Source organism: Lolium rigidum, chromosome 2 (assembly GCF_022539505.1).
Source record: "Lolium rigidum isolate FL_2022 chromosome 2, APGP_CSIRO_Lrig_0.1, whole genome shotgun sequence".
Lineage (NCBI taxonomy): Eukaryota > Viridiplantae > Streptophyta > Magnoliopsida > Poales > Poaceae > Lolium > Lolium rigidum.
Window position 1 is genome coordinate 55,977,412 of NC_061509.1, and position 58,611 is coordinate 56,036,022.

General features: G+C 45.8%; 1 protein-coding gene and 1 long non-coding RNA gene across 2 annotated transcripts; both read right to left on the reverse strand.

Annotated features, from left to right (window-relative positions):
* Positions 1-22,394: 22,394 nt before the first annotated feature.
* LOC124689760 (F-box/LRR-repeat protein At1g06630-like) lies at positions 22,395-26,573 on the reverse strand. Its single transcript, XM_047223235.1, has 3 exons — positions 25,536-26,573; positions 22,907-23,050; positions 22,395-22,787 (listed from the first exon to the last, which is right to left on the reverse strand). The coding sequence occupies exons 1-3, from the start codon at positions 26,571-26,573 to the stop codon at positions 22,395-22,397; spliced, it is 1,575 nt and encodes a 524-aa protein (XP_047079191.1).
* Positions 26,574-29,040: 2,467 nt separating this feature from the next.
* Positions 29,041-31,437, reverse strand: LOC124686509. Its single transcript, XR_006997852.1, has 4 exons — positions 30,550-31,437; positions 29,422-29,524; positions 29,153-29,308; positions 29,041-29,056 (listed from the first exon to the last, which is right to left on the reverse strand). It is a non-coding gene; the product is annotated as an uncharacterized LOC124686509 (long non-coding RNA).
* Positions 31,438-58,611: the final 27,174 nt, after the last annotated feature.

Here is a 58,611-nt window from a genome sequence, read left to right on the forward strand (position 1 = left end):
GAACCATGTGCGCCGGCGAGGGATAATCCGCTTGGGAGGCCATGTCCTTGAGCGGTGTTGCAAGGCCTCGCTACCGCCAACTCGATCGCTTCCTTTTCAGTTATACGAACCGAATAACATCGGTTCCTAAGATTCCTGAAGCGCTGGATGTATTCTGTCACCGTTTCCCCGCGCTTCTGACGTAGTTGTGCTAGATCGGCAATGCCAGATTCGGAAGCTTCTGAATGGTATTGCATATGGAACTGTTCTTCCAATTGCTTCCAAGACTGGATGGAGTTTGCTGGCAAAGAGGTGTACCATCCAAAAGCCGATCCCGTGAGGGACCGTGAAAAGAGCCTCACGCGTAGCTGATCCGATACTGAAGCCGGTCCTAGTTGAGCCAAATATCGGCTGACGTGCTCGATGGAGCTGGAGCCATCCGATCCACTGAATTTGGAGAAGTCGGGGAGCCGATATTTAGGTGGCAGCGGGATCATCTCGTAATCGTCGGGGTACGGCTTGGAATAGCCGATCGCCCTCCTCTTCGGCATTATGCCGAACCGGTCTCTCGGCATGGTACGATCCGATCCGCTGTGTCTGGCCGTAGGAGTTGCACTCGAAGATTCGCCGGGGTGGCGTACTTGGCCAGCCATGTTTGCTTTTCCAGCTCTGAGCCAACTGCAGGAGCTGGACCCGGGAGTTTCGTCGGTGTGGCGTATTTAGTTAGCCACGTCTGCTTCTCACGCTCTGTCGCCGACGTTCCTCCTGTGTTCGCCGGAGTCCCCGATGTGGTGGCCTGGTTTGTGAGTGCCCAATCACCACAATCCGGCACATACATGCACGCGTATCCATGAGGGATCTCCTTAGGCGCCTCCATTAAGAACTGGTAGTCACTAGGGTCGCCACCAATCCCGTAGACGAGGAATGCCGGTGTAGTCGGCACTTCAGCGAGGTGCCGCCAACGCATATGGCAGCGGTGGACGGGACCCGGAGTGGCAATTCTCCTTGATGAGTCCCGAGAGCTGGTCCCGACGGCGAGTACCGGTGGCTCATGATCTCCTGGATCACGCGCGAGCGACACGCTCCAACACGTTGACCAAGTTCTCGGAGTGGCGGTGTAGCGAGTGAGCCACCGGGTAGTTGATCTCCTGCCGCGGACCCCGGTGCGTTCCTCCGACGGGGTAGAGAGGTCTATCCCATCGAGTGCACCTTGCGGTGAGAATCCCTTCCATCTGATGCCATGGGAACGGGTTCTCTGAAAAGAGCCGATGAGGTCGGCTTCGAGGGTGGCCTTGATCTCGTTGTATTGCTTCTTGAGGTCGTCAGGCAGATCCCCGTAGGTGACTGGCGTGCCGTCCGCCGCCATCTCAGATGTAGATGGCGATGTGGTTGATGTAGACGATTGTCCCACCGGGCGTGCCAGAATGTGTTGACTGCCAAAACCCACCGGCGGGCAGCGGCCTTGTCAACACCGTAGAGCCGGGAAGAGCCTAGAGCTGCGGCTGGCTGAGACCCCTCCGAGCGACGGCCCGCAATGCTCTCCTGGTCACACGCGGCGTTGCGAAGTGCAAGGGCGTGCCACCTGACCTATACCTGGTCAGGAAGGTGATGGTGATGCCTCGCTTAGTTTCCTGCAGGGCACACATGTAAACATTAAATACGAGCCTCGATCGGCTCTCGGGTTATCCTGTGGATCGGCTCAAAGAGCCGATCCACCCATGATTCGTACGGGGTGCACGAATACTTGGTGGTCCTGCTTGATCAAGATGAAGCTAATGAGATCTACGACGATTTAGGGTTTTCACCGCATAATCGGATCATCCTACTCCAGGTTGGGCCTCGCGGCCACGCACGGTGCTCGTAAGCCGATCCTAAACAAGGCCAAAAAACCAACATGAAGTTGATCCTCGGAACATCCCGTTTAGGACTTGCGAACGCCACCCTACGTGCCACTGGATCCTCCCCCCCTTTGTAAGGCCTAACTATTGCAGATATTAAACTAATCCTTGTAGAACAAGGAGCAATCGTAACGGATCAGATCTACTAAATAATGATCAAGCGGGGTGCCGCCCCACGCCTAAGATAGGCGTGAGGGCGGCTAGATATGCAAGGGTTGCACTACGTAAGCATGCTTAAACGAAGAACAATGCTAACCCTAACACATCTAATGATAACTACGTTGCTCGCCATCAAAAGCGCTTCGGTACGAGCAACGCATGAACAACGTGGGGCTTGTGCTTGCCTAGATCGCAAGATGCGATCTAGGCAGCATGTCGCTTACTCGATAGAAACCCTCGAGACGAAGGAGTTGGCGATGCGCCGAGATTGGTTTGTTTTTGGGGTTGAACGTGAGTTGTTGTTTATTCCATAAACCCTAGGTACATATTTATAGTCCAGGGGACTTTCTAATGCGGGCGTGCACTAAACCGTGCACGAGTAAGATTCTATCTCTAAACTAAAATACGATCTAATATGTTACAGATACATGGGCAATTAAGCCCAACTTGGTATAAAAGGCCGATTCACATAATTCTCCATGTATATTTCCTTAAGCCCATCTTGACGGCGGCCCACCTCTGACTCGGTCAAATCCTGGTGATAACAGGTTGTCAATCTCACCGGCTTGTTGTAACAAAGGATTAACCGTATTGTGTGGAAGATGATTGTTTGCAGAGAAAACAGTAAAAACAAGTATTGCAGCAGATTTGTATTTCAGTATTAAAAGAATGGACCGGGGTCCACAGCTCACTAGAGGTGTCTCTCCCATAAGATAAAAGCATGTTGGGTGAACAAATTACAGTCGGGCAATTGACAAATAGAGAGGGCATAACAATGCACATACATGTCATGATAAATATAGTGAGATTTAATTGGGCATTACGACAAAGTACATAGACCGCCATCCAACTGCATCTATGCCTAAAAGTCCACCTTCAGAGTTATCGTCCGAACCCCTTCCATTATTAAGTTGCAAAGCAACGTGACAATTGCATTAAGTATGGTGCGTAATGTAATCAATAACTACATCCTCGGACATATCATCAATGTTTTATCCCTAGTGGCAACAAGACAACACAACCTTAGAACTTTCTCGTCACCGTCCCAGGTGTCAATGCGAGCATGAACCCACTATCGAGCATAAATACTCCCTCTTGGAGTTAAGAGCAAAAACTTGGCCAGAGCCTCTACTAATAACGGAGAGCATGCAAGATCATAAACAACACATATGTAATAACTTGATAATTAACATAACATGGTATTCTCTATCCATCGGATCCCGACAAACACAAAATATAGCATTACAGATAGATGATCTTGATCATGTTAGGCAGCTCACAAGATCCAACAATGAAGCACAATGAGGAGAAGACAACCATCTAGCTACTGCTATGGACCCATAGTCCAGGGGTGAACTACTCACTCATCACTCCGGAGGCGACCATGGCGGTGTAGAGTCCTCCGGGAGATGAATCCCCTCTCCGGCAGGGTGCCGGAGGAGATCTCCAGAATCCCCCGAGATGGGATCGGCGGCGGCGGCGTCTCCGGAAGGTTTTCCGTATCGTGGTTTTTCGCATCAGGGTTTTCGCGACGGAGGCTTTAAGTAGGCGGAAGGGCAGAGTCGGGGGGCTGACGAGGGGCCCACACCACAGGGCGGTGCGGGCCCCCCCTTGGCCGCGCCGCCTTGTGATCTGGCCACCTCGTGGCCCCACTTCGTATGCTCTTCGGTCTTCTGGAAGGTTCGTGGCAAAATAGGACCCTGGGACTTGATTTCGTCCAATTCCGAGAATATTTCGTTACTAGGATTTCGAAACCAAAAACAGCAGAAAACAAGAATCGGCACTTCGACATCTTGTTAATAGGTTAGTTCCAGAAAATGCACGAATATGACATAAAGTGTGCATATAACATGTAGAAATCATCAATAATATGGCATGGAACATAAGAAATTATCGATACGTCGGAGATGTATCAAACACGCGCAAGCAGGTGATGCACCGGCACTACTACGCCAAGCTCACGCCGGAGAAACTCGCAGACCCACAATGGGATCTGGAGAACGCCCCGGCGTGGGGCAACTTCTTCATGGAGCCACGTCGAGCTCAGCCGCTACGAGGGAAACGGGCCGCCGCCCACGAACAACAACGCGACGGCCCGTCGGATCTGGTGCCCCCGGCTGTACCCTCACGATGATGCTCAAGCACGTCGCCAATGGAAGCAAGCCGTCGCTCGAGTTTCCAACGATCCCGAGGAGGTGGGTGCCATGGAGGATGACCAACGCGTCCTTGTCCTTGTCGTCGGGCTCCAGGGCCTCCTCCGCGCCCACGCCCAAGGACGGCACGGGCTGGCGGCGACCTCTACATCCGAGAGGCGCTGTCGGCAGGATCGTGCCGTCCTAAGCTTGAGGACGACGATAGCGGTTCCTCCAGGCTGAAGAAGCCGAAGGCGGAGGAGACGGAGTGGACTCCACCGGAGGACTACCGTGCTGGCTAGCTCCACTTCTCCGCCGCGGATGACCCCGAGGAGTTTCTGGGGCAGAGGGCGGCGCTCCTGGCGCCGTTCAACGATGTCCCGCCAGCGACCGATGACTTCGTGCCGGCGTGGTCGCGGTCCGAGGCCAATTAGGAGGCGGCTGAGCGCGCGCGCCGCCTTGGTATCCCCGTCGAGTTGGAGGACTCGCCGCCGCAGTGACGTGGGGATCTCGGCTAAGGCTACATCATCCGGGCGCCGGTCCCCAAGGACGAGCCCAAGGACAGCGACAACTCCAACGAAGAAGGCGACGACTACGGCGTCTTCTACCGCCGGCTGTGACTCTAAATTGTTTTTTCATTTTTTAAAATGTTTGTATAAATTATGTTTCGATGAACTCGGTTTGATCAACGCCGTGTTATTGCCAAATTATCTATCTATCTACCACGTTTTAAAATTTAAATGCGTTTTGAGGGTGCTATGGGGGCATGACTGGGTAAATCGACCCCCCCCCCCCAATATTTTTTTTGTAGCTGGCGCCCCCTATAGACAAAGCCTCTTTGTCGAACGCCGTATGGGGAGGACGGCTGTCGGGGGGATGGCCCCCGGTAGGCCAAGGGCCTAGCAAACTTGCCCTGTTTTAACTATCAAGATACCGGATTAAAGATTAATCCGGATAACCAAGTTAAGTTGGCTAGTGCCAAGTGAAAGTGTACCGATATCTCAGGAGGGGTATACCGGAACGTGGTAAACTTGAGAGAGGCCGGAGTACCGGCATGAACTCAACTATAGCATGTCGGCATTCTGGTCAAAGATTCCACGAAGGACAAGAGGACAAGGATGAACGAAGCACATCAGGTTTAATCGAAGCTCTGAAGCCAAAGCAGAAGGTGACGTAAAAGCTACCGGACGAGGTCATCGTTCCCTGATTAAAGACAGGACCGGTGTCATCAAGGTCAAAGAAGCTTTATAAAGTAGCTTAGCTCATCAAAGATGTCATTAGGGTTTCTTCCCTTGTAAGCCACCCTCTCCCCTATATAAGGAGAGGGGCACACCCCTGCGCGGGAGGACTCATTAGACTCAGAGATCGCACCAGAGAGAAGTTGGCTAGCGTAGCAAGTAGAACAGGAACTTGTAATCCGTAAGTTCTTCAACCTCTGGCCAAGGGCCAAGTTCATCAATCTGTACCGGAATTTCTTCCCATATCCTCTCCCTTGTTACCAAAACCCTCCCCCGAATCGTCAAGCGCACATTCGGCCCCAACTTAAACCATCCCATGGCATCTGTCTGTTCACCACGACGACAACGGCTGTGGGTGGTTTGCATCATGCCCGACCAGCTAGTTAGCTGAGAACTAAATTCGTGATCAGTCAAGTCCTATACCATTAGATTTGCTTCATAAATTGGGCTAGGTATCAGTTGCAATGTGAGTTGCAATTGAAATTTGATGGCATAATCTGAATTCTCAATCGACTGAGAAATAGTCACACCCGAGAAATAAAGCATGTAACAGTGTAGCACAGGCATGTGAGAGTGGATGGAATTGGTCATCAAATTCGTCTATGACTCCTTAAAAAAACGGTTTATGGTAATTTTGCGCATGCAGAGACGACTAGTTGCTTAGGGCATGTATCATGGTTTTAACTTAGCGACGTTACGTACGTAGGATAATAGAGCTAGGGTTGTCTCTTCTTAACTGAAAGATCATCTCATAGCAAGGAAGACAAGATAGTTTTCTTCATCGCACGAGATGTCTAAGCTCAGACACTGTTCAGCTCTTTTAATCGTGCCATAACTTAAGGACCATGCAAACCATAATTACAGGAGATAATGCTAAGAGATACAACATTGGATAACATGTTATTTTATATTCTCTACATATGCTAAATTTAAGAAGGGTATCGTCAACCATTGCACATGGTCCTATTTAGCTAGTTCATTCTGTTGCTTGTCTCCTCCTGTAGTTGTAGTTCTGTGGGAAACTCCGTGAGAATGGGAGGTGTGTTTGCATCAGAATTATGATCGAATTCCCAAGGTTTAAGCAAATTCTACAAAAAATAGAGTAAATAAGTGACTTAATTTTGTCTAAATACAGATATATTTTTCCTGCAAAAATACATATAGGTATAACTACGTACTAAAATACATCTACATACATCGGTATAGATAAAATTCACCACTTATTAATCAGATCATTCCCAGAGCACAAAGGACACAGGGAGGGATAGATCATAGATGGCTAAGCTAGAGTGGGCATGCTAGATTGCTACTAGTACGTCCAGTGACGGAGTCACGGAGATGGCCAATCTGGTGTGACAGATTGGTATGCGATAGCCATGCATATGAGTAGCTGGAAGTTATTGTGTTTCCGTCTTGGTGCTTATCCATAGAATTTGCCTGAGCTACTACTAGAGTGATGGCACGTCTCGAGCTATCACCCATATTTATGGCTTTTGCAGGAAACATAGCTAGGGAAATAGCCATGCATGTATATGGAATATCTCCATGTGCTTGAACTATGAAGGCATTGGCTTCAGAAGTTCGTACCTAGACTATGTTTATTGAAATAGTCCTTCGCTTCGCTCTATAAATAAATTAATTAGCCATATCATACGAGAGTTTAAAACAAAGAAAAATACAACACAGACTAGAATAGAAAAATAATACGAAGGAAGCAAACGACAGATCGACGAGACAACAATTGTCCCACCAAGCTGAAAGCACCCACCAAATACTAAGGCAACACTTTTAAGAAGGGATGCAATGTTGAGACTGCCCTGATTCAACATAACAACAGTTCAATCATGCCGTTTGTTTCTTTGGACTGCTCCATTACGAAACCGAGTAACAAACTGCCCAATTGTGCAACAAATGTGCTAATTAATCAGGACATCCTCAGAGTACAAAGGACGCAGGGAAGGATAGATGGTTAGCTGGCAATCCTAGATTTCTTGAAGCTCCATGTGATGGAGTTACGGAAAATGACCAATCTGGTGTGATAGTTTGTGCGATGTAGGCAATAGCCATGCCCCATGCATATGAGTAGCTAGAAGTTATTGTGTTTCTGTTTTCGCGATTGTCCATGGAATTTGCCTTGCTACTAGCCTTCCACTACATGCATAGCGATAGCGTGATGGTGCGTCTCGAGATATCACCCATGTATATGGCTTGTGCAGGAATAGCCATGCATATCTATGGAATATCTGCATGTGCATGAACTTTGGAGGCATTGGCTCGACCAGTTCGTACATAGAGGATGTTGGCTATGGATTGTCGAAAAGTGTCTTTGGCTCCTCAGCACATGTGACCCCTTCATTAGTTCTTTTGAGAATTATACTACTAGCAGAAGTGCCCGTGCGTTGTATCGGGTGAAACAAAAACTCGAACGCTATAGTGTATCATTTGTGCTGACAATTCTCCTACCTTGTGCCTTCATCGACGAAAATGGTCACATTTTCTCATATTCATGAAGAGCATGATTAAAAAGAAATGGATCGTGAGCTTCAAAGTTATCTTTTAGAAAAACCTTGTCACTACACAAATTTTTGCTAAAATCGATTAACCCGACTAAAAAAACTCGGTTTGTTGCCACATATTTTTTTAGATCTTATATTTTAACCCCTAGGAATAGCTACTGACATAATGGCGTCGGGGGATATTTTCTTGAATCCTTAATTTTTGTCAACTTGTGGTCGGCGGAATTAGAACATATCTTGAAGTAATATTTATTTATAACGTATGCACTACATTGATATTATACACCGAAAATAGCACAATTATATGTTTAAAAATCAGCAGTGAAGAAATGAATTGAAGATACTCAAATTGCGTACATTTATAATTTTTACCGATTAGAATAGCAGTTAGGTCTATTCGGGTTATAGGATTAAAAAGTTAATGAAACTGAAATTTCCACCGCCACTGCTGTGTCCTTCGCTCCATTGGGTAGACATCGAATCCAGCTGCTAGCTAGCGGATAGCAAGCTGACACACGCGATGCTTGCCAGGTCCTCACATTATGATTACCACATGCCATGAAAAGATAACAAACAGAGTAATTAGTGCTCGTCTGATTCCAAACTTTCGCATGTCAAATCGTTCAGTGCTACATGAAAACTGAACTACTGATTGAAAAAATCCTCACATAATTTGGGGAAACGCGGAAGTTCGACCACAAGCAGAAGCGCCCCCAGCCAACCTCGATAATTTTTTTCGGAGTTGCCGATTTCGGGGCAAATTTCGGAATAGCTCTGGCATCCTTTGGGGTAGTTATTTTCTTCCCATCCCTCGCCATCCTTCGCTCCACTTCGCTTGAATCTTTGTGAGGAGGCTTGTTGATTAGAGGAAACTTAAGCCATATAAACCGGCCAAACTCGGTGCGGTGGAGCGAGGTGGGACTATCTAGCACAAAATATTCATGTCAGGTGGCTAATCTAGTGCAGCCTTTGGACGGACGGAGGCCCACCAACGCAACTACCTCGCAGCGCAACGGGAGAACGCCCGGCCTGCGGGATCGATCAAATACACGGGTGGGTTCGTTCAGGATGGAGAAAATATAGCACGAACCGGTAGGTACTTAATGGCATCGTGCAGTATTATGCGATTTGGTGGGAGGGCAAATCCGTCCAATAAAAAGTTGGACGAAAATTTTGGCAGAAACCTTAGCTTCTTTATTATTATTATTATTAGGTATAGATTTACAAGTTTCTAAAAATTCTAAAAATAAACTTGGACATAGTCAATGATGTAACCTATATATATGAAAATACCAATGCAAAATTCTTTGTGTCATGGGTTACACAAAAAGACAAATCAGATCTACACTTTTTACGATTTTTGTGTCCCTCGGGACCATCACCCGGATTAATGTTAAAAAAAAGCCTCATAATTGTGGTTTTTCATTTTTAAACAACATGATCATTGAAGCCTGGGTGCCAAAAATCTCCACTCATTGGTTGCATTGAAGAACGAATTTAACAAAAAAAAAAAAAACGAGATTGAAAACTTGAGCATGCACCTACCAAGGGTACTCGTTTTCTAAAAAAAACCGAGAAAGGTTAAAAATATCCCCGCGAAAGAGTCCACCGCTAAATTGTTGATGTGCCTAATAAGGAGATCTCTTTAAAATAAAACTCAAGCAGGTACATGTTTTTATGGGTTATTAATAGATATTTTTGTAAACTATATACGTTAAACTTTACCTCGTTCGACTTTAGAAAAAATTATTTATATGCCTTATATTAGGGAAAGTGGGTAGTACGTGGGAAGATATTTTTAACGGCCTGAAACAGAGAAGGCCCATAAGAAAGGCCCACTCGTCTTTCGATGGGCCGCAGCATACCAATCAGTATGGTTCCATTCAGCCCCTTTGTTCGTGGTTACGGTAAGCTTGCGGACATTTTTTTTTTTTTTTTTTGAGAATGCGGACATTTTCTTTTGACACTTTGTTTAGGGTTTAGTTGGCAGCAAACAGGGATATTGAACAAGGGTAAAAAAAATGGACAAAAACGAGTTGTATAAGGCACGTATTCTTGATGATTCCATTTCTAAATACCTCTAGAGCTTTCAGTTTACTCGAACAAGTTGGCGTATGCCGTACCTTCCTTGTTAAGTCAACGAAACGTGGAATTCACTCCAGCGGTGGTTTCAGACCAGGAATTCTTCAGTCCAGTGATGGTCACTGACATTTCGATCTGAATTTCTGAACCCTGGATGTCGGTAAGGCGATTGCAGCCACACGGAGAGGCAGAACTTCGCGAGACACGATCATGGTGGTTTCAGCCGTCTCTGACTGATCGACCAAAATCACAGACCAACGACGAATTATCGCGATCAGGTGTGTACCTGATGAGCAAGCTAAGTGCACGTTGTCAGCTAAACAGTCATCATGGGTGCATCTGCGTTCGCGCAAGCCAGGTAAAGCTGCATGGACGGACGGATGTGATGTGATGCGTAATAACTGAAACGTTCGGCTTAAAGTGAAAGTTTACAATGCATGGTGGCATGCATGCTCTGACTCCACACTGTGTGCGCTGCGCTGCCCTGCGTGCTCTTTGACCATCGTCGTAGTACTACCATCTTCTCAGCCTCGGGATCCCATCTAGCTATGCAGCCTATGCTACTGCAAGTTGAGAGAGAGCGTGAACAATGTGACCATGGATATACGCATCCGAGGATATGGTGTGGAGTTGAAGTAGGAGTTAACTAACTAGCAAATTAGCACAGATCTTACATTCGTAAGTAAACCTGATTCGCTGCCTGCCCATGGCCATCAGCATCGATCTTGGTCGCTGAACTGGCCATCTGGTAAAGCAATTTTTAGGTATCCTGCTCTTGTCTGAACATAACTTTCGAGCTTTTCCCCAGGGCAGAGGAAATGGGAGTGGGCGTAGTACATGCATCAGTGAGAACTGCACATGCACACAGACGCTGCTTAATGCTGGTAAGCAAACAATGAAGACTATTTCGTTTTCCTGGAGCAAGCGAGCCCGTACGGCAGACACACAGTCATCTCAGAAATCTCGACATGGTTGCAGCTAAACCATCTACGATCTATGCATCAACTCTAGAACAAAGGGGCAGCTTCGGGAGATACAGCAGAAATGCTGAGCATAGCTGCTAGGGCAGAAGAAGAAGAGCTCTCTGGGGGTCTCGAATGCGCGTAGAACGCTAATCCTTCCTCATGCATGTGAGACACCCACGACGCAACGGTACGCTGCCGAGGTTCCTCCTGCATCCATGTCGTGCGACGACGTCCACACGACCACACCGCACCACACGTACTACCTGATCGCGCGAGCTTTCAGAGATTCACAAGTTTGCATGTGCGTTCGCAGGCGATGATGCGCTTTCATCTTTTGGCAGTGGTGGCTCGTCCATGGGGGACAGGCAGATTGATTGCCAATTGTTGGGGGACAGAGCTTTTTTTTTAGTTATATAGTACAAATGTAGACGCTCATATTCACGCGTATACACTCATCCCTATGAACGCACATACGCACGCTCGATCTTTATGAGCACCTCTAGAAGACTGAGTCGGCGGATTGGATCTTAAAATTGACGAAATTACCACGGACGTCTCGCTATCGATGGGAACGTCGCCTTCCACTGAATGGATATTCCATCTTTATGAGACACACAAATGTCAAATCTAGGGTTTAAACTCTGGTGGGCTGGAGGTACAACAACCACTCTCCTAACCACCCAATCTAAGGTTGGTTCTCTTCCCTCGACTCCTAAAATTATCATGTTGTTGTGAGCTTGTGGCGCAACGATTCACCTATTTACGCCACTCACAAAATCTCAAAATCATATGTAGACACAAGCATATGCATAAACAGGATACATCCGTGAATTTTAACATCTTAGTATGCTAAAATCATATGTAGATACAAAATCTCAAAATCTTAGTATGCTTGTTTCTTTCGATGGTTGATTATTGTATCGATCTTCGTTGATGCATGGTTTGTAAATGATATTTTTATTGAACCAAATTTTAATAAAGGGCCGTGTGCATCGTCATGATGCAGAAGCCGGGGTTTCACCCCCATTTCGAAAAAATATCTGTGAATTTTAACATGTTTGCACGTACTAGATTTTAAACTTCGATTTGAATATTTTATGTTAAGAATTTAAATTATTTGCATTTTTCTTACGCTGAAAGTACTTTTTGGAAGCCGTTTTAAGGGGCGTCGGTGCTCCAAACCCGCGACAGTTTTTTTCCGACAGCCTCAAAGCGCTTGTCCGGCACTATCGTCGGATGGCATTTAGGATATGCTCCAGCCTCCAAGAGACCATTCTCCATATGAGTCACAAGGGGAGAAGATTTTGTGCATAATAGCATCTTCACTCGTAGGTGCCTCTGTTATCACCAGAATTTGACCAAGTCAGAGGTGGGCCGCGATCAAGATGGGCTTAAAGATTATATACGGAAGAAATACGTGAATCGGCCTTTTATACCAAGTTGGGCTAAATTGCCCGTGTATCTGTAACATATTAGATCGCATCTTAGTTTAGAAGTTAGAGTTTTGTCCGTGCACGGTTTGGTGCACGCCTCAATTAGAAAGTCCCCTGGACTATAAATATGTATCTAGGGTTTATGGAATAAACAACAACCAACGTTCAACACAACCAACCTCGGCGCATCGCCAACTCCTTCGTCTCGAGGGTTTCTCCGGTAAGCACCATGCTGCCTAGATCGCATCTTGCGATCTAGGCGACATACTCTCATCTGCGTTGTTCATGCGTTGCTCGTGCTTGAAGCCTTTTTGATGGTGAGCAACGTAGTTATCTTAGATGTGTTAGGGTTAGCATTGTTCTTAGTATCATATGTCTGTCGTAGTGCAACCCTTATGCATCTAGCCGCCCTTACACCTATCTTAGGTGTAGGGGCGGCACCCGCTTGATCTTTGTTTAGTAGATCCGATCCGTTACGGTTGCTCCTTGTTCTTCAAGGATTAGTTTAATATCCGCAATAGTTAGGCCTTACAAAGGGTTGGAGGATCCGGCGGCGTGTAGGGTGTAGTTTGCTAGCCCTAGACAGGATGTTCCGGGATCAACCTCGTGTTGGTTTTTAGGCCTCTGTCTAGGATCGGCTTACGATCACCGTACGCGAGCGCGAGGCCCAATCGTGAGTAGGATGATCCGATTATGCGGTGAAAACCCTAAATCATCGTAGATCGCTTTAACTTTATCTTGATCAAGCGGGACCACCATATATTCGGACACCTTGTACGAATCATGGGTGGATCGGCTCTTTGAGCCGATTCACGAGATAACCCGAGAGCCGATCGAGGCTCGTATTTAACGTTTACGTGTGTGCCTGCGCGAGAAACTAAGCGAGGCATCATCCAACACCTTCCCGACCGGGTATAGGTCGAGGTGGCACGCCCTTGCGACGAGCATCGGGCGTGTGACCGAAAGGCTTTGCGGGCCGTCGCTCCGAGGGACTAGGGCCGGCCGCAGCCACGAGTTGTTCCCGGCTCTACGGTGTTGCCGGTCGTTGCTCGACGGTGGGTTTCGACCGCAACACATTCCGGCACGCCGGTGGGACAATCTTCGACATCCACCGCATCGCCATCTACTTCTGAGATGGCGGAAAGCACTCCGGTCAAGTATAAGGACCTGACTGACGACCTCAAGAAGAAACATGACGAGATCAAGGCAGTCCTCGAGGCCGAACTCATCGGCTCCTTTGAAAAGACCCGTCCACCGATGCCATGCGCATTGGCAGCACCGGAAGTGCCGAGATCACCGGCATGCGCCGTCGGCATGGCGGAAGATATGTACCCTGGGAGGCCACAGCCAGGACACCTGTTCAACATCCATATGGTAGAACTTGGGTACCACCCTGGTAAGGGTAGTGATGAGGGCAGCTGCTCTCATAGCGAGGATAAAGGGGGGGCTGGTCCACGTGATCGGCCCCGACACTGCCACAAGGTCCTGGTGATGATCAAGATGGAGGCCGATTCCAGCGATCGGACCGTGTTATCCGCGCCACCGGCTCTCCCAGTATTTGGCGTCGACCTCACAGGTGACGGAAAGTTAGAGTACGGGTTCACCTCGGCTGATGAGCTGGAGGAAGTCGACATCGGCCCTGGGGATAAGCCGCGACCAACTTTTATCAGCAAAAAGTTGGATCCACAGCTCAGGAGTCAGATGATTGCTCTATTGAAAGAATACCCAGATTGCTTCGCATGGGACTACACGGAGATGCCTGGGTTAGACAGGAACATCATCGAACATCGGCTCCCCCTTAAGAAAGGATTTCGGCCGTTCCAGCAACGAGCACGTCAGATGAGAGCCTAAATTCTGGAAGAAGTCAAGAAAGAAATCGAGAAGATGTTGGCCGCCGGGTTCATCAGGCCATGCAGGTATGCTCGAGTGGATCTCCGGTATCGTTCCTGTAGAGAAGAAGGATGGCCGATGGCGTGTGGCCATCGATTTCCGAGATCTCAACAGAGCCACTCCAAAGGACGAATATCCGATGCCTGTGGCAGAAACACTGATCAATGCAGCTGCTGGCCACAAGGTGTTGAGCTTCATGGATGGCAACGTCGGCTACGATCAAATCTTCATGGCTCCAGAAGATATACACAAGACCGCATTCAGAGTACCAGGGGCAGTAGGCTTGTTTGAATATGTAGTCATGACCTTTGGATTGAAGAATGCTGGTGCGACGTACCAACGAGCTATGAATTATATATTTCATGATCTGATCGGTAAGTTGGTGGAAATCTATATCGATGACGTCGTAGTCAAATCTGTCTCCATGGAGGGTCACTTGGATGATTTACGGCGCGTCCTAGACCGAACTCGGAAGTTCGGACTGAGAATGAACCCGAAGAAGTGTGCCTTCGGCGTAACGGCTGGTCAGTTCCTAGGTTTCCTGGTTCATGAACGGGGAATTGAAATCGGCCTGAAGAGTCAAGAGGCGGTGCGCACCATGCAACCGCCCACCACGAAGAAGGAGCTCCAACGTCTCATCGGCAAGATCAATTTTGTCCGATGATTCATCTCCAACCTGTCAGGACGAATCGAGCCATTCATGGCACTGGTGAAGACTAAGTCTGATGACGAATTTCACTGGGGGGCAGAACAACAGCAGGCGTTTGATGAAATTAAAAGGTATCTGAGGACGCCGCCTGTGCTAGTTCCGCCCCGGCAAGACAAGCCGTTCTACATCTACCTATCGGTGGCTGACACGTCCATCGCCTCGGTGGTGGTGCAACTCTACGAGGGCGTCGAAAGGGTCGTTTTCTACCTCAGCAGAAGAATGTTGGACGCGGAAACAAGGTATCCTGAGGTCGAGAAGTTGTGCCTCTGCCTGTTCTTTACCTGCACCAAGCTGCATCACATCCTTCTGACGGCAGAGATCTTCGTCATATGTAAGTCAGACGTTGTCAAGCACATGCTGTCGGCCCCTGTGTTGAAAGGCCGGCCGGGTAAGTGGATGTTTGCGTTGTCGAGTTCGATCTCCGGTATCGGCCGCGAAAGCGATCAAAGGGCAAGCGTTGGCCGATCTCATAGCTGAGCGAATCAGTACCAATATAGCAGCACTATCTATACGTGCATGGGCTATGTTCTTCGACGGATCGGCTTGCGACGATGGTTGTGGCATCGGCATTCTGCTCGTGTCGCCTCGGGGGGCAGAGTACTCCTTCTCCATCAGATTATCTACCCCTTGCACCAACAACGTAGCAGAGTATGAAGCGGTACGTAAAGGGATGGAGTTGCTACTGGAAGCCGGGGCGGAGGCAGTAGAGATTTTTGGAGACTCCAAGTTGGTGATTAACCAGCTCACGGACGAATATAAGTGCGAGAGTGAATCGCTTTTCCCATATTGGATGGAATGCTGTGAGTTGATGACACAGTTTCGGTACATCAACTTTAATTGGGTCCCAAGGTCCCAAAACATCGAGGCCAACAATCTCGCACAGATGGCGTCAAGCTACATAGATATACCTGACGGGTCAGAAGTTCAGGTACAATTCCTGGAACAGGATGACTGGAGGACCGATATCTTCAATTATTTGAAGGATTCGGCTCGGGGGGCACCCAAAAGGATAAGATACAAGGCCATGAAATATGTCCTCATAGGAGATGACATGTTCTACAGGACGTTGGAAGGATTACTACTCAAATGCTTAGGGCCAACTGAGTCTAATCGACTCTTACATGAGGTACATGAAGGCGCCTGTGGGACTCACCAATCGGCCCAGAAGATGAAGTGGTTAATCAGACGATCAGGGTTTTATTGGCCTACCATGCTGGAAGACTGCTTCAACTACTACAAGGGGTGCCAAGCATGTCAGATGTTCGGGAAGATCCAGATGGTACCCGCATCAGCGATGAACCCTATCATCAAACCTTGGCCATTTCGAGGTTGGGGCATGGATATGATTGGCAAGATACACCCTCCATCAAGCAAGAACCACGAGTGGATTCTGGCCATTACAGATTATTTCACCAAATGGGTGGAGGCCGTTCCCATGAAGAAAGTAAAATCGGAAGATGTTATCCAGTTTGTCAAAGAACATGTCATTCATAGGTTCGGGATTCCCCAAACCATCACGACCGATGGAGGTTCGGTCTTTGTCTCTAAGGAATTCAGAAAGTTCTGCGACGACATGGGGATTAAGCTAATCCGGTCATCTCCATATTATGCCCAGGCCAACGGGCAAGCTGAAGCATCCAATCAAAGCCTGATCAAGCTGATTAAAAGGAAGATTGAGGAGAACCCCAGGGTATGGCATGAGACGTTGTCAGAAGCTTTGTGGGCCTATCGCATGTCGTGCCATGGAGCTATAAAGACTTCGCCGTACCAGCTTGTCTATGGACAGGAGGCCGTATTACCGTGGGAGATTACGGCTGGATCGAGACGTGTCACGTTTCAGAATGACCTGACACCTGAAGAATATGCAACCCTGATGAGTGACACTATTGAGGACGCAACAGAACTTAGACTTTGATCGCTAGAGAAGATAAAAGAAAACAAGGCCAGGGTAGCTCGGGCGTACAATAAAAAGGTGAGACCAAAGGAGTTTCAGGTTGGCAATTTAGTATGGGAAGCCGTGTTGCCATTAGGAACCAGGGATAAAGCATACGGTAAATGGTCTCCTAATTGGCACGGTCCTTACAAAGTCATCCAGGTTCTGAAGGGCAATGCCTATATGCTTGAACAGTTGGATGGTGTGAAGTTCTCAGTGGCCGTCAACGGCCAACATCTCAAGAAGTATTTCCCAAGCATGTGGGAGGATGGGCAGTGAGATATGAAGGCCGATTTTTAGATCGGCCAGTAAAAAAAAATCACAGCCGATGTACAGACATCGACTTGAGAAAACATGTGGAGCAACGGTATGCTAACAGCCGATGCATAGGCATCGACTTCAGAATAATAAAAGCCGATGCATGGCCATCGACTCTAGCGGAACAAGCTCAATCCAGATCATAATATTTGGGATAAATCTCCTAGTGGTTTGTTGAGAATTCAATCTGCACGTTTATGATGGTTCGGATGGGGTTAGACCTGCTGTACTGTGCGGATGGGCAACGGTTTTCGCCTTGAGTTGCTTTTGTAAGTACAAGCCGATGCTTTGTCATCGGCCCTGTGTACGATGATCTCGTTCGACGATCGGCAAGGTTGACAGGAAAGCAAGACTCATTGGGGGAGGAGCCGATTGCTCAGGAAAGAGCAAGAGCCGACTACTACCACCACTCCCTAATCTAAGGGCCGTTGCTGCCTTCGTCTTCCTCGACATCGTCATTACTGACGTTGTCCCATCAGGCGCGGAGGAGCTTCGCCTGTGGATAACCTTCGAGGGAGTCATCATCGTCATCCTCTGCCTTCCCCGAGCAATTGGCGGGAAAATTTCGCAGAAGTAGAAGGGGCAAGGCATCATGATAAGGGATTCTGCGGCGGTTTATGCTCTGCCACGACATGACCCGACGAAAGAAAGGCGTAATGATTTTGGAAATGTCATTTCCAAAACCAGGGGGCATGTGTTATCACCAGAATTTGACCAAGTCAGAGGTGGGCCGCGATCAAGATGGGCTTAAAGATTATATACGGAAGAAATACATGAATCGGCCTTTTATACCAAGTTGGGCTAAATTGCCCGTGTATCTGTAACATATTAGATCGCATCTTAGTTTAGAAGTTAGAGTTTTGCCCGTGCACGGTTTGGTGCACGCCTCAATTAGAAAGTCCCCTGGACTATAAATATGTATCTAGGGTTTATGGAATAAACAACAACCAACGTTCAACACAACCAACCTCGGCGCATCGCCAACTCCTTCGTCTCGAGGGTTTCTCCGGTAAGCACCATGCTGCCTAGATCGCATCTTGCGATCTAGGCAGCATAAGCCTATCTGCGTTGTTCATGCGTTGCTCGTGCTGAAGCCTTTTTTATGGCGAGCAACGTAGTTATCTTAGATGTGTTAGGGTTAGCATTGTTCTTAGTATCATATGCTGTCGTAGTGCAACCCTTATGCATCTAGCCGCCCTTACACCTATCTTAGGTGTAGGGGCGGCACCCCGCTTGATCTTTGTTTAGTAGATCCGATCCGTTACGGTTGCTCCTTGTTCTTCAAGGATTAGTTTAATATCCGCAATAGTTAGCCCTTACAAAGGGTTGGAGGATCCAGGCGGCGTGTAGGGTGTAGTTTGCTAGCCCTAGACGGGATGTTCGGGGATCAACCTCGTGTTGGTTTTTAGGCCCTGTCTAGGATCGGCTTACGATCACCGTACGCGAGCGCGAGGCCCAATCGTGAGTAGGATGATCCGATTATGCGGTGAAAACCCTAAATCGTCGTAGATCGCTTTAACTTTATCTTGATCAAGCGGGACCACCATATATTCGACACCTTGTACGAATCATGGGTGGATCGGCTCTTTGAGCCGATTCACGGGATAACTCGAGAGCCGATCGAGGCTCGTATTTAACGTTTACGTGTGTGCCCTGCGAGGAAACTAAGCGAGGCATCATCCAACACCTTCCTGACCAGGTATAGGTCAGGTGGCACGCCCTTGCGACATCATCGGGCGTGTGACCAGAAGGCTTTGCGGGCCGTCGCTCTGAGGGACTAGGGCCAGCCGCAGCCCTGAGTTGTTCCCGGCTCTACGGTGTTGCCAGTCGTTGCTCGACGGTGGGTTTCTGACCGCAACAGCCTCTTAGGACGAAATCCAACGCTATTTTGCCCTAGACTGGAGGCAGGTTTGACGAGCTTCCGAACACGGGAGGTGCTATACACCACCCTGGTCGGTGCGGACCAGGCACCGCACCCCCCAGGGTTTCCTGTTGGGCCGGCCCAGTGACGTTTGTTTTCGTTTTTTCTGTTTTTCTCCTTTTCTGCTGTTTTATTTCTTTTCTTTTTAAAAAATTTAAAATGCCAATGTGAAATTTTTTCGGAAAAACAAAAAATTCCAATTTTTTATATTTTCGAAAAATTGAAAACATTATTTTCTAATTTTTTATTTTTTTATATGAATAATTTTGGATTTGAACAATTTTCGATGTGAACAAATTTTAAATTTGAACAAATTTTACATTTGAACATTTTTTTAATTTGAACAAATTTTAAATTTGAACATTTTAAAATTTTAAATAATTTTTGAATTTAAACGAATTTCATATTTGAACGGTTGTTAAATTTGAACGGTTTTCAAATTTGAACGGTTTTTAGATTTGAACGGTTTTCAAATTTGAACATTTTTTTCAATTTGAACATTTTTTAAAAATTATAATTTTCGAAACTAAAAAAATATAAACAAAACCGAAAACGAAAAAAAGAAAAGAAAACGAAAACGAAAAACAGAAAAAGAAACCAGAAAAAAAAAACGAACTGCACAGGCTAAACAGACCCAAATGGGCCTGGCCCATACCCGACCAGGGGGTGTGCGGTGGCCGGTAGCCACCGACCTGGTCGGTGTATAGGTTTTGCCTCCGAACACTTGCCTAGGTCAGCCCTAGCCGGCGAATCATGGGCTGAATTCAGGTCAAAAATGACACATAGTTCGGCTGGTTTTGGGCCAAAAGTAGTACATAGTTCGGCATACAAAGTAATACAAAGCAAATAGTTCAACAAAATAAGCTTATAATTTAACAAGTTTGTAAACACTAGTTGGAACACATCAGACTAGTTTCTACCTTTGCGGCTCCACAGGCAAGCACACACGGGCATTCATCACCTTCCATATTTGAGTTTTCGACCATGTCATGGCGGGAAACCGGACAACTGTAAATCTCTATTGGAGCACACCAAATGCCCGCTCGATATCCTTTCTGCAAGCTTCTTGTTGTGTGGTATAGTTGGCATGTTTTGGACGAAGAGGACTCCAGATAGTCTTCACAAATATTGATCACCTTGGATAGATAACAGCTGCCAAGTAGTATCCCTTGTTATAGTGGTGTCCATTGATCTCAAAGTCCACTAAGGAAGCATGTCACTCAAGAAGCTTGGCAAAGATAGGGGAACAATCCAACACATTGATATCGTTGTGGGATCCTACCATTCCGAAGAAGGAGTACCGAATCCAAGTAATCTTGAGTGTCCACTGCTTCAGGTATGACACTGCAACCTCCCTTGTGGCCCTTGTACATTCCCTACCAAACAAATGGACTTCTGGCGACCTCGCGCTGAGCCGCCACGGTGAGGCTTCTCATTCTACGCGCATAGGCTGGTCAGGTAGGTGAGGATCTGCATATGTTCCTCGTCCTCCGCGGCGTCTGCCTCAGCCTCCTCTTCCATCAGCTCGGCGGGATTTCGCCGAGCCGCCACGGTGAGGCTTCTCATTCTGCTCGCATAGGCCGGCCTGGCAGGTGAGGATCTACATATGTTCCTCGTCCTCCGTGGCGTCTGCCTCGGCCTCCTCTTCCATCAGCTCGGTGAAAGCCTGCTCATCATCGTCGTCAGACCCCCATTCCATGGCCTAGCCAGAAAAAGGCCGAAAACCTCGCGGGCGTGGCGAAAACGCGGCCGGCCATGGAGTTTCTACACCGGCGAACAGCCGCGGGTAGCAGGGCGGAAGGTTGGCGCGGTGTTGAACAACTTTTCTATGGAAGGGGGAGAAGCGGAGGGGAGGCGATGTTGGAGGCGGCGACGCAGTGGCGGAGAGGTGGGGAGAGCGAATCTGGGGTGGGGGTAGGGGAGTGTGCTGGGAGGCCAACATCTGGCCCAGTTGCTCTTTTACTTCCGCCGGAGCCCCCGACCCCCCCCCCCCCCCACCCCACTTGTTGGGTTTGGTTACAATCGCCGGCGGAAAAACGGCCCAATCCGGCGAAAATTTGGCTCTTGGGGGGGAGGGAGTGGGAGAAAAAGGCAGCCGGCGATTAAAAAAAAGGTTCCAGAGGGCCTCTCGGGGGAGCGAGTGGAGATGCTCTAACAGCTAGCTGGATTGTTACGTACAAGGCCCAACCCTAGGCCCAAAGCGGTCTTGGCAGCCTTCTTACTGTGATTGTAACATTTAAATGAACTGACTTGGCGATTGGGTTTCAATTGGACTTGTGAATCAGCACAACATTGGCCAGTCCCATTAGCATGCACCATTCTGCCGGACTGGACTTGTCATTTGAATAGTTGCCATTTCTTCATCAGGATGCAATGTCTGTTTTACCTTCTCAATATCCTTACCCATTCAGGAAGAAGTCAGCACAGTTCCTACGCACCCGGTCAAATGGATTTCTGAACCGGCCACCTGGTCTCTGAGGTAACTGAACCTCGAGGGCATCCGTAATATCGTTTGTTGTTATATTTTCCGGATATCTGCAAGGCAGGAAGCAAAAAAAATCAGCTGTAGTTATATTTCCAGATATCCGCAAGGCTGGAAGCAAAAAATGATCGACGTGTGGAGAAGAGTGCGGTTTAAGGCTGAAAAAGAAGGCCAATCATTTTGAGTACGAAAAATGAAAAACAGTATACCAATGAAAAATATGATGAATCATGTCATAGCAGAAACTATAATCTCTACAATTATATTTAGACACAAGCATCTCGCATAAACAGAATACATCCCTGTTGATCTCACTCGCTAGACTAGAGAAAATGCAAACAAATTACAGATGGCACTTTGCACTTGGAATAATAATATGTAACAGCGTACAAATGGGTAAACAATGGAATGGCACATAAATGTCCATCAAGGAATGCGGCACGTGGTTCACGTGCCGGTCATGATCATCAAACAGAAAGAAGACCAATAATCTTGGCTCACGTGCGTGGTCATCGAAACCATGTGAAATTGTTCATATCGGTCATCATTAAGATAGCGGCAAGCTGCAGCCGAGTCTCCATAGAATATATTACATATAAATTTAGCAAATAAAGCAGCTACTAGAAGTAGAACACCCTGCCCAACAGATTCGTCAACAAAATGCAACTTTGTCTAGTCCTCGGAGAGCATACTCCTACACCCGAAACCAGTGCCTCACCGCAACACAACACAATAGGGCCTAGTCTTCGGGAAAGGCCTCAAAAGGATCATCAACCGACAAATCTGATCCCGCTTGGAGGCTCCAAGAACCACCTCCTATAGGATAGCAACTCATCTTCAATTGCACTTTGCAGTCCTTGCTAGCCCAATTAGTAGAATAAAGAGCCCCCACTCGGCAACCACCACTTGCCTCTCGGTGTCTCGTTAGGCCATTTTTCATCACGATGAACATCCTTTCCAGCTTCGGCGCATTCTCCGCGATAAACATGAGGAAATCGAACTCGTTATGATCCCCTTGTACCTCATGGAAAGCCAGAGTCTTGAGGTGTGATTGGACACACTCAATAGAACTTGTCTTCTGCCAGATCTTCTGACTAAGGTTGCTGCTAGTGGGATCGCGAAGTACTAGAGACTGCAATTGAAATCCGTAAACAGTTCAGCTACACATAGTGGAGATTATGCAGCAGCAATCTTATGCAATATAGTGATGATGATCTGAATGTCAATCAAAGGGCTACGCGATGGTGTTACCTCGACAATCAGCGTCTCAACCCTAGGAAAGCATTTGAGGAAGCTGGGAAGCATCTTGACTTCACTGCGGAGTCCAAATTGCAGTTGGACAGCCAACATCTGGACGCTTGACACAGTGGTGTGTGTGCTCGCCTTTGTTTCAGCCTTCGACGCACAAAAAGAGCACAAATCAATCACACTCAAAATTGGTATCATTTTTTTCTAAAATTCGGCGAAGGTTATTTGCTCGGCCACCTAACCATCTTGCCATGTAGCGATTATACGGTGATCGACTCGGTACTTGGCCTTTTACTCGATTCGTCTATTTAGAATAGCGGATCAACATATATCACTCTGTCCCATAATATAATATGTTAACATCTTATATTATGGGATGGAGGGAGTAGTTTTTTAGGTGCGCGCAACTTATTTTGAACTATCCAATTTATACGATCCTCAGGTATGGCCAGATGATGAACTTACGTAAGACAATTTTGACGGAGGGAGTAATAAAATATGCATCTTTCTATAAAATGATGAAAATGCTATAAATAGAATGACCAGATGGTGAACTTACCCTTGATCAATCAACGGCTAAGATATATATGTAGAATCAAAAAAATAAAAACGATTATACTTTTTGGATGTATACTGGAGGTTTATAAGTAAAACACACATTAGCTTGGTCCTCCTATCATGAAAAGTGAGGCCAGCTCATGAAAAAATGGGTAACTGTATAGCAATGATGCAAATTTCAACTGAACGGAAGTAGTGATGAAGGATCAGAACTTGAGCAAAATTATTATAATCTATCATGTGATGGTAAATCGGGATGAGGAAGCTGACTTATAAATGCAAATCAGCACTATGCCTTATAAATGTAAAGTTAAAAGTTCACAACATATACTATTTAGATGTAAACTAGCACTATGCCTTTAACGCTAGGATGGAACATGAAAGTTGTATATATTATTAGTCTCTGAAAGATACATTACTAACATTACCATATCAAATACGGAAATTCAATTCGGCTCCCGGGTGCGTATGCTCCCTCTACCAAAAAAGCATACTTCGAAATGTCAAAAAAATTGGATAAAAAATTCTACATGTACATCTCCATAATGTATGTGCATTCACCAAGTTTCACGAAAAACCGATATTTTTTGTGGTCTATGTAAAAAGAAGAAACTTTATCTTGTGAAAAGCATTATTTTTAAAACTGAATTTTGTCTTTTTTACACACATCACATGATAAGTCGATTTTTTATGAAACGACTTTGTGAGTGCGTAGCACATGAAGATGTACGTACGAATTTTTTGTTTCAATTTTTTTGAAATTTAAAATGTACGTAAGATGCATTTCAAAATATAGGGAGCATATGCACCCATGTTCCAAAACACCACTCCCTATCAAATACAAACATAAAATATGATTAAAGATAAAGCACAAAATTTATAGAATTTTGGAATCTAAAAAATTAGAAACCAATAGCATTAAAATAAAGTTCAAGAAAATAAATATCTGGAATCAAAATCCCCAAATAATTTAAAAATTCTTCAGATAATTCAGTGGTACCAAAGAAACTATCAATACACAAAATAGGATAAACTATTCCTTAGTATTGCATAGGCAGATAACGTATGTTACTTTCGAGGACAGGTGTATTTAGGTCTTTTGACTTCGAGCACTCCATAAAAATTGGTAAAGAAGCAGTATAAAAACCCTAGTTACCTCCAAGGTACTAGGAAACTTTTCATTTACAGAACGAATAAGCATCCAAATATTAAAGAATATATGATCTGTACAACTTAGCAACTATATTGTGAATCATGTAAAAAACAAGATAAGTCACCTGGTATTTAAGAAAAAACATAAGGGAATCCATAATATATTGAAAGCTGTAACTAAATCCATTTCAAAGATATGCATCTTTCTATAAAACGATGTAAAATGCTATAAATAGAATGACCAGATGGTAAACTTACTCTTGATCAATCAACAGCTAAGATATATATGTAGAATCAAAACGATTATACTATTTGGATGTATAGTAGACATTTAAAAGTAAAAACACATTAGTTTGGTCCTAGTATCATGAAAAGTGAGGTCACATAATGAAAAAAATGGGTAACTGTATATCAATGATGCAAATTTTCAACTGAGCGGAAGGAGTGATGAAAGATCAGAAGTTGAGCAAAATTATTATAGTCTATAGCATGTAATGGTAATGGGGATGAGGAAGCTGACTTATAAATGCAAATCAGCAAAAAATGCATGTCAAATTGGAGATGATAAGTTTGAACCATCAAATCCATATCATCCAAAGGCAAAAGTACGACTAGCAAATGTTCTAAATCCTAAACAGGGAGCATGCATGCTCATCTTATACTCGGCCCATTAACTGATTTTTTCCCTAAGCAATTGCCTGGAACTTTGGCTTATCCTGTTAATTACTTGTCTTTGCTAATCTTACTCGTGCCACACCTACTACGACTACTAGAGTGAGTAAACTGAGTTTTATAACATTGTTGCCTGTAAGCATTTAACTCAAATGCTGCGCACGAACTAGACCTTGTTCTGTCCATGTATCATAAAATGAATTCGATCTGAGGATGTATGCACAATTGCAACAAGGGGCGTTGCTCATACCTTGATGATGGTGTTACCGATCTGCAGCATATGCACTCCTGGCTCCAGGTATCCCAGCACACGCAGCTTGGGGGCATGGCCAATCTTGATGCTAATTTTGACGTGCCGCTCATTCCAATTTCTCCAGAGGAAGAAGCGCTCCAGGCTTGGGGAATCCAGCACAGCGACCTCCTCCAGGCTGGACAAGCAGAACTGCGCACACCGTAGGCTGTGGTTGGTGAGCCGAGCGCGCAACGGGGTGAGGCTTCCGAAGAGCGAGAGGATCTCCAGCACGGGGCTGACGGCGAGCACGAAGTCGAGGTCTTTGTCCTCCATGACGACACAGCCAAGGGCGAGCTGGTGGAGGTTGGGAAAGGCGACGCCGCGCGGGAGCGCGGTGGTGTCCGGGAACGCCCAGGCGCCGATGTAGAGCCGGCAGAGGGAGGCGCAGCTGAAGAGCGAGGGAGGGAGGCGCAGGCCGCGCACGGACCAGGGGCGGTTGACGACGACGAGCTCGTCGACGCCCTTGGTGGCGAGGAGCTGGAACCAGCGGGCGAGCAGGCGGCGGTCGGCGGCGTTCATGAAGCTGCAGGTGAGGCTGGCGAAGGGGAAGGGCCCGGGATGTGACTCGAGGGCGGCGGAGACGGCGCTGGTGACGGCGCGCGAGGCGGCGCCGGCGCGGGCGGGCCGGCGCTCGCCGTCACCCCCGCGGAGGAGGTGGGTGTCGACGAGGACGAGCGGGGCGGAGCGCCAGAGGTGTCGCCAGCGTGAGGATAGCACGGTGGTGCGCGCGCCGTCCTTGGCGGGGAGGAGGGAGACCACGCGGAGGAGGATATCGTCGGGGAGGCGGCTGACGCGGTCGTTCTTGTCGTCGTCGGCGGCGGCGGCGGCGCAGCAGAGGGAAGGGGATGTGGAGACGGGCGGCTTGGGAAGGAAGGCGTAGAGGAACGTGAGGCGCGCTTCGTCTTCGGTGCTCCGTGGCTCCGGTGCCAGCCCGTGCAGCATCGTCGGAGGCATCGTCGCGTCCTCTCCGGCGGGGCCGGTCGTGGGGCAGGACATGGTGACTGAGGCGGCGGCACAGCACGCGGAGGAGGAAGGGTTTAGCAACACAAGAGGAAGCGAATGCAAACCGCGCGATCCGTGGCAGTGGCTTCCTCACGCACGGAAACGTCGCTTTCACATGCGACCTTGCGGGGGTCGCTTTCTTTAATTAAGCAGCACGCTCCAATAATAATTGGTTTGACGCGCGATTTGTTCCTTCTTTGCCTGCACACAATTAAACGAGTCGATTCCGCTCAATCGCTCTTTTTCTTTCCTTCCTTTGATCGCGCACGAATCGAGTCCTGCCTACATTGGAATGCTCCCTTTATTTATCCAACAAATCACGATGCTACGTAGTACTAGTACGCCGAATGTGCAGGTATATTTTCTGCGCGCACGTACTAGCTTCGATTATATTCTTTCTTTTTTCTTTACCGCACACGCATCGCGATTTGTTGTGTTTACATACATGTATAACATTCCTATGTGTTGTGTTTACAACTTCAAAAAAATTCAGCTCAAAATATGGGAGATTACTTGTCAGACCGCGTCTGAAAAATATTGAAAGCCACAATAAGATAGCTGTTAATCACCTGCCCACAATAAGTCCTCAACTATTCCCATTGCATCTTAGACTAGCAAAGTACTCGGCGTTGCTACGAATTTTGAAATCATTTCTACGTAGACACAATACCATATGCACTTATTTTTAAGGGCATTCACATCGTGTTTTACTTTCGTGATATTGTGTTTTTTTTTGTTTGTTTTGTCCCCATTTTTTACCGGTAGGTTGGTAGGACATCCAACCAGGCATATCAGTTCCATAACTTGGAGCTGGCGAGAGAAATAGGATAGGTACATGTTACGGTGGGCATAAAACCCGATACACCAAGCCTGAATCCGAAATTTTATATAGGTGCATGTCTCTTCCACCATCTCTAATGCTAATTTGAACCCTTATGTTCGCGTGGGCCGAAAATGTGTCAGGACCAGGTCCAGCGGCCCGACGCATATGGACCGGGCTGTCCGCGAAGACGCAAACATGGCGCATATTTACACCTGGGATGCGTCGCGTCGGACGCTGCGTGGACGCCCCAAATGACCGCTCGTTTTTCCACTGGGTCCGCATGACAGTGAGCCATAGGAAAGTATCGAGTGCATCGCTTTCACGGTCATCGCTTCCGCGCCTGCGCCGCAGCCTTCGCCATCAATGTCGCATCTGCCTCTTCTGCACATGCATTGGCGGGCGGCGGCTCGGCTTCTGCGCCGCCATCAATGGCATCATGTCCCGCGCGCGTCGGACCTTAAAAGTCGACCGGCATCGTCCCTGCCATCACCCACACCACCGACACCGCTGCCCCGGTACGCCACCGCCATCATGCCGCCGGGCGTCATGGAGGAAGAGACCCTACGACGGGCGCTCGAGGACTCGGACCCGCAACCGGTGTAGCCGCCGCCTCCACCTCCGTCGTACAACCCGTGGGCGGCTCCACCTCCACCACCGGCGTGGTCCACTCAACCTCCACCACCGGCGTGGGCTGCTCCATCCACCACCACCCGCGGCACCAGCGTATGTTCCGCTGCTTCCAACTGGTTATAGCCGGTACCGGAGCTCGTCATGATCGGCGGAGACGACGATGACGACGAGTAGGAGTAGGCGTTATTAGGTTATATATTTTTATTTTCCTTTGTAAATAATGTTTTTATGTTCAAAAATTGCAAAATCGAAAAAATGCGTCGTGCCACTGGAGCCACCCCCGACGCAAACGGATGCGCGGTCAATTTTGACCATTTGAGCTGACGCAAACGGACGAGCGCGGACATTTTAGACGTCCGAAATGTATCGCCGCATTGAAGCCTGAATTATCGTGTATCAATTTTTTTTGGTCAAATTTGAGGTATCACTTCTAAAAACCCGACCCAAAATTCCGAGCAAACCCAATCGTTCAGCTTGAGGTGCATAAATCTTACATTCCATCTCGTAAGGCGTATGATTGATAGGATCAGGAGACATGAGAAAGAGTAGCTAGCTTGGGCATACTGCCGAGAAGAAAAATTGAACGGGGTGATTGATCGATCAGGCTTGGGCTATGCATTGCTGTACTTAACCAGCTAGTACTATTCTGATCGATCAGTTCTCTAAACGACGTGAACATTGCTGAGTTAGCACACCACCATCTCCAGGCACTGACCCCTGCATCTATGTAGCTAGCTTCTGCATTAGCTCGCCGACCACGGAGACGTAGGATTACCTAAACCTGAAGAGCGGCAGGCCACGCGATTCGTGCGAGACGCCAGCGCCACCCAGGCATCCACGAGGCCACGACGCTAAGGTAAAAGGGAAAACTTTTCAATTTTATTGCTCGGCCCATATGTACTCGCGGGATGAAGCGATTTTGAGCGATGAACCGTGTTAAACACGGACAACGTACGCGTACGAACAACTGATAGCAATCTTTACTATTATTAAATCTTACTAATAGTCACCAACAATGTCGGGCCTGAACCAGAAATCACTTACTAATCATTGTTCTACTGAAAAAAAAGCCAAAACAAAGGCAAAGAAAAACGGAACCAAACTCCAGAACGAACAGAACCTTTAGTATATATCTCAATATTGCTAGCTAGTATCCGATCAGCTGGTTGATTATCACCATGTACTGGGCCAGGATCTTCTTCGCTGCTTTGAGCATGAATCGCTCCTTCTCGGCCTGCCACAATTTTGTTGACTTTATCTTGATAAAATCCAAAAACTGCAGTTAAGGAGCAGCATGATGTCGAGAAGGGGTTAGTTTAGCACATAGCATGATCATATATCCTCTTGCAGAAACAAAATATATTTGCACGTATTGGTGGCCTACATTACCTGGAAATTATCGAATCGGCATCGGCTGTCGTGGATGCACATCAAATCGTCCTCCCATGGCCTATCACCGACCACAACGAGGACAATGGACAAAGGGAAATGACTACAAAACAGAAACAGAGCATGCATGATTTCCCGAAATAAATATATATGTGATTATAGACTATTTGCTTCAGTAGGTAACAAGAATCTAAATAAAATAAAATTAACTAATTATACTAGATGAGACCAATAATTAGGCAAGTCGATAGCAACCATGATACTACATGGATGGTCGGCTCCAAATGGAAACAAGAAAACAAGGCATACAAAATGACAGCAAGTTTTTGCATGTGCATGAGTGAACATGCATGCTAAGGTTGCTGCCTTCTCATTCACCAATAAGCAACTCACGAGTCTAACCAAACATACACTCCATCAAACATCTTAAATAAACTAGAGAGAAACTCAACACAGCTCAACAATGAATGACAACCCAAAGTAGATGCATGGCATCAAAAGTTCATGCAATCAAATCCTGGAACAACACATACCTAGCTTGATTATTATAACATCTGGACGAGATGCAATCGTGCAAGAATCATCGTCACATGAATCCATCAACCAGATTGAATTATCAAGCCATCATTGTGATCAGAAACCCCACTAAATTTGATCAACTACAGATCATTGTCAACTAGTGCTACAAAAAATTAATAGGCCAGCAAGTTCAGCAATTACTAGGCCATCATTTGGTGGTTCCACATCCCATTATGATGTTCGTAGCAGCACATATCCAGGGGGGCAACTCAACTTTACTTTCACCCTGCTGTTTGGCTCATTTAATTTTGTGCGAGCGTTTTCCATACAATGTACATGCTACTGAAGAGTGGTCAACAGGGAGCAGCAAATTTGTGTGGTGATACACAAAGGAGCAAATTTGCCACCACATCTACGAGTGAGAGTATCAACCTACCGACCACTCGCATATTCAATCCATATAACTGCATCTTGTTACATCATATTAGAAGGAGACCAAGTTAAATGGACGCATTGCTTTCAATGAGTTCAATTCCTTCTAAACAACAGCACCCAAACAAGAACACGGAAAGGAGCTATTATTCGACCTTGGGCATGAGTGTGTACTACCTGGGCAGTGTCGTCTTGGTCAGTGCGGAGGAGGCACATATTGTCGTCCCAGGCTCAGAGGCTGGAGTTGCCCTCGCCGGCCTTGTAGATGTCCCTGGAGTGGTGCCAGTTACAGCATCAGCTCCCCCGACCGTCCGAAAGCAGCAGGTCGGATGCTTGTCGGCGTACTGGGCGACATGGAGGCAGTGAGACGACACTCAACCACAAAAGATGAAACGTTCAGCAAGCTATAAAAACAAGAGATTACATTATGCATCAAAATAAGCATGAATAGATTCATTCTACACAATCTGATCTTGCCTAATAAACATGCATATTCTGTGTGGAACCATAACCAATGGCCAAGCTCTTGTGAGTTGTAAATAGGCTACAGCTATTTCCCCTTGCTAGCTCAAATTCTTCCCCTTGCACACAGCGTAGTAATGATCCATTAACTCGCGATTATGGATAAAAAAAGTATAGATCTAGCAGTTACTAATTCATATCAGATTTAAACCAAGTGAAAAGATTCCCAACCTTAAAACTACAAGGTTGGTTCTGGGCATGAAAACTACACGCATATCTACCCATTAGATCATTACAAGCTTTTCTGAAATTTCGAAGCTGTCTAGGATTCAAGTATGAACTAATCTACTTCAATCCTATAGTAAATACAGTAGTACATCTTCTGAACCTAGCACAAGATCGAATTTTTATATAACCTGGCTGTCCTGCAAGATTGGTTCGTGTTGCAACACAACACTCTAAACATTTATTGACTGATGGATTACACACGTGACTAAGCAGACGCATTTTTTCCCCAAAACAAAATTCCTGCAGCTGCAAATCTGTGCGGGAGATCGAAGAATTGGTCTCACCTGCGTCGTGCTACCAATGCATCCCGCGGACTGCGGCGACCATCAGCAGCCCTCCTCCGTCTGACTGCACAAGGAAGATGCGATTTTTTTCAGAAATGGGGAGAAGAGGATTGGATGTTGCGGATTGGGGTATGGCTCATACCTCGAGAAGGACATGCGGTGGTCGACGTTGCGGTGCCGGCGACGCCGCTGGACGGCTCCATCCACACGGCCACGGCCTCCAGGAGGCGAGGTCGGGGACGCGGAAGACAATGGAGGAGGTGCCGCGCCTGGCCTGGCCCGCGCAGTCCACGACGCCGGCCGCGCGGCGACCTAGAGCTTCGCGGCGCCGAGGTTTCAGGTTCGATTGGAGGCGCGTCGGCGAGGGATTCTGCAGGAGGTAGGGAGGGTGCCGGAGCAACGTACGATGGCGAGAATATGGAGCGCCGGAGCTGGGGCGAGGTCGCGGAGAAAGAGGGCGGAGACGGCGTCTATCTGGTCGATCTGGGCGCGCTAGAGGTGGAGGAGAGGAGCCGCCGGTGGTCTGGGGCGGCGGAGGTGTGGGTAGCCGGCGAGACTGAGATCGTGAAGGGTCATCTGCGCGAGAGTGAGCAAGTCACGGAGATGGTGTGGCTGGCCAAAATTCCGTCCGTGATTTTGGCCCAAAATCATGCTTAGCCCGATCCAAAAAAAAAAGAGCATTGGCTCCAAATGAAGAATTCCCTGGCGTAATCTGATTTTGTTTATTAAGGGAAGGTAGAGATTTTATTCAACAGGTAACATCAAAATTCCCGCTCGCTGTTCACATTTGCCGGAATTTCCCGCTCGCCCGGCTCCAAAATCAGAACTCCTATAACGGGCTCTCAACAGCTTCTCAAATTTCGTTTGGTATTTAAGCAAGTATAGTACCAATCGATCATCGGTGGATGGATGGATGGATGCATGCATTAGTATAGCTAGCTCCATATGTGAACATATGTGCATATGGTTCTTCTACCACAATACATAGGTGGTAAAACTTCCAAACATACACAAATGCATATGCATGCCATTGCACCTGTCAGCATTGAATAGATTCTAAGAGACATTTTTGGAAAAAGGTTCGTCCACAAAAATCTGTCGCGGCACACCAGGTCCAAGGATAGCACAGATTATCGGATATTTACGTGCATACGCTCTCGAGGGAAGCAACCGCGGCCCGACGGTGGTGGAGGAACCGCGGATTCGCGACCTCGCCACATGCATTCGTGTAATGTCCATGTTACACCCGCTGAAATGCGATGCAGAGTCAGGCGCGCGCCAAGACGACATGAACCGAAACAATGCCTCGCGAGAAACCTCGAGCCAATATGCTAGGCTCTATGAGCTTCACTCATGCCGACAAGTGTAGGATGACCACTACCAAAAAAAAGGGGGAAGGGTTAATGTGCATATACCAATCACATGAGTACCAAGGATTGTCGATGGAAAGACATTTGATAGCCGAGACTATGGGAGTACCGAGGAGTGTCGATGGAAAGACTTTAGATACCCGAGACTATGGGACCACGCTAGAGTGCTTCCCTCGAAAAGGCAGAAAATAACTTACGACCGAGACGGTGCGGCACCAAAGTGTCATCACCATGGTCGAAAAATAACATGTTGTTGAAGGTTCTCCCTAGGATGCCAAGACAACCTTGCTTGGGACACCGTGATCATAACCTAGCTCCTCAATCTTAGGCTAGATCCCAAGGGATAGCGGGACCAAAAGTCGAAACGTTATTTGATGTCTTCAAGCATACATCATAAGGCCAAAGTAGATATTAATGGGTTTGCGGCTGATACGCCTCAAACATATCTATATTTTTTGATGCTCCATGCTTGTTTTACACTAATTCGTATATGTTTTGCTCATACTTCGTTGCACTTTTATATATTTTTCGGTACTAACCTATTAACAAGATGCCATAGTGTCAGTTCCCTGATTTTTGCTATTTTATATTTCAGAAAACTTGTACAGGAAATATTCTCGGAATTGGATAAAACAAAAGCCGAAGTCAATATTTTCCCGTAACGAAGACAGAGTCCAGAGGGGAGTCGGAGAGGAGCCACAGGGGGCCAAGCCACCCCTTGGCGCGGCCAGGCTGCGCCAAGGAATGGCGTGGCCCACCCTGGCCTCCACCGACATCGCTCCTCCGCCTATTTATTCACGATCTCGGGAAAACCCTAAATACCCGAGCCTCCATCCACGAAAAGTTCCGCCGCGGCCGCCATTGCAGAACCCATCTCGGGAGGGTTCTGAAGCTCTTCCCGACACCCTGTCGGACAGGGAAATCATCGCCGGAGACATCTACATCGCCATGCCAGCCTCCGAAGTGATGCGTGAGTAGTTAATCCCTGGACTATGGGTCCATAGCAGTAGCTAGATGGTTGTCTTCTCCAATTTGTGCCTCATGTTTAGATCTTGTGAGCTACCCTACATGATCAAGATCATCATTATGTAATGCTACATGTTGTGTTTGCTGGGATCCGATGAATATTGAATACTATGTTGAGGTCGATTATATATTCTTGTCATATGTTATTTGTTATCTTGCCCGCTCTCCGTTGCTAGTAGATACTCTGCCCAAGTAAATGCTTGTGACTCCAAGAGGGGGTATTTATGCTCGATAGTAGGTTCATGCCTCTAGTTTTCTGGAAGAGTGACAATAACTTTTATGATTATAGATCTGTTGTTGCTACTAGGGAGAAAATAACAATGTTTTATCCGAGGGTAATTATATTGTTTACTTTACACACATTGCTTAATGCGATAATCTGTTGCTAGCAACTTAATACTGGAAGAGGTTCGGATGATAACCGGAAGGTGGATTATTAGCCATAGACGTAGTTGGATTACGGTCTATGTATTATGTTGTAATGCCCAAACGAATCTCGTAGTAATCATCATGTCATGTATGGTTGATATTATGTCAATTGCCCAGCTATAATTTGTTCATCCAACATGTTATTTATCTTCATAAAGAGACACCTCTAGTGAACTGTGGATCCCGGTCCTTTCCTTTAAACTGATAAATTCAACTACTTCAATCATGCTATGTTTTTTCTTACTGCAAAGCTCTGTTCTCTTTAATTACTGCAAACATCTCTTTCCACTCGATACGTCTAATCATTTGTGTTCAGCAAACCGGTGAGATTGACAACATCAGTGTAAGTTGGGCAAAGTACTTTGATTGTGTTGTGTGCATGTTCCACGTTGTTGCTGACGCCGGTAGTGCGCCCTGCCACTAGTCAGCTAGCAACACCTTCAGAAGTCACGCATTTCTCCTACTGGTCGATTAAACCTTAGTACCTTATTGAGAGAAAACTTGCTGCATTGCTCATCACACCTTCCTCTTGGGGTTTCCCAACCGCTTCTACAAGCCATCAAGATTGTCTGGCGCCGTCCACGGAGCACCATCAGCGGCCCAACACAAGGTCAACATCAATGAAAACGCAGTTATGCCTCATTGATGGTGATACAACTAGAAACACTAGATCGCAATAAGTTGTACACTTTCAACACAAACTCCCCAGAATATCTCCAACTAAGGCATCGGGGATGATGGGTGCGCAACCTACACTACATGAAACGTAATATCTATTGAGTACCAAAAAACACGGTGAACGCCAGAAAACACACGACGAAGACGCTTTCGTGTATGACACTCGCCAAAGGATACACATCAAAGTTTTCCTCGACGAAGAATCTTTGCCGAGTGTCTTTTCATGGATACTCGGTGAAGAATCACTGGCAAGTGTTTTGTCGCAACACTCGGCGAAGAAAAGGTAACCTCCATTTTCCCTCCGTCTAACGACGCTAGCTCTTTGCCGAGTGTCTCTCGCAGGTACATGGCAAAACCAGGAGCTCCTATGCGCTGCCACATCGCTCCTTCTTCATTGAGTGCCATCTATGGGGACACACGGCGAAGAGATGACGGGGCCACGTCGACGCAGAGCTTTGCCAAGTACCTGTTGTTGGGGTACTTGGCAAAGTCCAGCTCTTCGCCGAGTGCCTTGGCCTGGGACACTAGGCAAAGGTGCAAACATGCCACGTCGACACAACTCTTCGCCGAGTGCCTGTGCCTACGACACTCGGCACTGAGGTCTTTGCCATGTGCCATGTGTCGGGATAGTCGGCACTGAGGATATAAAAAAGCAAAATTCTTGTTGTTTTCTTTTTATTTCCTGCAACAAACACATATATATGTAGCAGTGCACAAGTACATAACCATCAATTCACAAATAACTCAGTGCAATGTCTACAATGTCACAAGATATATCAATCAACAACGTTACAAACATCGCAAAGTTCGGAAATAAACGATTACAAGTTCACAAATACATGGATAGTTAGCTACAAGTTTTCCGCCATCAATGGATGTGCAACATGACTCTACCATCAAATACGAGCATGCCTTTGCCATAACACATGCAAGTCCACATCAGGTAGGCTGTCCTCCATGCAAGTAAACAACAACTAGGTAAATCCTACAAATTTGAAAGCATACAAGCATAAGTTTTACCGGAAAAAATAGAAGATTATTTTGACAAGCATAATTTACACATGATTCTCACGAAGTAAAAAATTTACATGATATTGCTAGCCGTAATTTATACAGGCAAGAGAAATAGAAGAGCATGAGAACTCACAGAGTTTTGCCTCCTTAGGTTGTGAAGATCGGGATTCCCTGGCGTTGGCATGCTCATACTACCAGTTGGGGTCACACGGCTTGTATCTGCCTGGCGCGACAGGTTATGAGAACCAGCTGATGGGATCCCCTGCACGCATGGTAAAGGAGCATGATAATGTGCAGATGCCCTAGAACAGAAAAGTTGCAAAACAACTTAACAATGGCCCATAAGAAGGAGGGGAGAGGAGGAAGAAGAGGTGTGTCGCCACACCTACGCAATGTGTTCCACTCACCCGCTTCACGCCCTAGCTCTCCGGAAATCTATAGGATCCTCAGCCGTCTCCCGCTGATTCCTCTGGAACCGCTCTGGATTTTAACTACGAGTCAACTTTTCCTTCCTCTTGATTTTTTTGGAAAAATCAACTTTAGCACCGGAAAATGTCATTTTGTACATCAGTATTTTTCGGTTTCACGTGTTTCCAAGCAGGTGCACCTCCGCGCTCGCCGCTGGGAAATGGGGCGTCCGATGAGTCCCATTTTGAGCACAACTAATTCAAAAAATCAGAACAATATGAGACCTTCGCGACGTGTCATATTATGTGACCCAGTTGCGAGGAAAAAAAATCAAACTTGGAATACGTCGGTTATTCCAAAAACCATTCACGAAAATGAGCTATCACCTACGGAGTTCTATGGCTTTTAGGTCAAACGGGCTAGGTTATGGCCAACGAGCATGCATACTTTAGTGGAACGAGGCCAGATTTGTGCGCACATGTGTGTTCCCTAAGACGGGAATCAACCCTGCGTGTGGGGGTTTTACCATCGTGGTCATGGAAACCCCGTTTTCATTTTCCGAGTGCTGAAACGGGTTTTTTGAGTGAAGCGAGTACAGGGCGCAAACTACGATTGAGGGATACCCATGCAACAATAGAAACATACTTACACAATGAGATTCACACACCCAAATCGCGTGTTGCCTCTCTGGGAATCCATAGGATCATCCATCGTCTCCCACTGATTCCGCTATAAACGCTCCAAATTTAAACTATTCTTCATCTTTTTCTTGCTCCTGATTTTTTTGGAAACATCATTTTCACCTCTCAAACATGTCATTTTATGTGACCCAGTTGCGAGAAAAAATAAACTTGGGATACGGCATTTATTCAGAAAAACATTAACAAAATGAGCTATCACCTACGTAGTTTTATGTCTTTTAGGTCAAACAGGCTAGGTTATGACCAACCAACATGCATAGTTTTCCAAAACAAGACCATATTACGCACACGCGTGTGCCCTACGATGGGAATCAATGTCATGTGCAGGGTTTTACCATCATGGCCACGAGAAGGCTGTTTTCCGTTTTTCGAGTGCTAAACGGGATTTTTTGTGAAGCATGTACATGTTGGCAAACTACGGTTGAGGTAAACCCATGCACAACGATATAACATCACCTAGGCAACGCGTTCCACTCACCCGCTTCGCACACTAGCTCTCCGAGAATCCATAGGATCCTCAGCCGTCTCCTGCTGATTCAGTTGGAATCGCTCTGGATTTGAACTACGGGTCAACTTTACCTTGCTCCTGATTTTTTTGGAAAAAATATTTTTAGCTATGGAACATGTCATTTTATGCATCGATATTTTTCGGATTCGCGCGTTTCCAAGTAGGTGCACTGTTGCGATCGCCATGGCGAAACGGGATGTCCGGTGGGTCCCATTTTAAGCACAACTAATTCAAAATAAAATCATAAACATGTTTGATCTTCCTGAGGCATCATTTTATGTGACCCAGTTGCGAGAAAAAAATTCAAACTTGGATTACGACTGGAAAAACATTCATTCATGAGCTATCGCCTATGGAGTTCTATGACTTTTAGGTCAAATGGACTAGGTTATCGCTAACGGACATACATACTTTACCGGAATGAGGACATAGTGCCCACATGTGCATGCCCTGGGACAGGAATCAACTCCACGTGTGGGGTTTTACCATCGCGACCACGAAAAGCCCGTTTTCCATTTTCCTCGTGCCGAAATAGGTTATTTTGTGTAGCAGTTATACGGGCGCAAACAACGATTGAGGGAAACCCATTAAGAGATATAATAGATGCCCCCCATAGGGGGACTCACAGCGATCCTCGCACGTGAGCCGTTGGATCTTCCTTGCGACGAATCTCAGCCGTTGATTCCTGGCTCAGAATCTACTAGCTAACCCCATGCAACGACCAATTGTTACCCGCCTCCGGCTGCATGTGGACCCCATCTTTGCCGGCCCCGCATGTCAGCCACTACGAATGGGACTCTGTCGGTGTAAATTGGCATTGGGCAGTGAATCTCCACCCCGCAGGGGTAATTTCAGCGGTGTTGGTATAAAAGGAAGCATCTCACGGAGGGAACCCTAGCCCACTTTCCCCCAATCCCCGTGCACGTCTCATCCTCACCAATGGCGGCTGCCCTTCCTCTCCACGCAGGCCGCGCGCCATCGAGCCACGCCGCCGTTCCCCGATCCCGTCGCCAGCCGTGCCCGGCCGGCACCATCCCCGTCGCCAGCCGCTCCTCCTCCACAACGTCCTTCTCTGGAGCCCCACTTTACCGGAGGAGAGATGGGCCAGGAGGCCGGCGGCGCGATGACATCGAGCGGCGGGCGGATGGAGCCGGACGAGTTGGCCGTGGTGGCGAGAGGGAGGAAGTGCCGCAAGATATTGCCGGTGCTGCGAGGTTTCTTTGGCCGCCCGTCTCACTTTCCTCTCGCCGCTTCCGCTTCGCCCTCGCCATCCTCGCTTCTTCATCTCGTCGTTTGCAAGCTACAGCCTGCAGATCAGCCGTCCTCCGCCACATCCACGCGGTCCACGCCTTCGGCCGTGGCCGGCGCTGCCATGGCGGCGTTCTCCCGTGGGTTTGATTAAGTTGAGCTTTTGCTTCGCCGATGGGGATTTATTTTGTTGCGCTCACAAATTTAGCTCGTTTGTTCGTCGGCTTTGATTTGGCCTCTTTTTGGCCGTGCCCGCGCTGCCAATCAATCGTCTCCTCGTTCCTCCCCAGATCTGATCCCGCTTCATCTTTTTTGGACCCTTCCGTTCTGGCATCTTCCTGTTTCTCTTCTTGGCCGCTGGAGACAGAGGACCATGTCCTCCTTTTCACGAATCTGGGTGGGTTTCTGTTTGGCTCTTTTAGGTTCTTCTTCTTATTTGCTGGGGTCCTCTCCTCGCCTATCTTTTTTCTCGTGTGTTCTTGGCTTACGCCTTGCCCCCTTATGTGATTTAACTCGGCTCGTGTTCCGTCTTTGCAGTGTCGTCGTCGTCCTAGGATTGCCGCATCGGCTGGTCGCGCCGCTCTGGTCGATCTGTTGTCCAACTGCGTTCTTGGTGAGTCCTCTGTTTCAGCTACCTCTGTGTTCTTGTCCGCGCCTGTATGAATTTGGTTTACGGCATGTTAGCTCTTTCCGCGTTTTTCCTTGTTAGCGATGCTGCAGAAGTATGCTGGCTCATAATAGCATCCTTAAGATTTCACGGGCAGATTTGTATAGACACTGCAAGCCAACCATTTTATAAGTCTGGGCGTGTCAAACATTGGCTGATTTTCTAATGGCAAAATATGTTTACTTAATTTAACCAGCAATTAGTGAAATGAGTATTCGTACAGCTCTCTGTTTTGGTGCCGTGCCATAGGCTTGCAGGTTGTTTCTCGTGGTCACTTAACGGACAAGCAGCTCAGCTCTGCAGATCAAACTGTCCTTCATTGTGAGCTTACACAAGTAATAGGTTTAGATCTTTTCTATATGAACCTACATCTTTTCTCTAGCCAGATATACGCTCTTGTTTATCCAATACAACTTTCTCAGCTGTATGCCGGTACTGTTCTTTGATGCTAGCACTTTCAGTTATTTTTCTCAAGAAATACCTGTGTGTATTAGCTTGCTATGGTAGATCGGTTTTTTGGATTTCTGGGGATTAGCTTGGAACCCCAGTTTGGTAGTTAGTGTTTCTTGACCGGTGAATTGATATATACCATGTTAGAAAGAAACTACCATAAATACTCATGGTGGCCCAACTAGGTTTGGAACCCCATCTGGATAGTTACTGTTTTTCTGTGCCCAGTGAATTAGTATATCCTGTAAGAAGCGTAGAGACTGCTGTTATTAGTGATGGTGGTATTTTATCTTTGATTCCGCATCACAGGACGTGCCAGCGATTGTGTTTATTAAGAAGCCCTAAAATATGTGGAGTTTTGGATATATAAAATTTGCTGAATAGCGTTGCTTAGTCTGGAGATTAGACATGTCTGCTGTATTTTCTTTGTTTTCCATGTGATGTAATAAAAGCCAGTGTTGTTTGTTTCAGTTACACAAAACAATTAAATAGAAGGGTCGAGAACTGTTTTATGGTCTTTTCATGTCTACCTTCTTATATGTTGTTTGCCATTGTTGTTTGTTTCAGGCTATCTACTGCTGTGGGTTGGTTGTTGTGCCCATCTACCTGTCAGGTAAAATCTCTTTCCCTGCTTCAGATCTCCACGTGTTGATCTATTTTATATATACTTGAATTTGTTACCTGTTCTATTTAATGGAATGTTAAATCTGATGCATTTTCTAGCCAGTGGTGCTTTTGTTTTTGCTGTAAATGTTCAGTTTGGAACCCTTGTATTCCTCACCAAAACTTTGTGAGGTGCAAACCATGTGTAATCTTGTCCTCCTTTTCACGAATCTGGGTGGGTTTCTGTTTGGCTCTTTTAGGTTCTTCTTCTTATTTGCTGGGGTCCTCTCCTCGCCTATCTTTTTTCTCGTGTGTTCTTGGCTTACGCCTTGCCCCCTTATGTGATTTAACTCGGCTCTGTGTTCTGTCTTTGCAGGTCGTCGTCGTCCTAGGATTGCCGCATCGGTTGGCCGCGGCCGCTCTGGTCGATCTGTTGTCCAACTGCGTTCTTGGTGAGTCCTCTGTTTCAGCTACCTCTGTGTTCTTGTCCGCGCCTGTATGAATTTGGTTTACGGCATGTTAGCTCTTTCCGCGTTTTTCCTTGTTAGCGATGCTGCGAAGTATGTCTGGCTCATAATAGCATCCTTAAGATTTCACGGGCAGATTTGTATAGACACTGCAAGCCAACCATTTTATAAGTCTGGGCGTGTCAAACATTGGCTGATTTTCTAATGGCAAAATATGTTTACTTAATTTAACCAGCAATTAGTGAAATGAGTATTCGTACAGCTCTCTGTTTTGGTGCCGTGCCATAGGCTTGCAGTTGTTTCTCGTGGTCACTTAACGGACAAGCAGCTCAGCTCTGCAGATCAAACTGTCCTTCATTGTGAGCTTACACAAGTAATAGGTTTAGATCTTTTCTATATGAACCTACATCTTTTCTCTAGCCAGATATACGCTCTTGTTTATCCAATACAACTTTCTCAGCTGTATGCCGGTACTCGTTCTTTGATGCTAGCACTTTCAGTTATTTTTCTCAAGAAATACCCGTGTGTATTAGCTTGCTATGGTAGATCGGTTTTTTGGATTTCTGGGGATTAGCTTGGAACCCCAGTTTGGTAGTTAGTGTTTCTTGACCGGTGAATTGATATATACCATGTTAGAAAGAAACTACCATAAATACTCATGGTGCCAACTAGGTTTGGAACCCCATCTGGATAGTTACTGTTTTTCTGTGCCCAGTGAATTAGTATATCCTGTAAGAAGCGTAGAGACTGCTGTTATTAGTGATGGTGGTATTTTATCTTTGATTCCGCATCACAGGACGTGCCAGCGATTGTGTTTATTAAGAAGCCCTAAAATATGTGGAGTTTTGGATATATAAAATTTGCTGAATAGCGTTGCTTAGTCTGGAGATTAGACATGTCTGCTGTATTTTCTTTGTTTTCCATGTGATGTAATAAAAGCCAGTGTTGTTTGTTTCAGTTACACAAAACAATTAAATAGAAGGGTCGAGAACTGTTTTATGGTCTTTTCATGTCTACCTTCTTATATGTTGTTTGCCATTGTTGTTTGTTTCAGGCTATCTACTGCTGTGGGTTGGTTGTTGTGCCCATCTACCTGTCAGGTAAAATCTCTTTCCCTGCTTCAGATCTCCACGTGTTGATCTATTTTATATATACTTGAATTTGTTACCTGTTCTATTTAATGGCATGTTAAATCTGATGCATTTTCTAGCCAGTGGTGCTTTTGTTTTTGCTGTAAATGTTCAGTTTGGAACCCTTGTATTCCTCACCAAAACTTTGTGAGGTGCAAACCATGTGTAATCTTGACAAGCGCCAATACACGTGGTGTGCTTTTTCTCCTGCTTAGTTTTATTCATATTTGGTTTAATTTCATTGCTGATAAGAAAACGTGTTCTTTCGCATGTTTCTTGTTGTTGTTGAGAAGAGATGCTTAGTTAAGAATGGACAGATAAAATGATGTCTACGTGTTGGTTGTGCTGCGCTCGCTTCAGATTTGCGTTCTTTGCCTATATCGTCTGTGTCAACAGCTCGAGCACGGTCAGCAGGACTTAAAGACATGGTCAGGACATTAGTAATCATCTCCCCCTAATCATGATTTATGTCATTTTCCTCTATTTAGTTCCCACATGTCATGGTGTCTTTTTATTTGATTAGGTTTGTGATACCTGCCGGCCATTTGATCCAGAAATTTATTTATGGAGCTCTTGGTGTGGCTGCCTATTGTTTTATCGAGAAAATTGATTCCATATATTTCTACACTCTTTATCGAAAAATATATTTCTACACGTTAGTCATAAGTATGGTGCAGGTTCATGAACAATAAATGGTTGTAGAATGATTTCTTATTTTCTTTGATTGAGTTCCCAATTCATACATGTTTTGATTCTTTATGTTTCATCCTAATTTATTCACAGGTCTTGAAAGTTTTCTATGGGGCCACGGCGGCATCCGCTGCGCAGCTGCAGCAGGGACGGCGGACGAACAACCGGCTGCCCCAAGGTCCACCCAGCCAACTCCCCTTTGTGGCCTGCCCGTGAGGAGGATCACGAGGAGCACGGGAGGCCACCGCCATCCCCGGCCCCATAGCAACGGGCAGCATCGGCGCTCGCCCGAGGTATGCCACTCCTGGCCTCTCACTCCCCTGTATCTGCTTTCTCTCTCCCCATCGCACCTCCTACTCTCTTTCTCTAAGCACCTGATGTGACGACACAGGGGTGGATTTGTCGTGAACAAACTGCGATTTGGGGTCAGGTCCATGTGTAGATTGTTGGATCAGTAGGGATTGGGCACCACCGCTCTGCAAGCTCGACCTCCCTCCACCTCTCCTCAACTTCATCCTTGGGAGGCTTCCTCATGCTGGGCTCCAGCTTGTACCAAGGTAGATTCCAGTCTCCACAGAAAAAACTTGATTCTCAATGAAGTCAATATATTTGTTCATTCGTAGATGGGTTTGTCCTCACCACAGCTTGATGAAATTGCTCACTTTAAAATTGATCATGTCGCTGGTGTGTGCTGAATTGTAGGCCTGCTAGGACGAAGATCATGTTGCATGACCATTTTGAGAGAAACAACAACAAGATTCTTACTAGGAGGAAGAGATATGGTAGCATCTGTTTGTGCATATCTTCCACTTACATGCTGTCCTGACTGTATTGTTGGCATTAATTTGTATAAAAATCCTCTCTTGCAGAATAGATGGGCACGGAACAGTTTGTTACCTTTCTGTGGACGTAAGTGGTCCATATGGATCTTGAATACATCATACTATTCCTCCAAAAAATATTGTTGTGCACATTTAGATTGGCTATTTGGTTACTGTCAGATTACTGAGCACAGCTGTTTATGAAAATCTGGAGTCCAATGTTAATTTACGGTTCGAACATTGCTATTTCAGTGTTTCTTTTGTAAGCACGTAGATGCACTCTTACTGATTATATTAGTGAACAAAATATGTGGCAATGTAAGAACTTCCACTCATGTAAGTGTATGTAAATTTATTTTTCTACAACTATTTGTTTTGTCTTCTCCTAATATGGTCATTCATATCCTTTGTTTTATTCTGACATCAGGAAGGGTCTCCGGAAACAAGCGATGTGCATCTGTTCTAATAGCCAGCCAAGACGCATGTAAGCTAACATTTGACGTCGCTCTGTTCCCTGGGTAATTCCTCTGTTTTCCCCGTTTGAGTCATACACGATTCCCCTTGTTGGCCATTTGCAATTATGTTATATATAATGCTGATCATGTATTTATATTAGTTCCTTCTCCCAGTCTTTATATCTGGATTCAAAATGGCCTATGTGCGTCGCGGCACTTTCCTGGAATGTTACGAAAATTTTGAAACGACAAGTTTCTGTAGCATGCTGGGCTGAATTGTTTTGGAGCAGTTAGTTGGTTGCATTATATTACTTAGTGAATATCTATAAATAAGTTCCGCGTCACCTTCAGATATTTGGGGAATAATCTGCTTTGGCCTAAAAAATCTATTCAAAGGTTGGGAATCCCTGCAGGCTGCAAGCATTAGTCTAATATGGGTCCTTCAAAACAGAAGTGATTTTCATGGTATCTAAATTTTATTCTGAATTGTTAAAATCAGATTAATATTGTTAACTTACTAATACACAAAGTTGTAGCTGGTAAGCTCCCTAGGGTCTTCCAGGTCAAGAATTGATGGCTTATGGAACTCATCTGTTACATATTCTCCTCAGCCAGCTGGGGCCACATAATTTGAACGTTCTGATGATTCGATATTCCTTACTAATACACAAAGTTGTAGGCTTTCACCTTGAAACTTCTGTTTTTCCTACCCCATCTGTAGTCTTTGGTGAATCTGTTGGTTCCATTGTTTCAAGAAATGGTGTCTGATGCATGCACGAGAAAAAGAGGGATATGGGTTGTACAATAAAAATCCGATAGATGGTCCTGCTCGCGGTGTTTTAGGTCGGTGCAACAGGGAAAAGTTCAGGATGTCTACAAACCCAAGTAAACAGGGCAAAGTTGTGGCTTGCCTGTTTTTAGAAGTGAGCCAGGCCCATCATTTTATTCACTAAGTTGAGTATATCTATTTGTTCCATCGCCACACACAATGCGTAGGAGAAATTAATAGTTTTAGAAACACAGCCTCAAAACACATTGTTACATGTCTATCTGGAAAATAAGAGTGTACCATTTTCATTTACATTTCGTTTTCTAATTACCATTTAAGAATTGCATCCAAGGATACTGGTTATTTCTATATTTTGTTTACTTCATTTATAGCTTAGTCAATATATATTTTTTATACACGATTAATATAGCGATTGCCAAATCGTTTACCAAAGATGGGGAACACATGCCAAGTCGGGCTCCTGATTCACAAACGTTGTCTATGTATATGTCAATGTTGATAACTTTTAACAATGCTAATGTAATCTCCCATCCTTTCTTACCAGGTTTAAGCAACGGATATCGGTAAGATTCCATCTAGGGTCATGATCAGGCGGCGCTCACCGTCTACAGTTTCCAAAGCCACTAACAACACCATACCCACCAAGGGAAAAGGGAGAAGTGACAGTGGCATTCTCTCCGATAGCATGTCATAAACATCATTCTGATGGAGAAGTCCGTCTATACAACCAACAACCTTTGACATGTTGTGTTTCACCTATTGAATAGTTTTTTTTTCATTTGATGTTTTATTACTGTTGATATCTATAGATGCTTAATATAGCAATTTACAAACTGTTCACTGGGCAGCAGGCCATGGCAAGCCCCAAAATATTGCCCTATTTCCTCTTTTCTTGATTGTATATAAGTGTTTACTGCCCCAAAATAGTTTTTTTTTTACATTCGCAAAAAGAAAAGTTTAATGCTCCATTCATGATTTCGTCTGCTTTGTCCTATTTTCATATCAACTTTGTTCTGTAAAATCAAAAAATCGTATTTTCATTTTTCACCAGATTTTCATCATTCTTATATATAAATTGTATATTGAAGCAAATTTCACGGGATCGTGCGCCAAGGCGCACATCTAAATCTAGTGTATAACAATAGCAGAACACCTATGCAACATGTTCCACACACCCTCTTCGCGCACTAGCTCTACCAAATCCATAGAATCCTCCACCGTGTCTCGTCGATTCTGCTAGAAATGCTCTGGATTTGAACTATGCGTCACCTTTTCATTGCCCCTGATTTTTTTTTGGAAAAATCCCTTTTACCTCTGGAACGTGTCATTTTATGTGACACAGCTGCGAAAATAAAATTCAAACTTGGAATACGACGGTTATTCCAGAAGAACATTCACGAAATGAGCTATCACCTACGGAGTTCTATGTCTTTCTGATCAAACGGGCTAGGTTATGACCAGCCAGCATGCATAGTTTGCCATAACGAGGCCATATTGCACACACGCGTGTGCCATGGGATGAGAATCAACATTGTGTGCGGGGGTTTTACTTTCAGAGCATCTCTAGCCGCGTCCCCCCAAAGCGACCCCCAAAGGTATTGGGGCGCACCGGACATTTTTTCGTTCCCAGACCCAAAGGCCCTTTTCGTCGGCGTGGCCCAATACGGTGTCCGGCGCCCCGAGCCCATCCCCGGTCCACAGGGGATGCTCCGGGCACGCTGGACACAGCGAGAAGCGAGGCGAGAGTGGCGGGACCGATGCATCAGCGACACACGAACGGGCGCTCAACCGTCGCCTACCTAACGACGATGCGGTTGCCAGGAAGGGGAACCGTCGCAGTGTCGAATCGCGAACCGCCGGAATGGAGCCCGAACTCTGCGGAAGAGCAACCGCAGCTCACTTCGATATATGCGCCGCCATTCATCCGTGTTCAATAAGACCCCTACGTATGCGCTTTCCGATATACAACAGGCCAACACCATTCATCTCTCCTGTCCTCTCTCACCATCGTATCTCACCATGAGCAACCTCTCTTTGCCATCAAACACCGACAACGAGGGGAAGCCGGCGGGATGGCGCCATTGGTGGGACAGAGTTGCAATGCCTAGCAGCTCTAGTTCCCCGCCGACGGACATCTAGGAAGAGGATTGGGAGGCCGACGACGGCCATGAGTAGGAGGAGGATGAGAAAAGAGGCTGAGGAGGCAGTGGCGGCAAAGAAGGAGGCAAGGGCCTGGGCGAAGGCGAAGGCGCAACCGGCGAGCACCGTTGACAACGAGGGCGACACAAGTTCCCCCGACGCATCGAACGACACCGGCCCTTTGGAAGAGGTGACGAGCAGGAAGCACCTCCGTCAGTTATTCTACAAAAAATATTCTCGACATGAGCTATCACCTAGGGAGTTTTATGGCTTTTAGGTCAAACGGGCTAGGTTATCGCCAATGGGCATGCATGTTTTACCGGAACAAGGCCATCTTGTGAGGGGTTTTACCATTCAGTCGACATAAAAACCGTTTTCCATTTTCCGAGTGCCGAAACGGGTATTTCTATGAAGCAGGTACATAGGCGCAAACTACGATTGAGGGAAACCCGTGCATAACGATAGAAGAACACCTACGCAACACGTTCCACAAACCCTCTCGCGCGCTAGCTCACCGGGAATCCATAGGCGGGAATCCATAGGATCCTCCACCATCCCCCTCTGATTCCGCTAGGAACGCTCCGGATTTGAACTATGCACCATCTTCTCCTTGCTCCTGAATTTTTTTTGGTAAAATCATTTTTAGCTCTGGAACTTGTCATTTTGTGTGATCCAGTTGCCACAAAATAATTCATGCGGAGATGTGCATGGTGACTATCTTGTCATCCGATATATCGATGTTTATACTAGCATAATATAACAAGCCTAATGGTACATGCAATAAAAGGTAATAGATCCCCAAACATAAAATAGTGAACAAAAAAACATGTGAAAAATAAATGATAGGTATTAACTATCATTTGGCATAAACTAATTAAGGGCGGTGATGACAATAGTGCACAACGGCTCCGACACCGAAGATTGGCAAGGGCGATGAAGAGCACAACACCGATTCACATATATCATCTCCAACGATGATTGTGATTAAAATATTTTTCATAGCTTGAGATTTAATATGCATAATTTCATAGGTGAGAATTGAAGTCGAATCAAGCACCATAGTTTAGGGTCCAAAATTTCATTTCTATGATCTTATCTACTATAGCGTTGAAGTGTTTTTTGAGAGCACCATTATTACAGAAGTAATATGCCCTTCTACTTTAAAAGTTCTAGAACTTGGGGTTCATTGCCTATATACATTAGCAAGTGGGAGAGGGTTTTTATATTTAAATAATTTTCAGACTTTCCGGACAACGACACGCACCCTACGTTTCACCATCGCCTTTATCTCGCATGGCAGCTCATCACTCTTTGTTTCTTCGGCATGGCGGACTCGCAGTGTAGTTGTTGATCTTGGGGAGTTGAGTTGGTATTTTCTGTTAGCGAGGTATGTAGTGTGCGAGTACAAGAACATATATTCATTGATGATGTCGAGCGCGTGATGTAGGATGCGACGCATAGCGGTGACTGTAAGCAAATAGATTTCCTCCTGCACATCTAACATCAACTACGAACTTAGTTCAAGTATTTCCAAGGCGTGCGATCGAGGATATGTGGGTTGTAGGGTAATTCCGCCACTTGTTTCGTTTCATTGTACATTCTAGGTTGATCGCCAGAGTCACCGGCCACTACTAGGAAAAATCGTACTGTTGGTGCACCTATTTAGCTACCGCCGGCGCACCAGAGCCTGCCAGTGATAACAAGCCGGTGATAACTGACCACGGTCGGCGCACCAGGATGTTCAACAGCGGTATATAGACCTAGCACCGGCGCAGTGGGTTGGGTGAGCCGGTATTAATATGTTTTGGAAATAAAAAATCAACGCGCTGCAGCGAGGCCAGATGTTGGGCCTGGGTGGATGCACACGAATCGATGAACGCGGTCAGGCTGCTCTGCGGCGAGGCCAGGCGGTGGGCGCGAGCATTCTGGTGAGCGGGGCAAGGCCCGTGCGATGGGTGTTCTTGCGCGCGCGGAGGTGGGCCTGGTGGTGTCGAGCGGGGCGGGGGCCGGTGGATCAATACATTGAGGTGTGCACGGGGACACATTGGGGGTACGGGCGAGCGCTTGCTTGATCGAGCGAGGCGGTGGCCGGTGGAGCTCTGGGCGGTGGTTGCCCGCTCTTGCGTGCCCTTGATCGCACTTGGCGAAGCGAGGCGGTGGCACCGGCGGTAGATAGGTACCGCCGGCGCACCAAATAAGTGATGCGCCGGTGGTAAATAGTGTTGGCGTACCACTTATTTGGTACGCCGGCGGTAGATGTGCGGCTATAGGCGTTTTCCTAGTAGTGGGCCCGGTTCATCGATGATCTTGTGAGGAGAGTACACTAGGGGAGGGTGGGTGTCTACATGGAACCATTAGTGTCGGCAACAATGTTTCTCCTCCTTGCTCTCCTGACGTCGTCGAATCACCGACCGCGGGAGGATGCCAATTGTGGTGTTCAACCTCTCCCTTCGCTCAAATTTGTCCCCCCCCCCCCTCCGAATGAACCTGGTCTCAGAAAAAGAGTGTTTGTTCCAACCCCGCCAAAAAGAGTTTGTTTATTGAGAGTATAAACCGGGTATTTGTTCCTTCCAAAAAAAAAAAATCATATGGAGAGCCGATCTCATTAGAAAAAAATAGCTAGCTTCAACACGTAGTACATATGTGTACGGTACTGCACTGCTGCACCTGAATTTAAGTAGTACATCGCATAATTGGTAAGTATTCTAGCGTGATTTATGTATCGGAGTAAATAACTTGGCTGCCCTTAGATTAGTGCTACCATGCCGTGATCCATGAGTCAACTTTAATCCTCTGATTGAGCTGATTTCTGAGCCAATGAATCCCAAGTTTAGCCTTTTTAGGAAGTATAATAATTATCCATCCCTGTAAAAAAGCGCTGATTGATTGGGCGGTAAAAAGGAAACACAATTAACGTGAGATTACATATCTTGCTAGTACTCCTTCACGACTCAACACTCAACCCCGCGCCGGCACCCACCCAATCCGCCCCCTCCGATTCCCCGCGCGTCCGCCATGCCCTACAGGCCAGCGGAGCGCATGGAGCTGGGCGCCTCCGTCACAACCCCACTCGCTGCCACGGTGCCTTCCGTCGACCTGGGCTCCCGGCGCCCCTCCGCCTCCCTGCCTCGATGAACCAGCCGTGGAGCTCGCCACAGGGAGTAAATGGTGATCGCTTTCCCGGCCGCTGGCGACCTCCTGGACAACCTCCCCGAGCTGCTTTTGCCGGAGACCACTCCGTTCCCGCTGCCGTCAGCCACCTGCCCAACCTGTAGTTTCCCGGTGAGGCCCCTCTACTCCTTCTCCTTCATGAATATTCCTTGTAAATTTTGTTTCTTTTTTATTTAGATGAACTCCACTGGGCATTGCTAGATGTGATGCAGCACGATGTGCAATGGCCGTGGTGTTTCTTTTGTGTTGGGTGGTGAATGCGTCCAAGTGTCGATGGTGTATCACGTATATGTGTAGGTTTGTGGACGTTATGATTCCGGTATGCAGACAAAATATAAATTACTCCCTGAACTGTTAGATTTTTTTTTTGAAATAAATAGATATCAACAGTGTGTTTTTAGATCGATATCAACCATGTTATAGTGCACTTTAAGTACTTATACCCAACCTCCATATACCCTTGTTTCCATTTCAATTTGTAGGATCTGCTAAGTTTTCAGGTTAACTGAAACGTAATAATGTGAAATCATGTCAAATGGGGAATACACTATAGCAGGTGGAAGCCCAAGCCAGCAGCAGGACTGCCTGCAGCTTAGCAGCAGTTTGGACCGGAACAGAAGATGTCATGTTGGATCCTGGACATGTATCAAGTCTGCATTCACCCTAGATTGATAGGTTCATATCATGCTAGGATTAGAATTCATAAGGTAGCTTGTGTTGCAATCGCCTTTATAATTTTTCTAAGTTTGGAAACAAAACAATTACAACAAAAAAAATGAAATCTGAAATAAGTCATAAGTATATGCAGATGGTAGGTAGCACAGAACAACTGACTATTTTACATGGCTGGTGCCTCAATAGCTACTATGCACAAGTGTAAACCTCTTTGACTTTCTAAATTTTGCCTGTTGCTACTGCTGCAACAAGAGAGTAAATCCAAACTGATGGTTTATCATGCTTCATATGTTCCTCATGTGTTCTTTATTAGTTAACAAGAGTCAATAGCACCACATAAAGCTAAACTAAAGCTTCAGTTTCACATTATTCCCTCCGTTCCTTGATATAAGCCATATAGTTTTTTAGCGAAAAATTCAAAATATAAGCCATATTAGAATTGTTGTCAAAACTGCCCCTGCCTAAGTTGCCGCATGATATTCCTGCTATTAAGGCACCCCTTGCTAATCCCTGAAATTTAGGGATAGATGATTTGGCCGGCTAACTAGCTTGCCTAGTTTGTCTAATTTCTTCCTCTCTCACGTATCTAGCTTGCCTTGTTTGCCTTGTTTGTCTTTAAAAGAGAGAGAGATTTGTGGGATATGTTGGGAGATAATCAGGGAAGTATCTGATTGGTTGGCAGAGTATCCAGACTTTCCTAAACATCCACTACCAATACATCACCCCCCTATGGGTAATTATGTCCAAAACCAACTAAAATAGGCATCTTAGACTGTGCGTTAATTATCGTGCGGAAAATCTATACGGTCTATAATAAGGAACGGAGGGAGTTTTATTTTACTTGTTGACCTTGACAATCCTGAATAAAACTGGCCCGTTCTTATGATTTTTTTTTTGTTGTATCTTCCTCTCAATAAATACTGATCTTTCGCTCTCATGTGAAGAAAATATGGACAACAAACTCAAGAGGAGGTACAGAAGAGTGGTCCCAGGGATGAAATTGAGGAGCGTTAATGCCAGAAGTTCTCATCCAAGGATAAGTCCTATGTTGGTAATACCTATGGGTCCATATGACCTTTCTTCCTTGTCTATAGATATCATGCTCGCCATAACCATAACTTATCTTCCATGATGTTTGTCTTTTTTTGTTGCCTTTTACCTTTGAATCGTAAGCAATAAAAGAAACCTTTTTTTTTGCAGTAGAGAGGGACCGGCGAAAAAGTTCAGGCCTGCTCTTAGAAGGTCGGTGAAACTAATTAATGCTATAGAAAAATCTATTTACTGCTTGTTTATCTTCGAGGCAGCATGAACATTTACTCTGTTGGCAATCACAGGTTTAAGCGGGTTGAGGATAAGATAGTTCCATGGGAAATTGATGCAGGTGACTCTGACGTGATGCCCATAAGTGATGATGAAAGGTTTGTTTACTTCTTGCTCAGTAATTAATAAACCATACTTGTCCAAAATGTTGATGAGACTCTTCTCGTTAGTTGGCCACTTCTTTGGAGGGAAGGTCTGTACGGAATAGGGTACATTCCTTTTTTCACTCTGTTTAATTGGTTAGTGTGCATAGTTTCTTGTAACTATGGCAATATAGATCCTTGATGTTGCTTGCCATCTTTCTTGTAGCTAAAATTGACTTAGTTGTACATGAATTTACTGCATAATCCTCTCATTGTTATTGCAGTATAGCATTGATCCTATCCGTTTCGTCTATGCTGCAACTTAAGATGCTATGATGAAATGGTGATTATGTGCCCTTCATTCGGCTAATGAAACTGGCACACATGCTAAGTCGAATTTATCTCCATCCCTGCTGCCGACCTAGTCCCTCACGGTCTCGTCGAACATGCTTGCCGGTGAGACATCTTTTATATCCAGCGGCGATTTGGTTTCTGGGAGACATACTCGCCTTATGCAATTGGATGAACATTTTTCTACTTAGGAAATGATTTTTATTTAGATACTCGTGCAGTCCAGCTTGGTTTGCTGCATTGCTTCTAATGCATCGATCTCAGCATGACGCATCAGAGTCATACTGAGCAATACTAATTAGCAAAACACACTTTTCTGGACATGTTTCAGTCAGATTTGTTTGAAACTGTAGCATACCATCATATTTTAGGATTTAAGCAAGATACTACGTACATGGACTGAATAGTTGTTAGCATTAGGACACATTTAACCACAGAGGTCTAAGTGACTGAATATACCAATGGAAACAGGGCAGCGGTAGCATGTAATAGTGATTTAGCATATAGATATGCAGATGGTTGCTATCGGTAAGATGGCATCTGACGCTATGTTGCTTTGCTCAGGTCATACATACTAGAAGCACACACACTGCATACTGCAGTTTGCAAATGTGATACTGCAGCTATACATGCGTGCTGTAGCAGAGTAGTGAAACAATACGTGAAATTACATGGCTACGTTTAAGTCAACCTGTGTTTATCTGCTTAATTGATGTACCAGAACAACTAATAATTATGGAGTAATTTGCAGCTTTTATGTGACGGCAGTTTTGAATTTTGCAACAGGTGAAATGACCACCATGGAGATGCTGCATAAGGCGATGGTGGCTAGGACATTGATGTTGTAGCTAGTGAACGGTAGACTAGGTTATGTTAAGCCTATGTTAATTATGAGTAATGTTGTACCTTTTTCCTTTAGGACATGATACTTCTATTGTCAAGGCTTTCGTGGTTACTGCATGTTATTGAAGTTTAGTTTCATACAATTCTTCTGGTTTTTCTGGTATTTTATTATACAATGCAGCGAGTTTTGTTTTTTAAAAGTTTGGTGACAGTGATACCATTAAAAGCTAGCAGAGCATGGTGTTGGATATCATTTAGAGCACCTCCTTGAGGTTCATGTGAATCCTATCTTGCATTTAGAACCCCATAAGAGCGTTTGGAGAATTTTCTGTTGCCAAACTAAGCTATCTTTTATATTGAACTTCAAATTTGAAGGTTTATTGTTGATTTGCGAAATATTATTGGAGTCACTATTGTTGCAAATTTATCTTTGCATATGTTTACTTGGTATGTTTTTTTTCAGGAAGACGAAAACAAAAAGAGTTACATACTTACATGAGTAGAACTGAACAGAAGATCTCGTCATCAGGAGAGGTCAAGGGCAGAAGATCTGACACAGATGGTGTTATGCTCTGTCACCGAGCATTATACATATATGCTGCTGCTAGGTAGGTAGGTATGGTGCTGTTACTAGCTAGCAACCGAGTAAGAAGTAATTAACTCCCATATTTTCTCATTGTACTTTCAGGCTTTGATTTGTTACTGTTATCATTGTTTGATCGTTTACCTATTTTTTGTATATGTTAATCTGGTATATTTCAGAGCAATTTTATGTTTTCTTTCCCTTTACAACGACAACTTACTTATTTTCACCATATCTTCAGTGTATATCATCATCTGCGATCACGCCTACACCCAGGAAGATATCCTTAAAATGGTAACAGTCCTATTACTGCAACAATTGTGGACATTCTTGAGTGACATGTTAGTTCCGACCATGTACTACTTCATGAGAATGTTCCTGAAGGCACCCAAGTCTGACAAGAAGGTAAGTTTATAGCTCACATTATAATGGTATATACATGGATCTTGCACCCTGCTAGCATAGTTGTATGTATGAAAGCATTGTCTGACTTATATGGGTGCTGCCATGTTCTGAATCATCAGTTGGAGCTCCTTTCTTTCTTCGTCATCAAGCTGAGCCTCATCGACCATGTGATGTTGAAGTTCCAGCCGTCGATGTTGGTTGCTGCTGAAATATACACTGCCCAGTGCACCATCAGAGGGTTCAAGTCCTGAACAAGTGCTGCGAGATCCTCACCAAGTACTCTGAAGAACCACTGCTGTAAGAAAGAAAGCACTCTATTCCTGCCCAATCTATCATTCCAGACATTTCAATTTCCGTATTGCTTTGGTACTGACATTCATGATTGGTTCACTTGGTCATCATGGCAGAATTGAACATACGAGAACATTCTTCACAAGTGGTTCCTTGTCTGTGGCATGCATGGAAAGCTGGTGACCTTCTTCGACTGGAACATCACCGCGTACCAAACAAGGTTTATGTTCCTGATTTCTTCTTGTTCTTGACTGCGATGTTTATGTTTTTGTTCCCTCATGGACATATGAAACTGTTAGATTATGTGTATAATTAAAGATAGACTAGGATCTTCTTGTATCCCAAGTCGTTAGATATCTTAGCCTCCAAGTCATGTACCTCTATATATACCCCATGAGGATCATTGCAATAAAACAACAAAATATTAGGATTCAATATTTTCCATATGGTATCAGAGCGGTTAGCCTCGCGGCGCCGATCCTAGGTCATCCCACCACTTCCGCATCGCACCGCCCCCAGGGAGATCTCTCCTCTGGGGCGTGGCACCCAGTGTTGATCATCGATCAGATTGGTTCTTAGATTAGATTAGATCCTTTCGAAATTCCAAGTTATGTAGATTAGATCCAATTTTAGCCATCCAACTTTAGTCCAATAAAATCCCTAAATCTACCAGATCCCTCGGTGCAAACATTCCCCGCAAATCGATCTATTACAGAATCTGCATGGCGGTGCACACGGCATGCCTGCTGCCCTGTGCTCTGCTGCCCATTCTTCGTGCGTGTGCAGGCCATGCTACATCCACCAGGGCACGCAGTAGCGCATGCCTGCACAGCTGCACAACACTAGATGCGCGTGTGGTTCCCGTCGTAGCCATGCATCTCCATGTCAAGGAATCATCTACAGTGCGGCCATGGTCGGCCACGCCTACGCCGCCGTTCAATCTGCGGCCGGACATCATCAAGCCGAACAACGCCTCCTCGCACGACTACGACAAGCCGTACGACAGCACCAAGATCTACAACGACCTGAACAACTACGTCAAGCTGTACGACTACACCAAGATCTATGTCGAGCTCTACATCACCAACTCATCAACTACATCGTCAACGTATACATTAACATGGTCTCCGTCGTCATCTTCGTCAACACAGCCGTCGCCTACAACCAAAAACCCCGCCGCTGCCGCAGATCCACTGCCGCCGCCGCGCTACAACACAACCCCCCCCCCCGCCACCGTAGAACTGATGCCGCCGCCGCACTACGACAAAAACCGACGCCGCCGCAGAACCGCTGCCGCCGCCGCGCTATGACAAAAACCTGCCACCGCACAAAACCTAAAACCCTACGACCAAAAACACGCAATTTTTTGCGCCTTCGGTGAATACGGCTACACCACATATGACCACTACGGCATCGACCATACCTCGACCACGGCTACATCGCGCTCGGCTACCTCGACATCGACATCAACAAAACGTCTACGAGAACTCAAGAACTCCAGTCAACAGCGTTCGCGTCGTTACTTGCGCCCGCGACACTCCCACTGTGACCGCGCGAGGGAAGAGAAGGAACCAGAAGGGGACGCCGGTGATGACAAGGAGGAGAAGTGACGGGAGCACAAGACTTCTCCAGTAGCAAGCGTTCGTTTCACTCCCGCTACGAATGAGGGGGAATGTTAGAGTACGTGTATAATTAGAGATAGACTAGAATCTTCTTGTATCCCAAGTCGTTAGATATCTTAGCCTCCAAGTCATGCAAAAAGGAACGATATGACTATTTGATACAGAACTCCAATTTCATCTCAGGTGACATGCTAAGCGATCATTACTATATAGTCAGTTATAATAGCAAAACAGGACATGTTGACAACTCATCTGACTGGAATCTTCCTACTAACACAGCTGTTCAAATCTCAGCGGTGTACCTCTATATATACCCCATGAGGATCATTGCAATAAAACAACAAAATATTAGCACTATCCATGGTTGGCCCAAGGAAATGCCTTCAACAGAGGAATATTGCGATGAACCCTTACGGATGAACAAAGGTAGTACAAGCCAACCAGCGCATGTTTTCTTTATCCTGTCATGATCGATTTTGAGCAGCTGGTTATCAACGTCATTGAAGAAGTCTTATCTGATTATCTGTCGACTTTTTCGTGTAGCTCGTAATCGAGGGCATTTGCTGGGACCACTAGTGTTGGGACCCTGATTAGAAGATCACTGCCGGCCTTTGGCCAGGAGGCCGACGATCCTCCCATCCTTGTCGCAAATTTGTCATAGTGGTGCCACGTCGACATGCTGTCCAAGCGTCCACCTCAGGTAGGAACAATGTGTTTCTCTAATCATTGGTTTTTGAAGTCGCGGTCCATATACATATTTCCTTCTCGCTGAGTTTAGATGGTCGATATCATTGATGACCAAGCGCACATATGAGGCACTTCAAGCTTGTTTTAAAAAGGCCCAATGGCTAGCTTTGTACAAGCTGAAGTGATAGTTTTATCAGTTTGTAAAATGCATTTTGTATTGCGGAGAGACTTTCGTGCATGTATAGCCCTGCGGGTTGCGGCATGCAAGCTGCATTAATAATTATTAGTACTTTCACCAATTATGTTAAAGCTATTAGGTGTTCCCAAGTCTGCGATTTGGGGGGAGTGATGAAGTATTGTTTGTTTCTTGAAACTTGAGATGACACGTTCAGCAAACAGATCCAGTGTTGTTTGTGCACAAAGTAGGCTAATATCTGGTTGGTCTTGTTTTTTCTTTTGAATAAAGCAATGATTTGTAAGCTTGAGAAATAAGTTTACATGTCAGTGAATGGGCAAATCTGGATTTTTTGTTGCGACTATATTCAAGCTTGTAAAGATAATTTTTTGCATGTTGGTTTGACGCAAGATGAATATTGCATGCCTTTGCAGTTACCTCGAAATTCAATTTAATTAAGTGGACTGGACTATTGAAATATTCAAGTCTTTCTGGATAGCAGCTTCAACCATTTGGCTATGGAGTTCATGAATTCTGTTGAGATCTTGTAGAACATTGGTGAGTCATCTGGAGTAGTGACGTCTGTATATTCTTATGTTGCTTAAAAATTCTTTTGTAGGCAAATAATGTTTCTTATTATGTAACTGGGATGTGATGAGTTTGGTTCAAATGCTTGCATGTGTGAAATTTCACACGGATACTACTTGTCATGTAAATAATTGTAAATCATTCTTGTGTTGCTGCAGTGGACGCAATGAAGGCAGAGCGACCGGTGGAGCCGAAGAACGTAAATGTGGACATGTAAATGCGCCCGTTGGCTGGGCATGGCCAAGAGCCTGTTGTCGGAGTTGTAGGCAACGGAGGCTACATCCTATCACTGATGGAGTTGGAGCTGGAGCTGGGAACCATGGCAAGGTGAGAAGAGGGTCTGCATAGGAAGGAGGTGAAGCCTTTTCATCTTGGCTTGTCGGCACTGGATGAATTGTCGTTATTATTGTATAGATCTCGGTCGTGTTGCTAGTAATCAAAACTAGTGCATAAGCTATTGCAGTGCTGAGGTGGTGGTTTTACTGGATACTTGGCTTAGCAAATATTTGTTTCCTATTTTTGCACTGATTACTCATTACTGATGCAAACTGTATGCTATTAGAAATCATTCGTGTCTCACCGGTATCAGATTAGGATTACTCTTTTTTGTCTAGTAGTTGGTTGCTTCATGTTTACGTGTATGTATGTTGTAAAACAAATGTGAGGCACTGAATAAATTTGAAGAAATTTGGTAATGTTCAGGTTGAATTTTCTTACTATTGCAAAGTGCATGTTGCGAGGAATCTATGTTTGAAATTTTGCTGGTATTAGAAATTTCAACACCTCTTATTCATATCTAAGTTGATTATGCTGAGAG

What these genes read in the sequence shown, in the direction of transcription:
- LOC124689760 (XM_047223235.1), bottom strand. Translation starts at nt 26,573, where the DNA reads ATGTCCTGCCCCACGACCGGCCCCGCCGGAGAGGACGCGACGATGCCT. An exon ending in TCGGTAACACCATCATCAAG is followed by an intron (nt 23,051 to 25,535) that starts GTATGAGCAACG and finishes TGTGCGTCGAAG; the next exon opens with GCTGAAACAAAGGCGAGCAC. An exon ending in TTGAGACGCTGATTGTCGAG is followed by an intron (nt 22,788 to 22,906) that starts GTAACACCATCG and finishes TTTCAATTGCAG; the next exon opens with TCTCTAGTACTTCGCGATCC.